General features: G+C 34.9%; 1 protein-coding gene and 1 pseudogene across 3 annotated transcripts; both read right to left on the bottom strand.

The window, feature by feature from the left end:
• Positions 1–13,493: 13,493 nt before the first annotated feature.
• On the bottom strand, positions 13,494–17,488 carry LOC107872540. Of its 3 annotated transcripts, XR_007056051.1 has the most exons (5): positions 17,254–17,488; positions 16,501–17,108; positions 15,766–16,416; positions 14,684–15,608; positions 13,494–14,594 (listed from the first exon to the last, which is right to left on the bottom strand). XR_007056051.1 is itself a non-coding variant. In XM_047413268.1 (2 exons), the coding sequence occupies exons 1-2, from the start codon at positions 17,270–17,272 to the stop codon at positions 16,807–16,809; spliced, it is 324 nt and encodes a 107-aa protein (XP_047269224.1). In that variant the 5' UTR covers positions 17,273–17,488; the 3' UTR covers positions 16,428–16,806. The 3 variants fall into 3 exon arrangements, 1 of the variants encoding a protein (XP_047269224.1); XR_007056052.1 differs by having other exon boundaries at positions 13,494–14,425; positions 16,501–17,488; XM_047413268.1 differs by lacking the exons at positions 13,494–14,594; positions 14,684–15,608; positions 15,766–16,416 and having other exon boundaries at positions 16,428–17,111.
• Positions 17,489–56,582: 39,094 nt separating this feature from the next.
• Positions 56,583–57,267, bottom strand: LOC107871943 (annotated as a pseudogene).
• Positions 57,268–72,089: the final 14,822 nt, after the last annotated feature.

The following is a 72,089-nucleotide window of genomic DNA, read 5'->3' as shown; positions in this document are numbered from 1 at the left end:
GGTTTCTATTCAAAAAGAAGTTGATAATAGTGCGTAACCATATAATTTCAGGGCAGAGCTTGCTTGATATCTTCTATCAAGCCCATAACACCAGTCTAAGAGCTATCACAGACACTATTACTGGTGGTGCATTTATACGTCTACATTAGGAGGTAACATCAGATATATTAGATCAGATCTCTCTCACTAATCGAGGGAGGCTTACTTGAGAGGTAGATATAGACACTGAAACATATGGTTTTGGTGCTTCTAGCAAGCACAGAGTTGTTGATGACACAGTGGCACAAGAAGTTTCTCAGCTAAGGATAGAGGTTGGGCTATTAACAAAGCAGTTCACAATGATGAATTTTGAGAAGGTGAATGCAATAGGTTCATAAGGTAAGGCTTCTAGATTATATTATTCTAATTTAGAGGAAGAGTTAAATATCTAGATAGAGATTTGGCAGATTTTTGAGCCAAGGGGAAAAGAAATCAAGGTCGGAACTATTATGGGGATAGGGGCAAAGATAAGAGCAGAGATCGGGATAATGACTAGAGATGCCAGGATGATTACAAGGAGAAGGGTGGTATGTATATTCCACTAGGTATCCATGACACAAAGTTGAGGATGGAGTCTATGTTATCCAAGCTAGTTAAGGGTTAGGAAAATTAGGAAATTTGCCTTATGGAGATTAAGGCAAACATCTCAGGATTGACCTAGAAGGTAGAGTCACATGATACTATAGTGGTATCACCAATTAGGGGTCATTATAGTGGTACCCATAGAGCCTATAAAATTCTGCAGTGCGGGTATCACTGGCCTACTATATATAAAGATGCACATGATTTTTCTTAAGCCTGTGACCAATTTCAATATCAAGGTAATATTTCACGGAGACATGAACTCTCCATGACACCTATCTTAGATCTGGAGTTGTTTGATATATGAAGGATTAATTTTATGAGTTTATTCGTAAGCTACTATGGAATGAAGTATATCCTAGTGCCAGTTGACTATATTTCCAAGTGGGTGGAGACAGTTGCGCTTCCAAATAATGAAGGTAGAAGTGTCAATGCATTTTTACAGAAAAACATCTTTTCTTGGTTTGGAACTCCACGTGTAATTATTAGTGATGATGGGTCTAACTTTTGAAACCATCCATTTAATTTCCTACTTGATAAATACGGTGTAAAGCATAAGGTGGAAACACCTTATCATCCTCAGACAAGCGGCCAGGTTGAGGTTTCCAATAGCGAGATCAAGTCCATATTGGAAAAGACTATGAATGCCAATAGGACTTACTAGTCAAGAAAGTTAGATGATGCTTTGTGGGCCTACTGGATAGATTTTAAGACCCCCATATATGCCTCCTCATATTAGATTGTGTACGGAAAGGTATGCCACTTGTCGATTAAACTTGAGCATAAGGCACTATGGGCATTGAAAAAGCTGAATTTTGAGTGGCATGATGCAATGAAGATAAGATTGAGCAAGGTGAATAAGTTGGATGGATTTTAGCTCTATTCTTATGAGAGTTCTGCTATATACAAAGAAAGAATGAAGTTGTATCATGACAAGAAAATTGAGAAAAAAATATTTAAATCCGGTGATTTGGTCTTGTTGTATAATTCAAGACTTTGCTTTTTCCCTACAAAGATGAAGTCTAGGTGGTATGGACCATTCACTGTGATTTGGGTACTCTTACATGGTGCTATAGATCAAAAGTGTGATGGTGAATCCCTATTAAAGATGAATGGGCAGTGGGTGAAGCACTATATGGGAAATCTAGATAAGGTGAAAGTATGTGTTTACATGGACCTTGGCGAAGTCTGAGTAGCCAAGGAAACTAAGTCATGCTACGATTGTAAATCAGGCGTTGCTTGGGAGAAAACCCAAGGTATTTTGTGATTTCTTCACCAATGTTAGACAAGGGCTCTTAGTGCATCACAAACATGTCCTTATTCCCTTGATTTATATTATTTCACGCACTAGGGACAATATATAGTTTTTTAGTTGGAGGTAGGGTATACCATAGCTATCATGGGTTTTGTTGCCATGCTTCTTTTCTTGTCGGTCGTGGTATGATTGTAGAACCAGTATGGCTAGGGTAATATTGTGTCGTATTGTTTTTTGTTTTGTATTGTGTTTTTGTATAATTAGGAGATTTTTGAGTATTTAGGGTAGTTGATGTACTTTGTTTTTTATTTTAGAGAAAAATGATACCCCTCCCAAAATTCATTTTTGAACTGTGTGATGTGTATATAGGTGTGACCATTGTGAATCTCTTATGGCATTAGAATTAGGGACATAATAATCATAACTAACAATTTCATGAATTAAATAGGTAGTAGCTTGTGATGAAATCCTATGCTATATGCGTGTGAGATACTACTTAATTCCCTTTGTGTATTGAATCCTAAGCTTGCCTGGTTAGTCTGATAGTTGGTTAGAAAAGGATCATAGGTCGTTCTTGAAATAAGTCCACTTTTATCCTAAACGACCTTCCAAATGTGAATAGTATCCCTTCATCCCTATTTTAAGCCCGTATAGACTATTTTTCTTGTTTTTCCTTTCACCTTCCCATTTTTGTTACAATAAACTTATTTTGGCCTCGATCCTCCTTCGATATTGTGCACCTCAACTCAGAAAAATCACCTAAGTTGAGGGTGACTATCATAGGGGTGCGTAATGTGAAGTGGGTATAAAGAAGGGTAAATTAGAGAAAAAGAAAGTAGGGCTGGGTATAGTAGAAAAGTCATAAAAAGAAAAAAAAAGCAAAAATAAAAGAAAAACGAAAAAAAAGAATATTAGAAACCACACCGAGCATGAATGTGCATTAAAAAAAAATAAAATGGGAGAAATAAGAGCAGAATAAAAGAAAATTGATTGATAAGTGGACCCCCCCCCCCCAAAGTAAGTGTAGTGCCATGGAGGCTTATTACTAAAAATGTCCATATGTACCATACCAACCCCCAATCCTACACTACAAACCGAGTAAAGTGCTATAGTGATCCTAACCCGACTGTCTGAAAACTAAGGTAAAGAAAATAAAGGAAAGCATATGGTATTTGATGCACATTGTTGGAACTTCTCTTGTGAGTTTGAGTGTGAATGTGAGTATCTCTTGATACATCCCTGTATTGACATGTGTTATTCTATTGAGCGATTGGGACATCTTTGATGTGAAGGCGCATGGGTTTTGTTGCTTGTTGCTTACTTATTTGGGTAGTGTAACTTGTACATATGCATCATTGTTTTTTTACTAATGTAATGCCATATCTTGATTCCCTTGTATCACATTGTTATGCCTCATTTATTCACACAGTTGGCTTTAAATGTTAAAATTAGAGGGGGGGTGGGGGTTAATGTTTTGAGCTTAAAATTTATGATTGGCTGCCGTAGATAGCTTAAGTTTCTCCTAGTTAAGCATCGATTTGTTGTTTAGTTGAGGCCTATTACCTGAGGACATGCAAATGTTCTAAGTTGGGAGTATTGATGTGCTATGGTTTCATAGAACTTTCGACGCTTGAAACAATGAAAATATGCACGTTACTTAGGTCTTTTTGTTATAGTTAATGTGTTTTGTGTTTTGTTTTGCAAGAAACTGGGTTTTGGAGCTGAACAGAAGAAAAGATGTGAAAATTGAAGTGTTTGAGCTACCTACGATGGTACCTACTCCCCGTAGGTACTATATAGATTAAAGAAGATATTGCCAAAATACATACATATATATATATACACACACACAATGTAACCTCTTCAAATGGATGATGATTCCATTAAACTTTGATTGAATCAGTACTCTTATGCCTTAGCTTCCTAATATGCCCACCAAATGACTATGGGCGCCTATTTAAAAGTTAGATTCTGATGCAAATCCATCAAGTCCCATAAAATCATATGAGAACCATCAAAATGATACTTCTTCAACATTGAAACATGAAAAATAGAATACACAACTAAAAGACTCAAAGGTAAGGCCAACTCATAGGCCACCTCTCCAACCCTCTAAGGAATATCAAAAGGGTATATAAACCTCGAACTAAGCTTGTTCCTCTTCCTAAACAAAATCTACCCTTCATGGATGACACCTTCAACAAGACATACTCACCCTCCATAAATTCAAGTAGAAACACTTTTTATCTACTGCAGTCCATCAAGAGTTGATCCTGAATTAATCTCACCATTTTCATAGAGTTCATCAACAAGTCCATACCTCTGGCCTAACTCAAAGGAATAAAACCAACTAACTCTATCTTTATACTTTTGTAATACCCACTACAACAAAATTGATATATAGCTACAAAATTATTAGCTATGGGATAGAATTCGTCACTAATTTTTCACTTTTAATGATGAAAATTGCATTTCGTATGTAAATACATGATGCACATACTTTTAGTGACGAAAAATAAAATTTCGTAGCAATATTTTATCTTCTAAAACTTCCCACCAAAAATTATATTGGTGGAATTTATAAGTACCATTAGTGACGAATTTTAAGTTTTCAGTGACACTCTTTGTTATTGCTAATAATGTATCCAATTCGTGATAAATTATTATTTGTCTTAAATTAGTTATAATTTTAGACACGAAAAAATTTTGTCATAAAAAGTATGTTGTCGCAATAGCAACAAATTAGAGTATGTAGTTAAATATTGTAAGTTTTTAGCTACAAAATGTGATATTTACTTGTGACTTCAATATTTGTCACTAATACTAGAAAAAATTAGTGACCATCATTTTATTGTCTCTAATCGACTTCTGATTCAGTGATAACATAATTTGTCACAAAATAGGTCATCGTTAAATAGTGACGATTTAAAATTTGTAACTGAATAATTTAACTATTTGCTACAAAGAAAAAATCGTTGCTAAATATAAATTAATCTTTGGCTATTCTTAAACTACATGCTAAATCAAGATAAGCTATACCAAAATTATAGGGGGTGCGGATAACTTGTGTGGTAAAATAGATCTATTATAAGTAGAATGGATCTATTTTTATTTGTGCGTGGATATTTCTTAACTCCTCTAAATATTTTTATTTTTAGTTTATTTATGTTAGTTTTATCGATATTCATATCTTGGGGGGTGATTATAGTCTACCATTTTATCCTGTAGTAATTGCAGATTTACAAATTTCTGTATAATAATTTATCCTAATTGTACTGTAATGTATATCTAATTCTAGATTTTCAATGTTATTTATTATCTTGTGTTGTTCTTCTCATAGCGAGTTTTTTAAATTATATAAACTATCACATGTACTTTTTCCTAATTTTTCTAGGGTTTCTTCTATCCATATTAATTTTTCTTTTAGATTTTCCATTATTTTTCTTATTCGGTTTCTATAATTAATTTCTTCATTTAGATTATCTTGATTTTCTCTAGTTTTTCTAATATATTCTAACATTCCTTAATCTGAATAATATTCATCTGGATAATTATCCAGGTATAACTGTTCTATCCAATTTATAGTTTCAATTTCATAGTCTAATACTTTTTTTAATATTATTCTCTTAATATCTATAATTTCTATATCTCTAAGTATATATAAGATTAAGATTTTAAGATTATCTATCATTTAAAATTGGTTAAATACTTTATTATAATATTTTTTAGTTGTTTGTTTTAATCTCATTAATTCTTCTATATTTTTACTAAGAAATTGCATATGTTTTATATCTATTTTCCAAAATTCTAAATATACATAATTTATCATAGTTAGTGTGTGGGTTTGGCATGTAAGTATTTATAAGAGTAGTTCGGTAGATGTGGTATATAATTAATTCTAGTCATAAAATATCTTTTTTCCAATATGATTTTTCTTATATCCACTATTTCTATATCCTTAAGTACATATAAAATGAGTATTTGAAATTTATCTACCATTTTGTCAAATAAATAATTATCCATTTTTCATAAAATTGCTATTTTCAAAATATTCCCTTCAATCATGCACATAACAAAATATGATCACTTTAGATTGTTATATTCTAGATTATTCTTAAATAACATATTCTTCGGTCACTATTAGCATAGTAATCTGGATACTTTTCCCTTAAACAACATCTCTACTTTGGTTACTCCCCTATCACGGCTTTTTTGCCTCACTGGTTTCACCTTTAGGATGGCATAGTTCTTAGAGATTTTTCTCCTTTTCCACTTTGCTAATAAACTTTTTAACATGCTATTTTTTGAATAATTCTACTATAAAGCAACTAATATGAACTTATTTTATCATATCATGATTGTTAGGAATTTATGAATTTAGCTATTCATAATAGTAAATGAATATACCTGTTCTGGTAGTTTTGATAATTCTAGGCTTTGTTCCTCCATAGATTTTTTCCATTAAAATATACCTGTTTTTTAATAAATAAGCAAAACTTTTGTCGTGGATAAGAGATTTTTGTGCTTCAATGTCTGAAGGTTTGCCTTCATCTAAGCAAGTGCTCGTTTATTTATATTCTTAGAAATGAAAATCCGTACACTATTTTTCTTTACATCTGTCAGCTACTTTACAAAAGTAGAAAAAAAATGTTTCTGCAAAGTCCTAAAGCTAATGTCTAATCTAATAATGGCACTACTTGCCAAAAAAAGACTAAGAAAAGTCAAAAAGCCTAAGGTTAGTTACATGATAATTACGTAAAGCTATCTAGCTATTTTAAATCTTCCATATTTCTTTTTTTGTCTTCTTTCTTTATCCGTAGTTATCTTTTTTTTTTATTGCTATGTATCTCCATTATTGCTTCATATCTTGCATCTTCCAGTTGTTGCTTTTATCTTCTTCTATTCCAGTTGAACTTCTGGGACAATATTATCTTAATCATTGATGGTCTGGATATTTATGTCCAATTAACTTGCAATATCTGGTTAATAATTCTTCCAAAATAAATTTTTCTTTAATGGCTCTGGCGATAGTTTTTTTCTCTGGATTGAGTAAAGTTAAGATCCATTGCCTAACGTCTTCCATATCTGCTTCTCGTAGTTCCTTTGAATTTGATTATGCTATTACATTACCTCTTGAATAATAACTCCATATGGGATTTCTGTTGCGATAAGTGTTTGCTAACTCTTGAAGAATTGTAGATAGTCTGATAATTCTCTTATTTGCATAAAAATTTGGTATCTCAATTCCAGGTATTTCTGGTTGTGGATTAATATCTTCTGGTATAATCATATCTCGGGTCATTCCTATTTTTACAACTTGTATAGGTGATTTAACTTCATCATACAATATCTCTGCTGGTGTCGTGTAAAATTTTATAAAAAATAGGTTACCTTTGGTTATTCTTTTAAAAATATTAAATGAATCATATATTTCTGGTATATTGGATATTTCATTTCTGTCTTGGGTATATATGGTACTAAGTAGTCCATATTCGTAACAGATTTTAACTAGACTTGGTTTGATTTTAGGTAAAGCAATTAGCTTATTGTATTCGGTTAGCTTCTGGGTATATAATTCGTATATGGTTCTTGGATTTTTATAGCTCTGGGGTTGGTATTTAATAAGGTTTGTATTTTGTAAATATTTTATATGTATGTTCGGGCTGTATAGTTGTAGGTCTTTTTGTCTTGGTTTAAACTATCTCGATATGTGGTAATTTGTGGGGGTATGAACATAGGATCTTTTCGTGTATTTGGAATAAATGGTTTATCAAATAGCCTGCTTAGGTTCATATTTATGTTTTTCCTAACTCCTTTGCTTGTACCTGTAGAATTAGATTGATAAACGTTATGGGTTTTATGGAGTGTCCCAACGTCTCCTTCTAGCTCTAGAATTTTAATGTCTTCCGATCGACATAGCTCTGCACACTGCTGAGTTAGCTGATTTGTAGCTATAGACTTCAGTTTAACTTCATTAGTCTTTAGCTTTTCTATTTCATTACCCATACTGTCCACTTTCATTGAAAGCGTAGTTAGGGTGTTGAATATCTTTTCTAGAGTATCCTCTTCTATTATATCAGTCTGTGTAGCTTTGTCTTGATATGTAATCTGCAATAACATTTTTGTTAGTACTAATTACTTCAATTATAAATGTGAAATTTAATATATTCAAGACTAGTCTTCGAATCTCTTTTGTTGTAATTGAATTTTATATTTTCTTTGTTAGCCACCAACGTACCTGTGTATTATCTGTTCGTACAATAAACTTGTTATATACAATATATGGCTCAAATGCTAATAAACATTTATATAATGAGCATAATTCTTTTCTATTTATTTTCCATTTTATTTCTATTTCATTAAACGTACCTGAGTAGTATCTACAATGGTGTTCTAATTTTTCTTCTTCATATCTATATTTAAGTACTCCTCCATGACTACATTCACTAGCATCTGCTTCTACAATATATATAAATTATATATTTTCATCTGGAAATTGTAATTTTGGTAATTCTTTACAAAGTATTTTTATTTTCTGAACTTGTTTTTTATCTTCTTCGTTATAATTATATTCTACATCCTTTTTTAATTTTTTCTGTAAGGGCTTTAGATTTTTTGCTAATTTTGGTATATATTCTCTTACTTGGTTTACTAATCCTAAGAATGATTGTAATTTCTTTTTTGTATTTAATTCTTCTTTTGAATTTATTATTTTTTGTACTATATGTTGTTGCATTTTTACTCCACTTTTATCTATTTGTATTCCTAAAAATTCTATCTGATTTTTCATAATTTCAGCTTTCTTTTCACTTAAACTTATTCCCGATTTTTCTATTATATCCATAAATTATTCTAATAATTTTAAATGTTCTTCTTTGGTCTTTGTATATAATAGTATAGCATCTATATATACTATACAATTAGGCAATTGTTTAAAACAATTATCCATAAAATGTTGATATCTACCTGGTGCATTTTTTTATCCAAATGGTAATACATTCCATTCATAAAATCCTTGTGGTACCGTAAATGCGGTTAATTCCTTAGATTCTTCTTCTAACTTTAAATGGTAAAATGCTGATTTACAATCAAATTTACTAAAGTAATTATATCCTTGTATTTGTCTTATTTTTAATATCTTATTTGGTATTGGGTAATTATATGTCGTAGTTTTTGCATTTAAATTTCTATAATCAATAACCATTCTATTTTTAACTCTTTTTTGTTTACTATGTTTATTTACTATAAATGTTGGGCTATTATGTTTACTATTACTTTTTTGTATGTACTATTTTTCTAATAATTGTTCTATGTGCATTTTAAATTCTTTTAAATCGTCAAAATTATATGTTAATGGTTTTTGAGTTATTATGCTATTTTTATCTATTAATTCAATTTTTATAGTGGTTTTATGCTTTTTCCATCCTTTTAATGGATCTTCACTATATAATTGTTCTAATTTTTTCTTAATTATTTCTCTCTTACTTATTGAAAATATAGTTATTTCCTTTTTATTTATTGAAAATACGACCAATTCTATTGTATCTTCAGCATTTTTTATATTTTCTAATTTTTGTGTAATTTTTTCATTTCCTTCTATCCAATCAGTTTTCTTTCTTATTTTATTAGTAACTCTTTTTGCTCTTACTTTCTGTTTACATGGTGTAGTAAACCACCAATCCGTTCTAATTATTATATGTGGGTATAATTTATCTAAAAACGGCATTCCTAAAAGTATATCTTTTGATGTTAGCTCATAATTATAGATTTCTTCTATTATTAATATTTTATCCCATACTTGTGTTTTCACATTCTTAGCTTTATAAGTAATTAAGCTTCATTCGTTATTAAATCCTTTAACTATTATTGATGTCTTTAATTTATCCCATTTACTTTTTAGTAAACAATTATATCTACATAAATTAGGTTCTGCTTCTGTATCTATCATAGGCGTATAATAACTACTGTAATACCCTTCTACTACTATCTTCATTAATACATATATTTTCATATCACGTTAAAGCTCTTCTTAAGAATAATTTCTCTCTATTATATGTTATATATAATTGTCTATGCTCTATATTATATGGTTTTACTTGTTCTAGCCATTTTATTCCTAATATTATGTCTGCTCTTTGCATTTCTTCCTTTATTTCAAATTCTATTTTTATTTTTCTAACTCCTATTGTTATTTCTTTTTCTGCTATATTTTTAGTGTTTATTAAGCTTCTTGGTAGATTTGGGCATATATTATTGTCAGATTTTATTTCCTCATTTTTTATTAGATATCTTGCTATATAATTTTCTTCTTGTCATGTATTTAAGAGTATTAAATATTCTTTTTCATTTATTGTTCCTGTTATGTAATATTGGTTTAAATTAGTTGTTGAACTTGTTTAATAACTTGTTCTTTTTTATGAACTTGATAATTCTGGTTTTTCATAAGCTAATCATTTTGTTGTACTTATTCTATCATTTATTATTTCTAAATTTTATTCTATATCTATGTCTCTATAACTATAATCATTATTATCAATTGTTTTTACAAATTGTTCGAAAGGACTTTCTATTTGTATTTTGTTAATTTTATTTTTTTCCCATTATTTTATGTTTTGTTGTTAATACATTTAGATTTTTACATCTTGTTGTAAATATTTTACTTCCTGGGGTTAGTTCTATTCCTGATATTTTTCAATATAATACTAATGATTTGTTTATATTTTTATCTGTTATTGCTACTGAATAATTTGCACTTATTATAAATTTAAATTTTTGGTATATTAAATTTTCTTTTATGGCAGTTATTATACTTTTTTCTATAGGTTTTATAATTTTATCATCTACTAGGTATAATTCTATTGGTGTATCTATTCCTTCTCTGAAACATGCTTTTTTTAATATCTCTGTACCTCCTAGGTGTACATATTTTATTGGGTCTCTAATTTTTATATCGTTTATTTCTTTATTAATGATCTTGTTTGTTACTAGTGGTATACTAGTTTTACCTTTTACATATCTACAGCCTATTACATGTTCTTTTTGGCTTACTACGTAGTATTCTTCTTTTGTTTTACTAAATATGTTTTTTATTGTTGGTATTTTAAATATTTTTTTTACACTTAAATCTAATTCTTTTCCTTTTATTTCATCAAATATGTGACTATCAAATATTATTTTTTGATCTGTTCCTTCTTCACTTAAATATTCTTCCTTTGTTATTATTTTTATATCTTCTTCAGTCATTTGATTCGTCTAATTCACTATCTATTTCATTATCTGTTTCATTCTCTGAAATTTCATATATACTGTCTTCACTTTCTAATTCATAATCTATATAATCTATCTGCATATATTCTGTATTTTCTATTTTTATTTCTGATATTTATTTATTTTTTGGATTTTTAGGTAATTTACAATCTCTAGCTAAATGTCCTAATTTTCCGCAATTATAACAAGTACATTCTTTTATAGATTTCTTTTTCCTATATGGTCTTTTATGTTTATAATTTTATACATAATATCTTTTTCTTGGTTTCTTAAATTTATATTTTGATTTTTTGTATTTCTTATATTTCTTATGTCTTTTTCTTTTCTTATAATATCTTTCTTGCTCCTAAAGTATATACTATTTTTGTTTCATCCCAACTTTTTATTATTTTTGAACTAAATGGTTCAGCTAATTTATTAAAATATAATTTTCTTATTTCTTTTCTTTCTTCTGTATTATATGTTTCTTTATAATAATATTCTTTAAATGCGCAAGTATACTCATCTATGTAACACATATTACATATTGCTAATTTTAACATTAAATTCCTATTTGTATCTTTCTCTTCATTTTGTTCTTCTTCTGTTGTTGTCATACTACTAAATTCGTCTTTTATAGTTATTTCATATTTTTTTAATAATTCTATAGGTGTTAATTTAGTTGTAGTTGTTGATGATGTTCCTTCTATAGGTTTATCAGTTCTTAATACCTTCTTGCTATTTTCAGTTAAATTTGAAAACCATAATTTCACTATTCCTATTAGTGTTCCTTCTATATATTCTGATGCATCTGTTACGTTTATATTATTATCTAATAATTATTTTGTCATATATCCTATCCATAATTGTATTATTTTTTCTGTATCTATTACACAATCTAAGTCTAAAAAGTTATAATTTTTATTAACTATTTGTTTTGGTGTCCATTTGTCATATTCATCTTTTAGATTATACCTTTTAAATTTATTCTTATAATATGTAGGATTTCTTATTTCTGATGTTCTAGGTATTATATTTTGATCTTCTTTTTTATCAAGAGTATTTATTTCTGTTTTTCTATTTTCTAAGTTTTCTTCATTAATTACTTCTTGTTTTTCATTGATTTCTAAATTTTTTGTATTTGTTAAAATTTCTGTATATGTTTCACTATCTCTCGAATCATAATTATCTGTTTCTTCAACATCTATTGTATTTATTTCTAATGTTTCTTTAAATTGATTTATCTCGTTTAATAATTTTTGTTCTATATCTTTTTCTTCTTTTTCTTTCTGTCTTTTTTCATACAACTCTTTTAGCATTTGTAGTTCTTTTTCTAATTCAGCAATCCTACTATTTTTAGTTTCTATTTTTCTTATTTCTTCTGTAGTTTGTTGTTTTATTTTTTCTATTTTCTTTCTTCTTTCTATTTCTTCATTTTCTTTTTCTATTATTTTTTCTATTTCCTTTTTTCTTTCTATTTCTTCATTTTCTTTTTCTATTCTTACCATAGCTGTCAATTTATCTTCTAATTTTAATTTTTTCTTTTTCTAACATTAAATATAAATGTTCACCTATTTTCTTATACCTTCTTCCTAGATTAGAAACTACTATTTTTATTTTTAATCCTTCATGATTTTCATATATTTTTTCATCTATTATAAATTCTTCTTTGTTCATTTTTTATTTAATTGTTAATAGATCATGTTGGTATGCATATTCTAGACTATCTATTGTCGATTCTAAATTTGATATTTTTTCTTTTTGTGCATTTATTGAGTTTTTACTAACTTTGTCAATTATGTTATATTGTAGTCTTTCTATCCTTATTTTTTATTCTTTACGTTTATTAGATATTATTTACTTTAATTCTTTATATTTTGGTAATTTTTGTACTTTATTCATCTAAATAATATTTTGGAGAACATCTAAATTTAGTTTTATCAAATAAGTAAGTCATAATTAATAAATTAATCAAATAAATCCAAATATATAATCAAATAAGTCATTCATAATTAATAAATTAATCAAATAAGTCCAAATATATACTACTTGAGGGAGTATATGAGTTAATTTTAAAACTCATTATCTCAGCTTTCATATTTGATTTTGATATTTTGTACTTAGATCTTCATTGAAAAAAGTCTTTCCACCCCTGTAAGGTAAGATAATAATGTACATACCTACATGCCATCCTCATATATGTTATTGTTGCCATTGTTGCCGCTCATGAGTTAATTCACTTGCTATGACAATTTTTCCATTTAAAAATGACAAGAAAGAGTCACAAAAGATGTAATAATTCAATTTATTTTAATCTCAAGAAGCAAAATTTGGATTTATTATATTAGAACATTTTTTGAGAGGTGGGGGTTGTTGTCTAGAAGGTTTATTACTTTTATGCTAGCCATCATTAAGAAGTGGGTATAACATTGATTTGATAACGATGTGCTAGAAGGAGATGGCACACCTTGGACACATAAATTTTAAATGAAATTTATTGAAAACTTAAAAGAGAATTTTGAAATATGCTGCCTTTTTCTTTTGCCTTGTTAATCCGTTGTTTCCACAATACTTGCATGAGCATACTTGTTCAATAGACCAAAAAATTTAAAACAAACTTGAAAGGACTAGCTTGAAAAAAAAAGAACACAGCCTGATGCACAATGCATTCCGTATTCATGCAAAGTTTCATAAAAAGATCACAGTCCAAGGGACGTCATGTAGGCAATCTACCCAAATGCAAGTATTAGTTGCTGCTTTCACGGCTCGAACCTATGACCTACATGACCAGCTTGAAAGATGTCTACAAAGCAAATTTTGGTAGGAAAAGGAAGGAGAAGAAGAAAAGAACAAAACACAGAAATTAGAAACCAATGGATTCTCATTATTTCCTGTAAATATGACCATTTAAGTGCACAAAACAGAAAAAAATTAGAAATACCTTTGGCAGTTGCCAGTGCTAAAATTTAACTGATGTGAAAGTGAATTCTCTTGTTGAACTCTAAAGAGAGGAAAATAATATCATCAATCTCTTCTTCCACTCTCAGCTCTTGATACTCATCGTTAACACATTCGTAACCAAGAATCACAAACATTCTTAATCTGATCATACAAACTCCCTCATACGGCTACACCAGCATCATTGCTATATAGAAGAACATCGAGAACTCGCTATCTCCAGCGTCTTCTCAAAAATTGTTCCTGCTGCTGAACTGAAGGTTGAACAATATGTTTTATCAATTCAAGTCACAATGAGAAGTGTCCTCTCTACACTTGTGTTACGTGCTTCCTTGAACGACATTGCTATAGAAGTGAAGAGGAAAAAGGCATGGTCAGTCTATTTGATGTTTTGTATGGGAACGCTCAAATGAAATTTGGTGTTTTTGAAGTCATCCAGGCGAGGATTATATCCATCTTCAGTTCTCGTCTTTGTTGAGAAACTAAATTCTTCCATAAATGCTGTTGTGTCATGCTATAACAAATATTAACATGAATGAATATATACTGACGAATAAAGGAAAAGGAAAACATGGTTTCTCGCAGATGAAGAGTAGGAATTACCAAAAGAGTATGTCTTTTCTTTCCTCTCTTTAATCGCTCGCCATCTTTTTTCTCATTCATCCATCTGGAGCAGTAATGATCCATCCGTTTCAAGAGCAAAAACACTGTTCGAAAGAATATGTCGGCATCCCCTGCAAAATATAAAATATTGTGCTCAAAAACATGTTACTACACTAGAGATGCTCAAAGTTTCACAGTGGCATGATGTATTTGGCTCAACCGAACAACTCTATCATACTTCCATAGGCCAGAAAGATTAAGCCAATCAAAATCACTTTTGCGAGCAAAAGAGTTTCTAACATGTTTTCCCATCGGTCAGTGAAATAACCATAGCAGAGAAGGGTGAAGCAAAAAACGAAGTATTTTCTCTCTGCTGGGAGTGGAAGTCCATCTGACAAATACCTCTTATAAACATGTCATGATAAAATCCAGCAAGAAATATAAAAGATAGGATCAAAACACCTTAGCATCCAAATAACTGTTGTAATCAGAGCTACAGCCATCTTTCTGCATTTAATAATATGAAAAGGTTAAATGATAACCCAACAAGGTTGTTGATTCACATCCCCTGCTTCATCGAGGAAACTTCTTTTAGTGTGCACAATAGGTCAACCTTTAGAAACCAAAATAAAGAATGAATTTGGAGGAGAAGAAGTTTACTGAAAGAGGGCTTCCTGGAACTACCTTATGATATGAACTGAGGAGAGAACTTCTCTCACCATCAGATGAAGCAGCTTTTTTTATAAAGCTTAAAGCCCGAAGAAAACCTCCTGTTGGACCTGGTGAATGAAGTGAATACTTTCTGCTACTTCCAAAACCTGCATGTCTTGGACGTATTTGGAGGGAAAGATCTGCTCGTTTCATGCTTGGGCCCAAGCCGAAAACCATATTCGAGGAATGAGGATTCCCTTCTCTATAAATCAGCCTGCATGTACCCAAACAAATAAAAATTTCTTGTTACATTTGGTAATATTATGCCAGATCGTCTAACTTAATGTAATTGCAGACTTGTTAATTTTTCTACCTTTTGATTAAAATTGCGTATGATAACTTTCTGAAAGACAGGTGGAAACAAAAAATACCTAATGTCATTATCTACATTATAAGAGGCTTCACTTGGCCAAATGTACAGCATTTTCATTTTCCTGCAAAATCTTTTTTAAAATCATCAGATCAATAAGATGGAGCTAGGATATCCTAGCCTGGGAGTACGCTCCACTTGTGCTCTCTTCATCCAGCTGACTAACATACATGGGAAATATTTCTTTTTGCCAAGTATGTCCAGAGAGAAGTGACCATAGCTGCGATCCATTCTTCTCTGCAACTATAACCTGATAGCATTGCCTCATCCACTAGTGGCTGCAGTAACTCGTCCATTGAATCAACATAATCCCGGATCACCTTGTATACAAGGGAAAATATATCAACCCACTTGGAGAAGTGAAGCTGAGATGGAATTGATATAGTATTGACAAGCTCTTCAATGTCCCAAAGTGGCTAGTGCAACACAATTTCTCTATTCTGTCCCACAAGTTGACGGGATTTTCTTTGGTGCTGCAGTTCCTGCAGACTGCACAATGCTAGAAAATTTCCCTTTGTACAATATAAGTTTATCACACTTCCAACACATGAATATCCCTTGCTCCGAGTAAATCAAGATATTGGAACTTTTCATCCTTCTTACTGATAACAGCTAAACACCAATGTACTTGTTTGTGGATAGGGACAAAAATCTATGCAAATTAGGAGGGTCAAATTAGTACAAAGCAGATAGCAAAAGAAAGTACGAACAGGGAAACAAATTATAGAGCTTTTACTTTATCGCATTCAAGGAGGCAGTAACCCAGCTTTCTTTTGGATGTCCATCTTCTCACAGATTGATAGTTATAGCCTCCCCTGCCACATATCAACTGCAAATGCAGTAATATTTCCACAAAAATTAGCAGTTTTATTCATTTAAATTATCAGCACATAGTTTCAATAAGATAATAATCAGTAACTGAGATAGCAATCTTATAATGTGAACAAAAGCATATACTTTTGTTAAACCAAATAACATGTTGACCACTTAAGAGAAACTAAATGATGTCAATAACTATAGTTCATTCATTGTAGAGCATGGACTAAGAAGCACAATCAGTATAGGAACAAAATATTTCATGTTTGATTGTCTTTCGTTGGGTAGTCCGGTGACTAGTCCGAGGTACTCTTGATATTGCTTCTGACTTTCCAGGAGACTCCATAGATGAGTTTGCAACATCAGATTCACATGTTTTCAAGACCTCTTCAATACCATCAACAAACTGACGAGATTGAAGAGCATCGGCCATGGCAACATTAGTCATATTAGCAGGGATTTTGTTCTTCTTGCAAACAGCTTGCAATTCTCTCCTTGTAACTTGTAAGGCTGTGGAAATCCATCTTGCTGCTGAAATAAAACAGGAAACTAATACGCGATTGTTCGGGGACAGGGGGTGGGGGAAGAGGGATTTATGAGCTGCACTTGGCTTCAATATCCTATATAGCTAAGATCAACAACAACTTCACATGTATAATCAATAACAACATACCCAGTGAGTTCTGATACATGGGGACTGGATGGATACAGACAGTGTACGCATACCTTGCCACTACCTCATGAAGGTGGAGAGGTTGTTTACACGAGACTTACACTAAATAAGTAATTTAAACATGTTAATGCAGGTGATATCAGCTATCTTAAAGCTATAGCACGGGACTGGATATATGTCCGGTGGATTCACCGTTCGTTGTTGCCGGCTGGAGAGTAAGTGCGAAGTGGAAAGATAGGTTAGGACTTCAACCTTTTAGTCATTAGTAATAGTCTAATTATTTAATTATTATAATATAACAACAACAAACCCAGCATAGTAGAAAGGAGGATAAAGTGCAGTCCATATCACTTTAAAAAAGTAGAAAATATTTAATTATTATAATATGTATCATAATTTGAAAAAGTTACAAGTATATAAGTATATTATAAATTTTGGTTTAAATGAAGCACCAAATTAAGTAAATTTAATTATTGAAAATCAAACCGAAATATCGAATTTATTAAAAAATATATATTGAAATTGAATCGAAAAATCAAAAAATCAAAATCGAAATTCTAAATTCTAAATTAATTCGATTCTTTTTGGTATTTCGATTTTTTAGTATTTATGTCCACCCTTAGGAGGGGAAAATGGGTAATTAAGATTGACTGGGTCGGGTCATGGTTGGATTGGGTCGGATATTAAAAAAAACTAAAAATTGTATAATATTTATAGTAACATTCAAATAATTTAATGCAATGTATATATAAATCGGATAATTAGTTATTTTATCATTACATTAACACAAGTAGTATATTTCCTAAAACGTTTAATCATATTACTGCATTTCATTAATTAGGATGACTTTTTTGTCAATTAGATTTTAAATACGATATTATATACCACGTAATAGAGTGTATTAATCTTATGAATTATTGATTAATTAGCTTACTTTATTATTAATTCAACAGTATATATCCTTGGTATATATTAATACGAGTAGTATTTCCTCAATGGTATGAATCAGTGGTATGGACTGTGTACATCTTACCCTCCCAGACCTCACTATGTGGGAATACACTGGGTTTTTTTATTGTTGGTGTTGTATGAATCAACGTATTAGTCAAAATAGTTGGATATATAGATAAGTTAGTTAGCTTTTGATTAGTATGTACATCACTACACAATACATATATTCGATTGACTATCTTCTTCGAAATACGTATTATATACATCACATACACTAGTATATTACCCCATATATAGTACAATGTATTTCAATATACTCAGATGAATTATCGATTAGTTTATTTTAAGTTATTATATATATCTTCAACAGTATATTATTACCTCGATTGATCGATCATATGATATCAACGTATTCAATATATAACTAGATACATTTAGTTAGCTTTTGGCTATGTACTATGTACATCACCATATGAGAAATACATACATATATAAAAATGTAAGCTTTGAACTATGTACATCACTACATAATATATACATATATACATACACACACATATATATACACACACACATATACTATCAACTATCATATTCTACTACATACTAGATAGATCAAATATAAAGAATATATTACTACATAATGCTATTTATTTCATATATACTCAGATGATTTATCGGTTAATTAATTTATCATACGTTATTGTAACTTCAATAGAATATTCTTACCTCGAGTGATCAATTGTATGATATCAACCTATTTAATATATAATTGGATACATTATTTAGCTTTTAACTACGTATTTTGTACATCACTACATGATACACACACACATTTTACATTATTATACTTCAATAGTGTATTATTACCTCGACCGTATGATATCAACATATTCAATATATACAAAGATAATGTTTAACGTAATTTAACGTATGTATATATATACATACATATATATATATATATATATATATATACATACATACTCGACATAAAATATATTTATTTTATATATTAAAACATAAGTAAAAATTAAAGATTATGTTTAACGTAATTTACTTATTTTATTTAATATATTTCTTAGTTTATTTTTAATTTTGTGTCTTACATATTTTAGGTTTAATTGATTTTTATTTTATTATACAAATTACCGACTACATGTGATCAGTGTAATTAATTTTATTTTTTTATAATAGCGACCACAAGTGGTTGTGTTATCAACAATGTCTATATATTTTTTAATCTAAAAGAGATCACAAGTGGTCGATTTTTGTAAATATTTTTTTTTTTTATATTTTTTAATCAGAAAACGATCACTTTTATAAAAATATTTTAAATTTGATTTTTAAAGAAAAGCGACCACAAAACATTTTTTTTCTTTTTTTTTTAATCAAATAGCGTCCACTAGTGGTTGCTATAATAAAAAAATTAATTTATTTTTATAAAGAGTGGTCGCTTTTCCAATCGTATATGCTTTATTTTATCTGAAATGCCCCACATATTAAAGATAGTAGAAAGAATATATATCGAATATGTGTTCATTTCTTTTTATATTTGTAGGACTAGATACCGAAGCGCCCGTGCTAGCATGGGCTCAGTAATGTTACTCCCTCGGTCCATCAATTGTTATTTACTATTAACTTGACACACAGTTTTAAAAATAGTAAATGATAGGGATAATGTTACTATATTATCTTTTGAATATAATAAATTTAATGCATTGAAAAATTTATTGGATAATGAATCGTATTTAATATCAACGGTAAAATAGGCAGATATGAAAAATTATCCATTGATTTTTCAAATTAAACCAATATTGCTGCACATCTATTTTTAATATAATGGACAAACAAATATGAATGGAGGGAGTAATGTCTTAGTCCAACTTATGTGACACAAACGTAATTTGGCGTTAACTCAATTTTTCTATATGTTTTTTTTTTTAAATTTAATTATTAATTCTTCTAATTTATAATGGTAATAGCCCATAAGATTCTAAGCTCAGTTCAGTTGTACTTGCATGCTTAAAGGGGTCCAAGGCATGAAAATTTCACTAAGTATTGAGGACTTAGTTATTTTCAAGACCCCAAAACTTTTTGAATTTTTATTTTGACCTTCCTAAGACCGGGACATTGTTTTTTTAGTTGAAACATGTTTAGGAGGCTAAAAATATGTCTTGGGAGAATTTTGGGATTTTTGGATGGGGTTTGGGACGCATTTGGATAGCGGAGACAGAGAGCCTCTGCGATAAGCTTGCGGCGTTTTGGTCTCTCCCCCGGTGATGGGTCTACAGTGTGTTGGTCTCTCTCCAGGAGAAAGGGGAACGACGCGTTGGTTACTCTCCTAGAGTAAGGGACGCGACGCGTTGGTGCCATATATCCAGCTTCTTAATTAAAGAGCTCAAGGGGTAATTGAGTCTTTTTTCCTCAACCCAAGTCGTCCATAACACGACTGGGGGCATTATTTTCCCATTTCTCTCAAAATTACTCATTAGAAACCCCTCTTCATTGTAATGCCCTGAGTTTTTATGTCCTAAACCTCTTATCTTTTCTTCATGAAATCAAATCTAGCCTAAAGTAATGGTTACTCATAAGTTGACTCTCTTGTTTCTATCTCCGCCTTATAACCATTCTCATGTCATTGCATGTATTCAAGGAATCAGTTTAGTTCATGATATTCAATTTATGTATCATGTTTCAGACTCAGTTATGCAATCATGGTCCAAGTCATGCATGTTTAGTATATGATCTCAGTTACCTTAGTACAATACTCTCAGTCTAACTAGTCTCATTCGAGGATGAATGTTCCCAAGGAGAAGATATTGGTAATACCCCATACTTATTCTAGCTCGATTCAAATCTTAGTTGCATGCTTAAGGGGCTTAAGGCTTGGAGTTTTTACTAAGTGTTGGAGGCTTAGTCATTTTCAAGACCCCTAAACTTTGAGGATTTTCATTTTTGTCTTTTCGACCTTGAGACATTAGTTTTTGAGTTAATTTATGTTTAGGGATGTAAGAAATATGTCTTGGGGGAGTTTCAGATTTTTCGAACATGGTTTGGGATGTGTTTGGATCACGAATCCAGCAAGTCACTGTGATAGGGTTGCGTCGCGATGACATTTCCTTTGGCACATGCATCGCATTGCAGTGAAGTTATTTTCGTCCAGTTCTTGATTTATAATTGAATGTATGTGTCATGATTTTTATCCTAGTGTGTGAAGTGCTTATGAGCTGAATAATGTTCATTGAAATCACTTAGAACAAAGTTGAACTAAGAGCCTTTAATTCGTCTAAAGTTTGGTATTCGATTCTATAAGGGTCAATTTAAGATTAAATTCTTAGAATTTCTTAATAATATTTCATGATCAATAATCTTCTTGAAATACTTCAATAATTTCAGTTAATGAAATCAAAATCACAATATGAATCTTATAAATCAAAACACGAGCATATGTAACCTTGATGCACTTAAAGCCTTTGAATCTCATGCTTTCTTTCATATAACTAGTAACATAATATCATGCTTAAAACTCGATTGAAAATCTTTAATCAATATTAAAATTAAACTTATGAGATACAAATCATAATAGAGAATCTTTAAGTCAAAACATATATAGATGAGAATAAGCATGCACTTTAATACTTAAATCACTTTATAAACCCATAAACTCAAAACAAAGATAGATTGGGTATGAACCCTTATTGCAAATCACATAATCTCAACTTTATAACAAGTTTTGGGCAGAAGAATGAAACAGTATCCTTGTTCATAAACCTCAGATACCTTAAGCTTTTAACTTGAAAGATAAACACCAATCTTGATGCTTTCTTGAAGGTTCTTGAACTTGGAGAACTTGAATTCTTAGTTTTCTTGGAGAGAAAGTAATGAAATTGATGTTCTTGGTAGATGATTAGGGTTTCTTTGAGAGGAGAATTGGAGAAGAAGACCAATTATGACAAAAAATATACCCCAAATCGTGTTGTGGACGATGGGGTTGAGGGGAAAAGGCATAATTGCCCCTTAGGCAATTAAATCTGCAATTGGAATATGGTTTACAAGGTCACCGTGATGCGGTCTTATTGCGATGGCTTACCGATTCTGATGAAAGTGATCATAATTTTTCATTCGGGAATCAGATTAAGGCGACATTGGTATAGTTGGAAAGCTAATTCAATTATCTACAACTTGATGGATCTTGAGCGGAAAAATTCTATGTATATTAAAAGATATACACGTTCAAAATTGACCCTTATAGAATCGAATACCAAACTTTGGATGAATCAAATGCTCTTAGCTCAACTTTGTTCTAAGTGATTCCTATGAACATTCTTCACCTCATAAGAACTTCATACACTAGGATAAAGAGCATGACACATGTATTCAATTATAAATCAAGAATTGGACGAAAACACCTTCACCGCGATGTGATGTATGTGCCAAAGGGAATGTCACCTATGTAACACCCCAACTTGGGATAAGAATTCCCACATCGGCAAAACACAGAATGGATGCAGGGTATACAAGTAAGCAAGCCTTACTCCCTAGTGACGTGTTTTAAAGCCGTGTAGGCCTGGGCCCAGAGCGGACAATATTGCTAGTGGGTGGGCTAAGGGGTTTCTCGGGCCTTGGTGGTTTGGGATGCCCGTTTCGGTCAGGGCCTCGAATTGGGTCGTGACAAGAATGATATCAGAGCCACTCCTGTGTCCAGCCCTGTCGATGTGAGCCAAAGTTCAAACTGAGTTTAGGAAAATCCCAGTAAAACGGGGGAAACTTCAGTACCGAGTCTAGGAAAATCCCATTCTGTAGGAAAAACCTCAGTGAGGACGCTGAGTCCATAAAGGGGGGGTACATGTAACACCCCAACTTGGGATAAGGATTCCAATATCAGCAAAACATAGGAGGGATACTGGTGTATAAGTAAGCAAGCCTTACTCTCTAGTGATGTATTTTAAAGCCGTGTAGGTGTGGGCCCATAGGAAAAAATATTACTAGTGGGTGGGGTAAGGGGTTTCCAGGCCTTGCTGGTTTGGGATGCCCGTTGCGGCCAGGGTCCTGGCTCAGGTTGTGACATCCATCCCAAGAACAAAATCCAAGATCCTTTACCCAAGAATCCAATAGTTCAGGTTTCCAAGTTCAAGCAATCTTCAAGAATCTTGTTATTGAGGCATGTGGGGTATTCATCAATGGGTCTCTTTCACCCATTGAGCCCCAAAAACTCTATTTAAAAATTTTAAAGTATAAAATCTTATCCTACTTTATGAAATCATTCATGAATCTCATGAAATTAATCCATGAATTTCTTACTAAATTACTTACAAGCCATGTCTACAACTGTTTCCAAGTGAATTAAGTTATTTCATGTTTTGGGTTGCAAATATCCATGTCATATTCCATTGATTTTATGTTAAATTCCCAAATTATGAATTTAGCCATGTAATCATGTTGTTTTATAATTTTTATCATATTTATATGTTTAAGTTCATGCTTCTCACTTATTTGGTGAAATATTTATGTTTTGGATCTTTGAACCAAGATTCTATATTACAGTTCTAAGCTTTGGTATCGTATTTTTATGATCATTGAGTGTTGGCGGATTATGAACATCCGATACTTGTATGTTTTACATGATTTTAAACTTTCAAGTAATAAGTTAGTTAAGCCATGAATCTTCTTAATATACTCAGTTATTTATGATCACGATGAGTACCATGAGAAATAATGTTCAGTTGAATTTAGTTCAGTTTAGTACCAGTATCAGTTTAGTTGTGAGTAGGATTAGAACCGAGCGAACCTAGGGACGGGGGATCACCTGCCAGTAGAGGGTGTGACCTTTAGTAGCAGTACCTGAGTCCCAGAACTATGAATCCAACATTGGTTCAAGATGTCTTCCTGCTAGTTGAGGGTTGATACATATCTCATGAGAGCACCTGTCAGTAGAGGCTCTATTCCTTTGGGACACCAGTTTAGTGGATCCACATAGGCAATGTTAGTACCCGTGGCATGGTACTGACACCCTTCTAAATGGGGTTACAGGTTGGACCCCGATTAGATCAGATTGGGGCATGTCGGTTACATAATGCCTCCCATAATTTCAGTAAGTATTTAGCGTAGCTCAGTTCAGGTTTGCTTAACTAACTGAATAGATTTCAGTTACTCAATTATACAAAATTCAGTCTTTCAAAATACAGATTATCTTAAAAACATATTTATGCTTGGTCTTTCATTCTCAGATATTACATGTTCATGTATTCATGCTTAGTTATCTCATACATTTCAGTCAGTCTTTATGTCACATACCAGTACATTCAAAGTACTGATTGCATACTTTTCCTTTGTGCTATGTTGTATTATAACATAGGTTCGGACGCTCAGTTTCCCAATCGGTCTTATCTCAGTGTTACCCAATAGCAGTAGTGGTAAGTCTTCTTTATGTCTTCATCGAGGACATGATGTGCTTTTACAGTTATTTTAGTATTCCTTTATGTTTGATGTGTGATCCTACGCTAACACATTTGAGGCTTTTAACTCTAAATAATTTTAAGGTCTTGAGCAACTTTAGTTGTTTTTGATTAGTTTACTTTGATTTTTGCAGTAAATGTTTAAATGTAGGAAAACTAAAAATAATGAAAGCAAAAAGGCTGAAAAGTGAAGCAAAATAAACGACAAGTGTGGCTGACGGCGTTCATGATAAATCCTCAGCCTAGTGATAAGCTGTCTAGGATACTGTCAGCCTTAAACAGAGAATAGGAGTTAAAGACATTTTTGTGATGACGTTCGTGGTAAGCCATCAGGTTGGTGATAAGGCATCAACGTCGTCGTTAGCCTTAGGCAGCAAGAGAAAAAATTGCAAAGGGGCTGACGATATCAGTGATAAGCCGTCAGGTAGGTGATAAGGCGTCAACGTCGTCGTCAACCTTAGACAGCAGAAGACAAAAGTGCAGAGGAGCTGACGACATTCGTGATAAGCCGTCAGACTCTTGATAAGCTGTCACGGATGCCGTCGTCTATTCCGAGAAAAAGCTGTAACTTTAATTTTATTTCCTTATTTAGGTTGAACTATTTAAAGCTTTGTTTTAGGGTTTTCTAGAGGAATTATTCATTCATCATCATCATTATTCTAAACAGAGTTCGATACTTTGAGTCTTGGAGAATATTTTCCGATATTTCTCTCTCTATCTTTTTCGATTCGAATAATACATCTATTTTAGGGATTTTTCTTTGTGATCTAATCTACGATTCACTAATTATTATTCATCTCTGTAAGTTAATCTTCTCAATTATCTGTTTCGTTCTTTGCATCATGAGTGGCTAAACTCCATTAACCTGAATTATGGGATCTAGGGTTAGGTCATGATGATATGCTAAACACTCAAGATTTAATAGGTGTTAGGATTTCTTGATAATTTTTAGATTTTAATTAACGTCTGTTGGTTGCAAATAGTAGACACATCTACTTTGATTTTCTTGAGAAAGAAATCATATACAGTAGGAAGTGAATTATCAACAGGGACTCGAAAATACTTCGTTTAATAATCAGTGCTGTAACAAGGTTGATTAACCTGAGGTAAAATCTGGACAGTGAACAAAAATTCCCTAAGTCTGAGAGGATTAGAAAATTAGATGCTTAAATAGATCGAGAGACATTTGAGCATATCATTAATAAAGATAGCTTGTTATCCTAACCACTATGAGAATCTTGAATCACCTTTAGCATCTGTCATGTATCGTAAGCGCTAGTGAACATAATTCTAGTTATTTTATAAAATCTTGGTTACAAACATCGAAATTAAAGTGACAAACTATCATTTGTGAAACTTAAACCCCCATTTCAGGAAACGTTAAACTATGAGTGAATTAAATCACAAACGACTTAAGTTCACACCATATTCCCTGTGGATTCGACCCCAACCTAGGTAGGTTTTATATTGACAACAATCACTTACACCCATTCAAGAGTGTAGTTTGAGCATTATAAAAAATGGTGCCATTGCTGGGGAATACGGTTGTAAACTGAAAGTTGTGTGCACTAATTGACTGTTAGTTAGGTTTCCTAGATTTATGTTTATTTGTTGTTTATGCCAAAAACAAGAAGTTTTGGAGAACCGCTATTGCCAATTGATACGGAACCTCAACTGATTAGGAGAATGACAGAACAGCAAGAGGCTGACAGACTGGCAGCCTTGGCCAGGGATCAAGTAAACATATAGAACTAGGGTCAACAAGTACGTCACACGAACTATAATGATGAAGACTTGGGTGATGAGGAATTACTGAATCCTCAAAACCTAAGGTGAGCTGAGCAAATTACTGCACCAGTGCAGCAAAATTTCAACAGAAATCATCCAGTCAGAGGAAGGTATGGTCAACAGCCTATCCATTATGAGGTTGATGATGATGAAAAAGGAATGGACAGAGCAGGTACAACGGGTGCTATCTTTGCTCCACCGTTGGCACCTGGTGCAAAATTCAGCATGACAAGTACTATGATTCAACTCCTAAATCTGAAGAGGTTGTTTGGAGGCTTGTCTGGTGATGATCCGAACATGCACTTGGTGAACTTTATCACCATTTGCAAATTTTTTATAATCCAGGAGTGAGTCAGAATGTGATCCGGTTAAGATTATTTCCATTGTCTTTGTCTGGGGAGGCAACAATATGGTTAAATGAGCTGGAGCCTAATTCTATAACCAACTGGATACAGTTGAAAGAGGCGTTCCTAGAACGGTTCTTTCCACCCCCAGAAGGGTACAATTGAGGGACAAAATCAGTAACTTCAGGCAGCTCCTGACTGAAGCATTGCATGAATCATGGGAGAGATTTAAGAAGAAGATGGCACAATGTTCAAACAACAACATGACAGAATTGCACTTGATGGAGTCTTTGTACAGAGCTTTTAACTCTGTGACAAAGACAATTGTAGATAATGCTGCAGGTGGTTCGTTTATTGACCTTTTGTTTCAAGATGCTTCAGACATGCTGAATAGAATGACCAAATAGAGTCAGGCTTGGCATACCATGGATTCTGTAGTAGCTAGCCCGACTGTTTTTGGTGGTATGACTATGGAGTAACACAGAAGAGATGAGGAGTGAGACCAAGACATAACCCACTTACAAACTCAGATGGATTTACTGACCAAGCACTTGCTGTCAGACTAGAATGAAAGGTTAAGGCTGTAGAATCTCAGTGCACTATTGCTATTGATACATATGAGGAGGCAAATTATGTTAATAATCAGGGGGGTTTCTGAGGCAATAGCCAAGGGAATCAAGGTCGAAATTTTATGACAAGCCTGATTATAAAGATAGGGATCAAGGAAACTAGAGAAGCAATAATGATCGGAGTGGTTTGTATGTTCCTCCTGAAAGTCGGGATGTTGCACCAACTAGATCTGGCAAGATGTCCATAGAGGACATGATGGAAAAATTATTGAAGGGAGTTGAGGCTACAAACTCGAGAGTAACCACTATGGAGAGTGAATTCTCTACCCTGAGTCAGTTGGTTGGTTCACACTCCACTTCTATCAAGCAGTTGGAGCAGCAGATGAGCCAACTTTCCATAACACTAAACCAAAGAAGAAATGGTAATTTACCTAATGATATGGTTCAAAATCTACAGAATGATGGCTTATGTATGGCGATTACCACTAGGAGTGGTAAGATCTTACCTGGCCCTTCTGTGGGAAAATCTGTAGATAGTGAGGTGGTTGTTGATAAATCCAAAGAAAGCAAACTAGTGGAGTCTAAGAAGATGGATAGTTCTGTTGATACTTCAGAGAAAGAAAAAAAGAAGAAAGAGGAAGTGGTGTTGAAATCTATCCCAAGAACACCATCTCTCTTTCCTAAATGATTGAAGAAAAAGGCTGATGATGCAAAATTCAACAAATTCATGGCCATGCTCAAGCAATTAAAAATTATTGTGCCTTTGGTTGAGGCACTTGAGCAAATGCCAGGATATGTGAAGTTCATGAAAGACCTTGTAACTAAGAAATAAAAGGTTAGCCATGAGCCGGACGATAATCTTCTCCATTGTGGTGCTATCTCTACAAGGTCTTTAGTGTAGAAAAAGGCCGATCTGGGAGCGTTTCCCATCCCGTGTACTATTGGCTCCCTGAAGTTCACAAAAGCACTATGCGATCTGGGAGCCAGTATAAATTTAATGCCACTAGCTGTGTACAAGAAATTGGGTTTGGGGATCCTACCCCAACAAATATGTGGTTGGTAATGATAGATAGATCTATGAAGCGGCCTATGGGCATACTGCATGATGTTTTGGTAAAGGTAGCCGATTTTGTTCTACCTGCTGATTTTGTTGTCCTAGATTGCGAAGTGGATTTTGATTGGGTAATCCATTACTTGTAACTGGGAGAGTGCTAGTAGACATGGAGTTAAACGAGCTAAAGTTTAGGTTCAATAACAAAGAAGCACGCTTTAAAATACACTCATCCATGACTCAGGAACATGAGATGAGTGTTTTATCAATCGTTGACTTCTTCTATGATGATGGTAAAGGGGTATCAACAGGTTGTCTTGGCGAAGTCTGAGTAGTCAAGACAACCAAGTCGTGCTGCGACAGTAAATCAGGCGCTATTGGGAGGCAACCCAAAGTTTTTATGTTTAATAAAGTGTTTTTACTTTTATAATTAGGATTTAGTACAGAGAAGATCAAAAATGAGGAGGTCAGCTGAAAGGCCATGACGATATCTCTGATAAGCTATCACAACTGTGATAAGCTATCAAAAATGTCGTCAGATAAGCTAAACTTGAGGCAACATCTGCTTAGGGGTGACGACATTTGTGATAGGTTGTCACACTTGTGATAAGCCATCACAAGTCATAGTCATCCCAAAGCCTTAAAAGCTAAATTCTGGGCCCAGTTTAAATCAAATTTGACCCTGCCCAGCACAGGAACCTTTTTAAATTTCTGCAAGTTTTAATTTTTTTCCTTTAGTTTATTTATTTACTTAGTTTATTTCCTACTTTTTGCAAAACACTTCAAGAAAACAAGTTCCCTTGTGCGTGGGTTTGCAATTCCCAATCAATAGATTCTTCGTACTTTCTACTTCCTCTGGTGTGTGTAATCAGATTAAGGGCCCCCATCAGGTACACTTTAACTTTAACTCTTCTTTTCTTATGGTAAGTGACTGGTAGATGACAACCCAAGTCCCCAAGATTCTTGAACCAAGTTCAACTTGGAAAGAAGCTAAAATAACACCTAGGGTCTGCTGTGCAGGCCCAGCGTTTAAAAAGACAGCTCACACTAAGAATTCAAGTGGATTTTAAGAAATAATGGGGACCAAAATTTAAGTTAAAATCAAAAGTGGGTTATGATAAGAGCTGACGACATTCGTGATAGGATATCACAATTGTGACGGCTTATCAGGAATGTCGTCAAAGGCTGACAAGAATAAAGTAGTTTCTGTTTAGAGTTGACGATATTCGTGATAGGCTATCACAATTGTGACAGCTTATCAGGAATGTCATCAAAAGTTGTTAAAATTTTGAAGGTACTTTCTAAGGTTGACGACTATTGTGATAAGATATCACAGTCGTGATGGCTTATCAAGAGTTGTCGTCACACCTGGAACGTGAAGCATTAATAAGCTAGAATGATTAATGTGTTTGTGTTTGTTCTCTTGTGGACTAACCAATGGTTTTTCTACTGCTACAGGAACCTTAAAATGGCACCAAAAAGAAAGATCCCTAAAGCACCAAACAAAGCGACCAAAGAGAGTGTACGTCATAAGCTTATCGATGAGGAATTTGATTACGAGGAGGAGGAACCCCTATTCAGGAAGCAAAAGGACAAGCAAAGTTCGAAGAAACCTTTGCCACCTCCACCTATTGAAGTGGAGGATAGTGATGATACTGAGACTACAACACCACCAGAAAGTACAGCTTCTAAACATACTGCCTCTGAGAAAGAGGGTTCTAAACAGCATGAGTCTGACCATGCTGAATTTGAAGAAGAGGAACAGGAAGGGTCTGAGAAGTCTGAGTCTGAGGAAACATCATCTGAATCCGCGTCCTCTGAACAACAAGATGATGAAGAGTCTCCATCTCAGGGAACATTTATCAAATGTAAGAAACCCAAAGTTCGAGATAATTCTTGGTGGCAAATTCCAGGGCAAAGAGCATCTTCACTGCTGGGCTCTGCAGAACTGATAGAAGGAGTGCTAAGAGGCCAATTCAGGAAGAAAAGATGATTATCACCAGAGGGTTGAGCAGGTACCCTGAAGTAGAACAGAAGTTCCAAGAGTATGGCTTGGGATGGACCACAAAAGGGGAGTTTCAGTTTGCCCTGCACAGGTTCGGGAGTTCTACACGAACTACCAGGCTCAGTTGGAAAACATATGTTGGATAGGTAAAAGAGTAGCAGACCGGCCCCTGTTGGATAGAGTCAGGTAAGGGGCGTAAGGGTTGATGTCTCAATTAGAACCATCAAATGGTTCTTGTATGGTCCCAACTTCACCCCTTAGGCCACCGCACCATCAGTATATGCTTGGATTAGGAATCGGGAGAAATAACATCCGTGGTTGGCCAACATCATAGCTGAAGGAGAACCAGCATGGGTAACAAATCCAAATAAAAGTATGATGTTGGGCGTATTTATATGTCTAAGCACCATAACTTACCCATGTTTCAGCTAAGATTTGAGAATAAAATACATAAGTCTTGCACTTTTAGTTAAGTGAGCTGATCTATGTGGTTAGCATGCTTTTTAGGTACTAATTCGAAAGATTTCAGCACTTTGGGGACCTGTGGACAGCAAAGGAAAACTTCACATAAAAAGGAAAGCAGCTTTTGGACTGAATGTGTTGTATGGGAACTTTTTCCCAGGCAAACTGAATATTTTTAAATAGTTAAGGATGCAGTAGCAATTTATTAGAGAAGGATGTTATTAAAAGCCTTATGGCTGAATTTTTTAAAAAAATTCAATTATTCAGGTTTTGAAAACAAGAACGGACGGCTTAGCTTGGACACGAAGAGGGAGAAACGTGTTTCTCTCTTAATTTCGCTAGTCATCTTCGTCACCAAGATCATTCTAAGTTTTGGTATGATGAATATTTCTATGTTGATTTATGTTTTATTCATGAGTAGCTAAGCTTGCTTGTTAGGGTTATGGAAACCTTGTAATATACTCTCTATTGCTATGGGTTTTGAGATTTTATGATGTGTCACGCCACTTATATCATTACTCTCTTCATTTTGATTGAATTCTCGTGGTTGCAAACATAGGGAATACACCATTATAGCAATAACTTGTTCGATAGAAAAGTTACTGTTTGGAAAAGAGAGTGTGACGAGAAATTAGGGTCTCCAACCTCTAATTTACACGTTAATGCCCTTGCAGGATTAACTTCTTGGAGAGTTCGTACAATTTGTTGTACACTTTAGATTCAAAAGAATTAAGGTGAATAAATCCTTGATGGTTGAAAGACATTTGGATTTAGAATTAGAATACGTCTCTCTATAAGTGCATGCATGCATAAAATCTGTATTACTCATAGTTAATAGAGAAGTAAAAGCTACAAGGTGGACATAACCCTAACTTTTCATTCTTTGTGATCAAAATATCATTACACATATCATCTCATTGTTACACTGATAATATTATTGTGCACTTAAACCAAAACCCCCCTTATCTTGGAACCTTCGATCAACAGTCTAATAATAATCGCAATACTTAGTGACCATAGTATTCCCTGTGGGATTCGACACCCAACCTAGTTGGGTTCTATATTTGACAGTGACCGCTTACACTTTCTAACGAGAGTTGTAATTTGGGCGTGTCAAATTTTGGCGCCGTTGCCGGGGAATACGGTTGTCAACTAAGTTTGTGGTAGTTATAGACCCTTTGGTCAAAGATTCTCAAATTTTACTTTTTGTTTGTTGTTTTTGTTTTGTTCAGGTTTGGTGTAGTGCATGCCAAAAACACGAAGATATGGTTAGCCATTATTACCTATAAATCCTGAACCACAGCTCATTGGCAGAATGGATGCACAACGAGACATTGAAAGGATGGCCACTCAATAGGAGCAGGCTAGATTAGCTGCATTGGCAGCTGCGCAAGTAAATCAACAAAAATGCTGATAACCCAGGTCGGGTACCAAATCTTGATGATGAGGACCTGGGTGATGATGAGTTATTAAATCTAAGGCGTGCAGATGATGTGGTTGCACCAGTGAACAGGAATGTCAACAGAAATCGTCAAGCTAGAATGAGACCTGAATGCTGAGCTGTGCAGGTTGTGTTTGATGATGATGATGATGACTTGGATGGAGCTGGTGCCACAGGGGCTATTATTCCTCCGCCCTTAGCACCCGGAGCCAAGTTCCATATCACTAGCACTATGATCCAGCTATTGCAACTCAAAGGGTTATTTGGTGGACTTGTAGGCGACGACCCGAATATGCATCGAATTAATTTTATCTCAACATGCAAATCGTTTAACAATCTAGGGGTTGGACAAAATGCGATCCGGCTACGCTTATTTCCATTGTCTCTATCTGGAGAGGCAACTCTATGGTTAAACGGGCTAACTCCTGATTCTATTACTAATTGGAGGCAACTAAAGGAAGCTTTCCTAGAAAGATTCTTTCCGCCATCCAAGAGAGCATAATTAAGAGATGAGATAAGCAATTTCAGACAGCTTCCAACTGAACCTCTCCACGAGACATGGGAGAGGTTCAAGAAGAAGCTTATGCGATGCCTAAATCATCAGATGACCAATGTCTACTTGATGGAAATATTCTATAGGGCTTTGAACTCAGTGACCAAGCTAGTGGTAGATAATGCTACGGGTGGGTCATTCATAGACCTTACTTTTATTGAGGCATGTGATATGCTTGATCATATGACAAAGCAGAGTAGAGCTTGGCATACTAGGGATTCTGAGGTAGCAAGCTCTACTGTATCCATTGGCATGACGATAGAACAAAGATAAAGAGAAGAGGAACGTGACCAGGATATGGCTCACATGAAAATGTAGATGGACTTTCTTACCAAGCATTTATTATCAGGGAAAACAGAAAAGGTCAAGGCGGTTGTATCACAGGGAAGAGATGACTCCGATTCTGAGGAGGAAGCAAATTACTTGAATAATCAGGGGGGTTTTCGAGGTAATGCCCAAGGAAACCAAGGTCGGAACTATTATGAAAAATTTGGATACAAGGACCGAGACTAAGGGAATTGGAAGAATAAGAATGACAGGAGCGGTTTGTACGTCCCTCCTAGAAATCGTGAAGCTGCTGCACCTAGCTTTGGGAAAATGTCCATGGAGGACATGATGGCTAAGCTGTTGAAAGGAGTGGAGGCAACCAACACGGGAGTAACTGAGGTAAAAAATGATTTGTCCTCAATAAATCAATTGGTTGACTCGCATTCCACTTCAATAAAACAGCTGGAACAATAAATTAGTCAACTATCAGTGGCATTTAATCAAAGAAAAGCTGGCACTTTACTGAGTAACGCTGTCCAAAATCCAAGAAATGATGGATCATGTTTGGCTATTACAACCAGGAGTGGTAAAGTGTTGGAAAATCCATCCAAGGACAAGCCTGTGGTTGATAATATAGAAGAGAATGTTATTGAAGCAAATTGTGATAATTCTATAGAAGTTGAAAATTAGGATGAGATCGTTCACGATACTACACCTAGATGTCAGCAGTCTAAAAAGCTTGATAATGAGAAGCACAATAAAATGAAGTGGTGGAGAAAACTCTTCCAAATCCACCACCACTTTTTCCTCAGAGACTGAAAAAAAAGGCTGATAACACCAAGTTCAGTAAATTCATGACCATGCTAAAGCAGCTGACTATAAATGTGCCTTTGGTGGAGGCACTGGAGAAAATGCCAGGGTACGCCAAATTCATGAAGGACCTTTTGACAAAGAAAAGGGCAGCGAGCTATGAACTGGCGGATAGTTTTCATCATTGCAGTGCCATTGCCATGAGGTCTTTGGTACAGAAGAAGGCAGATCCGGGTGCTTTCACTATTCCTTGCACGGTTGGATCTTTAGACTTTGCTAAGGCTTTATGTGATATAGGGGCTAGCATTAATTTGATGCCACTAGCCATCTATAGACAGTTGGGGTTGGGCGATCCTACACCAACCAACATGCAGCTTGTAATGGTAGATAGGTCGGTAAAACGACCTGTTGGTATCTTGTATGATGTATTAGTGAAGGCTTCTTCCTTTATTTTTCCTGCAGACTTTGTTATTTTGGATTGCGAGGTTGATTTTGAGGTGCCCATAATCTTGGGTCGACCTTTCCTCACAACAGGAAGTGTGCTTATTGATTTACGAGTAAATGAGCTTCTATTTTGAATGAATGATGAAGTGGTGCATTTTGATGTATGCAAATCAATGAAGCAGCCCAAAGATATGAATGTGTTCTCTATAGTTGATGTTTATTATGAGGATGAGAAGGAATTATCTTTAGAGAAGCAGCTTACTATTGAGCCATTGGCTATTGTACTTTTGAACTTTGAGCGTGAGGATGTTGAAGAGCACGAAAAAGCTATCTGTACTTTGACAGGAATGGGGTCATATTCATATGCCCTCAAGAAGCTGGACCTTGACTTTAAGAATCGACCTTCACCACCGACGAAGCCATCCATTGAAGAGCCACCTGTGCTAGAATTGAAAGAGCTACCCAGTTATCTAAGGTATGCATTCTTGGGTAGTGGAAATACACTGCCGATTATTGTTGCTGCTGATTTAAGTGAACAACAAGTAGAGGCTCTCATCTCTGTTCTGAAGAGGTACAAGAGAGCTATTGGTTGGACTATTGCTGATATAATTGGTATCCCTTCTGGCATATGTATGCACAAGATTCAGCTAGAAGAAGATTGCGTACCCACTATTGAGCATCAGCGTCGTCTAAATCCACCTATGCAAGAGGTGGTAAAGAAAGAAATCATAAAGTGGTTAGATGCAGGGGTGGTGTATCCAATCTCAGATAGTAAATGGGTGAGTCCTGTACAATGTGTGCCCAAGAAAGGGGGCATAACAGTAGTAGCAAACGAGAAAAATGAGCTAATTCCACTCAGGCCTGTCACAGGGTGGAGGGTGTGCATGGATTACCGGAAGCTAAATTCGTGGACGTTAAAGGACCACTTCCCAATGCCATTCATGGATCAAATGTTTGATCGATTGTCAGTAAAGGGATGGTTCTATTTCTTGGATGGTTATTCTGGATATAATCAGATTTGCATTAGTCCTGAAGATCAGGAGAAGACCACTTTTACATGCCCATATGGTACTTTTGCATTCAAACGAATGCCATTTGGGTTATGTAATGCACCTGCCACTTTTCAGTGGTGTATGATGTCTATTTTCTTTGATATGGTTGAAGAAACCTTGGAGGTATTTATGGATGACTTTTTGGTTGTAGGTAAGTCATTTGAATCATGCTTGGCAAATCTGAGTATGACTTTGCAGAGATGTGTTGAATTTAATCTGGTCCTAAATTCGGAGAAGTGCCATTTTATGGTTAAGGAAGGTATTATTCTCGAGCATAAAGTCTCTAAAAAGGGAATTGAAGTTGATCGAGCCAAGATTGAAGTTATCGAGAGACTACCACCTCTAATTTCTGTGAAGGGGGTTCATAGTTTTCTCGGTCATGCTGGTTTTTATCGGAGGTTTATTAAAGACTTCTCCAAAATTGCAAACCCATTATGCAAACTTTTGGAGAAGGAAGCAAAGTTTCACTTTGGTGCAGATTACTTGAAGGCATTTGAATGCCTCAAGGGGAAGCTAGTTGAAGCCCCTATTATTGTAGCACCTGATTGGTCTCTACCTTTTGAAGTTATGTGCGATGTAAGTGGTGTAGCCTTGGGTGCTGTACTTGGTCAGAAAAGAGAAAAACTATTTCATCCAATCTACTACGTGAGCAAGGCCTTAAATGGAGAACAGAAGAACTATACCATCACTGAGCAAGAGCTTTTAGCAGTTGTTTATGCTTTCGAAAAGTTCCGTTCTTACTTGTTGGGAACCAAGGTAGTGGTTTATACAGATCATGCGGCTCTAAGATATCTAATGGCAAAGAAGGATGCTAAGCCAAGGCTAATTAGGTGGGTGTTACTGCTTCAAAAATTTGATTTCGAGGTAAAGGATAGAAAAGGTTGTGAAAACCAAGTAGCTGATCATCTATCTAGACTTGAGAGTGAGCACACAGTGCAGAACGACCTTGATATTGATCATGCATTCCCCGACGAAGAGATTCTAGCAACTATGGTGGAAAACTTACCGTGGTATGTAGATTATGCCAACTACGTGGTGAGCGAAGTGATTCCTGAGCATCTCTCCTTTCATCAAAAGAAAAAGTTCATGCATGATGTGAAACATTACTTCTGGGATGAGCCTTATCTTTTTCGATGATGTGCTGATGGTATTATTAGGCGGTGCATCCCAGATGTAGAGGTGCCTAGCATACTGGAATCAAGCCATGCTTCCCAAGTTGGAGGTCACCATGCAGTTGATCGGACGGCCAAGAAAGTACGGCAAAGTGGCTACTATTGGCCTTTATTATTCAAGGATGCCTACAATTTTGTAAAAAGATGTGATCAGTGTCAGCGGAAAGGTTCTATTTCAAAGCACCATGAGATGCCTATGTCCAAAATACTTGAAGTAGAGTTATTCAATGTCTGGGGTATTGATTTCATAGGCCCATTTGTGAGCTCATTTGGGATGAAATATATCTTAGTTGCTGTGGATTATGTATCCAAATGGGTCGAAGCAGTCGTGCTAGCTGATAATGAAGGTAAGAGTGTTGTGGCATTATTAAAGAGAAATATCTTCTCTCGTTTTGGGATACCTCGTACCATTATAAGCGATGGAGGATCACATTTCTGCAACAAGCTATTCAGAGCCGTATTGGCAAAGTATGGGGTTAAGCAACATAAGGTAGCTACACCGTACCACCCACAAACTAGTGGGTAGGTGGAGGTTTCAAATCAAGAAATCAAGCTGATCCTTGCTAAGATTGTGAATGCCAGCAGGAAAGATTAGTCCAGAAAACTGGACGATGCCTTATGGGCATATAGGACCGTGTTTAAGACACCAATTGGCATGTCACTATACCAACTAGTTTATGGGAAGGCTTGTCACTTGCCAATTGAGCTAGAACATAAAGCAATGTGGGCACTGAAGCAGCTTAACCTGAACTGGGATGATGCTATAGATATGAGATTGGGACAGCTGAAAGAGATGGATGAATTCCGTCTAAATGCATATGAAAGAGCAGATCTTTACGAGGAAAGGATGAAAAAGTACCATGATCGGAGAATTATCTAACAAAACTTTCAGAAAGGTGATTTGGTACTTTTTTTCAACTCCAGACTGAAGCTGTTTCCAGGTAAGTTGAAGTCTAAATGGTCTGGTCCATTCAAAATCAGCCAAGTTTACTCATCTGGAGTAGTGGAGTTAGAAAACAATGATGGTGGTGTCTTTAAGGTGAATAGCCAAAGAGTGAAGCTATATATCGGTCCAACCGACTCGACAAAATATATAGCCACCATATATCTCAATGAAGTCTGAGTAATCGAGATAACTATGCCATGCCGCGACAATAAATCAAGCGCTACATGGGAGGCAACCCATCATTTTACTAGGATTTTGTTTTTGATAAATAAAAATTCAAAAAGAAGAGTCGAGCCACCACCAAAACTAAGGCGCTTGGTGGGAGGCAACCCATCCTTCTAATTATTTTTGTTATTTTTGATTAAGTGTAGGTGCATGAAGTACAAAGGAGGAGATTAGACCCAATTTTGATTTGGAAGTGAGTCATGTCAATGGTGGTAAGTCTAGGAATGATGGAACAATACAGGTAAGTGGAAGTGGTCAAATGTGTAAGGTTCAAGTATGATTTGCATTAGCGTCGCGCCTCGAGTTATATAGGTTCGACCCAAAGAAAAAGTTTCGCGGTGTGACTTTATTTGTTACCCCGAGGTATGGACCTTTTTCGACCAAGAGTGCGCCGTTTTTCCAATTGCCTACGCCAACATAGGCAATGGGCTAGGCGCCGCCTATGCCAACATAGGCAATAGGTTAGGCGCCGCCTATGCCAACATAGGCAATAGATTAGGCGCCGCCTATGCCATTGCCTATGCTCACTGTCTCATATAGGCAATAGGCTAGGCGCCGCCTATGCCAACATAGGCAATAGGTTAGGTGCCGCCTATGCCAACATAGGCAATAGGTTAGGCGCCGCCTATGCCATTGCCTATGCTCACTGCCTCACATAGGCGATAGGCTAGGCGCTGCCTATGCCAACATAGGCAATAGGTTAGGCGCCGCCGACTTATGCCTAGGCGAAGCTATAGGCACCGCCTATCACCGTAAATGTTGCCTTCTAACCCATTTGTGAATGGAACAAACCCGACCCATGGCTCATCCTTTAAATATATCCTCTACACTTGAACACCACTCAATTTTTCTTAAACCTAAGCGCCGCCCAAGCACCCTTGCCCTCTCCAAGCTTTTCTCTTTTCTCATCTAATCCTGCAGGCTCACCTTCCCGATCCATCACGAGTTTATCACCAAGTAAGTTGTTCTTTCATGTTCCGTAATTGTTTCAGTGCTACGCTTATAATGGTTAACTTGATTTTGTAGTAGTGCTTGGTGATAAGAGAATGGTTAGTTTATTATGATTTTTGAAAAATACATCTCATTGAGTGAAAGGATTCTCGTAGGTAATCTTGATTTTACTCCGGCATGTATTGATTGGTATTCACTGTCATAATTTGTTATTATTATGGAGTTAAAATATTGAAGCTTAATGCATAATTTTGGGAGTTGTAAGCTTTACTATGTGAATGACTCGTTCATCGATGTAATGATCTTGGTTAACCACAAGCATAAGATTGTGTGATTGTTTCTAGGCCATAGCATGATAAGATTTCTATGTGGTAGTCTTGTTCAAAGATTGCATTGCCCCAATAAAATAAAGTCGGAAATGATAGTCAAGGTTACAAGACCATTGTGTGCTGCTTCTCTATAACAAACTGAGAAATTGTTATGTAAAGTGAAGGGTTGAAAGTGTGACTTCACTGATAATGTTGTTGGCACATACCATCTACATGTATGTCGATGAAGTCTGAGTAATCGAACATACTTACTCAATTAGTTTGTGTAAACAAATTAAGTGTGGGGTGGTGCCATCACTATTTTCTTTTTCGGTTATAGTGAATTCTACGACATGAGACTAACATGACCCTATTATGATCTCAGGTAACATGGCTCCGAAAGGACGACAGGGAAAGGAGAAAGCATCCACCTCACAAAAAGGTCAAAAATGGTCAAGAAAGGACCAGGCTGATTCCTCCTCTCATCAAGTGCCTCGACGCACTTTTAGGATCAAATGGGTTCTGGAGAAGGAAGGGAAGGAATGGTATAGAAACAATAAGGTGAAGAAATATGTACATGTGGATTTGATGCAGAAGGAAAGTTTAGCAAAGAACTGCCCTCGCATTTTGGCAAAGATTATGGCATTAAATCTTGAATTTATCTTCCGAGACATGGGCGAATGTAATCTTGATTTGACTCGAGAGTTTTATGCCAACTGGTCCCCAAGGACTATGGGAAATGAAGTAAAGATTTGGGGGCAAGTCTTGCAATTGAACGCTGATTTCTTCAACTCTTTCCTGGGAACTCCAAGTGTGGATCCATCACCACTCAAGGAGCTCTACAACAGACCTCCCTACAGAGCCATCAGAAATACGTTGTGTGGATTAAGGTCCATGACCCGGTGGACTCGTCACAAAGATAATGGTCGTCATAATACTTACCCATATGCTTGTTTGAACAGATAAGCTCGCATATGGCTAAGAATAGTCAACTCCTTCTTGATTCCTGGGACACAACACTAAGGTCACGCGTGATCGAGTCTGCTTAGTGTATGCTCTAATGACAAATATTCCCATCAACATTGGTGCAGTTATACGAATGTCGATGCAAAAAGCAAGGGTGCACAAAAGGTCCCATTTTAGTTTCAGCAATTTGTTGACTGCAATCTTAAGGAAAGAGCACATTGAGGAGGAGCCATTAGACCATAAGTTTCCACATAACCCGAAGAAGGTAGATCTCACAAAAATCAAAGATCCAAAAACTGGTCAAGGCATCAACCTTACCACTGCTGAGAGACATGCTCGAGATGAGAGTTTTTTTTGCCATCTGTATAGCATGACTCAGTTTACTATGATGAATGGGGGTTATGTGCCGACTGATGCAGAGCTTCGGCAGTTGGACTTTGACTACCCACTTAATGAGCATGCTTGGGCGATGTGTGGAGTGGGGGTAAATTTTGAGGAACCTCTAGATGATGATGTGCCGACAGACGATGATCACCGACTGCTAGACTCTGATATAAAGGACAACTCTGATGATGATTCTGACGCAAGGGGTATGACCCCGGATATAGATGAGGAGTCTGCTAACCAGGTTTTTGCTTATTTATTTACACTGAGGGTAGTGTGTTCCGTATAAGTGTGGGGTGCAGGTATATGCTTGCGGATTACCTTGTCTGCTGTATTGCGTACTACCTGCCTGCATTTATTCTATAGTTGTTTTGATTTAGTCGTAGTTAGTTAGTTGTAATTAGTCAAATTTTGCATGAAATTATTCTTATAGACGGCATGGCATTATAATAGGAGTTTGTGCTGAATCACTACTATTGAAACATTTAGGCTCTGAGTGTGACTCATTCTGTGATAATTGCTTGTGGTTTAATTCATTCATCTGTTGGGTCAAGAATTTATAATGCTCCTAATTAAGTTGATCATGCGCCATGTGTGTGTAAGGTTATTGTATATTCTTTGTTGTGACTGATGCTAGAACTTGCATGGTGTGTGTGTGAAGCGAAATAAAGATTGTGAGTTTAGGAGATGATTTAGACATTTCTTTGGCAGCCCTGATTTTGTTTATCTTCTTTTTACCTACCTTTGTACATTTTCCTAGTGAACACCCTTTGAGCCTTTAGCTATTTTCTTTGGCAACCTCATATGTAGCCTAATCCATTTTTTTGAAAAGACTATAATTTGATCCAAAAGCTCCTAAGCGCTTTAAATTGTAGAATCAAGTTGAGTAAAGAGTGTGGCAAAATAAGAGGAAAATGGTAAAAGTGATGCCCCAAAGTTTAGTTATTGGTATATGAAAATATTGTGATCGAGGTTGGCTATCATAGGGATGCTTAGTAAAAAAATAATAAATAAAAAAAAAGAAAGAAGAGAAAAATAAAAGAAAAGAGAGTTGTATATTCCCATCATTATGTTTCTGATTGAGTAACAAAATGGGTGAAAGGGGGTTGGTAGATGAAAGGAAGGTAGAGTGGTTGTTAAAAGTTAGTGTAAATGGCATAATGTAGTGTATTAAAGTTCTTAGAGAACATAGTCACCATTTCTGGCCAAAATAGTCCTACCTGTCCCTTTAGCCTACATTACAACCCGTAAAGACTTATTTGATCCTAACCTTAGCATTCTGATATTAGTGGAGCATTACACTAAGGGAAAGCATATGGTCATCAGTTGTAATCTAAGAATTCTTTGTGAGAGTGAGAGCAAGAAAGTTCTTATACCCATATTTCTGAAAAATGCAAAACTATGAGTGATTATGGGTAACATTTTGTGTGAGCGCACATGGTTGATGATTGTTGGGTAGTTTTATATGATTTTCTTTGGCTTAACTTGTGTATACGAATTAACCAACTTAATGAGTCTATGTTGGAGGGTGAGTTGTTTCTAGTAATGATCAAGAAATCTACTCTTTGTTAATAATTGCCGTGTATGTCTTGTTGAAAATTTTGTGTTGCTCTTGTGACGTTTAGTTAGGTATTCGCATGAATGTACTATTTTGTTCGAGGACAAACAAAGCTTTAAGTGTGGGGTGGTGATGTTGGGCATATTTATACGTCTAAGCACCATAACTTACCTATGTTTCAGCTAAGTTTTGAGAATAAAATACATAAGTCTTGCACTTTTAGTGTATTTTTAGTTAAGTGAGCTGACCTATGTGATTAGCATGCTTTTTAGGTACTAATGCGGAAGATTTCAGCACTTTGGGGACCTGTGGACAGCAAAGGAAAACTTCACATAAAAAGGAAAGCAACTTTTGGACTGAATGTGCTGTATGGGAACTTTTTCCCGGGTAAACTGAATATTTTTAAATAGTGAAGGATGCAGTAGCAATTTATTAGAGAAGGATGTTATTAAAAGCCTTATGGCTGAATTTTTAAAAAAAATTCAATTATTCAGGTTTTGAAAACAAGAATGGACGGCTTAGCTTGGATACGAAGAGGGAGAAACGTGTTTCTCTCTTAATTTCGCTAGTCATCTTCATCACCAAGATCATTCTAAGTTTTGGTATGATGAATATTTCTATGTTGATTTCTGTTTTATTCATGAGTAGCTAAGCTTGTTTGTTAGGGTTATGGAAACCTTGTAATATACTCTCTATTGCTATGGGTTTTGAGATTTTATGATGTGTCACGCCACTTATATCATTACTCTCTTCATTTTGATTGAATTCTCGTGGTTGCAAACATAGGGAATACGCCATTATAGAAATAACTTGTTCGATAGAAAAGTTACTGTTTGGAAAAGAGAGTGTGAGAGAAATTAGGGTTTCCAACCTCTAATTTACACGTTAATGCCCTAGCAGGATTAACTTCTTGGAGAGTTTGTACAATTTGTTGTACACTTTAGATTCGAAAGAACAAAGGTGAATAAATCCTTGATGGTTGAAAGACATTTGTATTTAGAATTAGAATACGTCTCTCTATAAGTGCATGCATGCATAAAATCTGTATTACTCATAGTTAATAGAGAAGTAAAAGCTACAAGGTGGACATAACCCTAACTTGTCATTCTTTGTGATCAAAATATCATTACACATATCATCTCATTGTTACACTGATAATATTATTGTGCACTTAAACCAAAACCCCCCTTATCTTGGAACCTTCGATCAACAGTCTAATAATAATCGCAATACTTAGTGACCATAGTATTCCCTGTGGGATTCGACACCCAACCCAGTTGGGTTCTATATTTGAAAACGACCGCTTACACTTTCTAACGAGAGTTGTAATTTGGGCGTATCAAAGTATCTATAAGTCCTCTTTGACTCAAGAGGCAAAGTTTTGGTGAGGTATAGTGCATATCTGGCTGATGCCCACTGATGGAGACAACATTCCAGGTGAAGACCGAGCTATTCTAGTGGCGAGCATAGTACAGAACCTTCTCCTAAATTTTAGGGAAATCATTGCTAATAAGATAAAGATTAGAATATCGAGAACCAACACTGCCTACTATTTTCCTTATCTTATCACAGAGTTATGCCAAGCTACTAATATTCTAAAGATTACAGGGGTTATTGATGACATTCCTGCCTGAAAGACTCACAACCCCATATGGTATGATGAAAATCATCTAGGATTGAGACTTGATAGAGGTGCAGAGGTAGCAGCAGACCCTCCAGTTATAGATGTTGGTACAACTCCTCATGTAGAAGTGCAAGATTATGAGGCTGTGCAGCCAACTTCTTCAGTACAGGCAGGATCAGTGTCTGAGATTGAAGCCAGCCCTTTAGTTCCTACAACAGAAGCAGGTTTTGCATTTTATCTGGTCGATATCCGAAAAGTGTCTAAATAAGCCAAGTGGTGTGAGGTACAGCTACATGCTTTTGCCAAACAATTTGCTGCTGCAGTGGAAAAGAGAATCACGGTTGCTCTTGAGCCTTTTGTGACTTTGCCTGAGCGATTTTCACATTTGGAGAACTGATTTGATGTGCGGGCAAACAAAATATCAGGAGATGATCTTGCTAGATTCAGAGCGGCATTATACAAAGTAAAGGCAGATGTTGGGGTGTTGCAGCAACACCAATTTATGATGCCAATAGGTTAGACCATGCATAAATTTGAGGAAAAAATTCCAATGCTTGACCTCACTAAAGACTCACCAAAGAAAAAGAAGAAGAAAGGTAAGGGAAATAGAGAGAAGCCCGACATTGATGAAGTGCGAGAAGCAGAAACGAGGGCAAGAAAGAAAAAGGAGAAGGAGGAGCTGAAAAGGGTAGAAATTGAGTCCTTAGTTGATAACGACAAATGGGAGGCAACCATCCAAGCTAGGACTGCAGGTGCCTTATCTAGCATGGCTCCAACTATCGTAAAGCTAGATTCTCTCGATGGGGAGAAGACAGCACATGATACAGTAGTAGGGTCGGAGACCTAGGATCTATGTGCTTAATTTCCTTCAGGTATACCCTAACACTTAGAGCAGTTTATTTTTGATTTTAAGTTGAGGGTGTCGGGTAGGTTATTGTTATAGTATATTTTGTAGATAATTAGGATTAATACAAGTACTTGAGGCAGTTATATTATTTTGTGTTTTTTGAGTACCTCTCCATTGGTCTAATATATTGTCTACTGTGTGAATTGCATCTATTTGTGACCACTGTGCATTTTTTAGTGGCATTAGTCTGGCAACTGAATAACCTTTGTTAAACAAGTACATAAATCGGATAAGTAGTGATATACAAGATACTTGTGTGCCATATATGTGTAAGGTCTTACTCAGTTCCCATTTTGTATTGAATCTAGAACTTACCCAATTAGTCTTGTCATGCTAATAGGATAGGAGTTAGGAAAGGATCATAGGCCATTTTTGATAATTAGTCCACTTTTACCCTAAATGACCTTCCTAATATGAGTAATATCCCTTGATCCCTGTTAGAGCCTAATTAGCCTATTTCTTTCTATGACACCTCTCACCTTATCATTTACATCACAATGAACCTATTTTGGCCTTGGTCCTCCTTGGACATTGTGCACCTTGAGTTAGGGAAATAACCTAAGTTGAGGGTGGCTATCATAGGGATGCGTAATACAAAATGAGTATGAAAAGAGTAAGAACAAAAGAAAAAAATAAAAAGTTAGGTGTGGTGAAAAAAGAATAAGAAATGAGAAAGCTGTGTAAAAGATGATAAAAATATAATGTGATAATTGAAAAGACCGCATCCATCTTAAGCATGTGTGATCAATAAAAGAGAGGAAGAAAAGAAGGTTGAGAGTTGAAACACCGAGAGTTTAGTGTAGTGTCAAGGAGGCATAGTCACTCTAAAATATCCACGAATATCATACCATCCCCTAGCCTACGTTACAAGTTTAAGAAAATCCCTATAGTGATCCTAACTGGCTTGTCTGAAAACTTGGGTACTGTCTATAATGGCAAGCCTATGGAATTTGACATACAGTGTTTGGAACTTCATTCTGAGAGTGAGTCTTGTTTTATCCCTCTGTTTATGTATTTGAATTCTGATATGAGTGAAAAAAGGGACTTTTTTGTTATGAGGGTACACTGTGTATGTTGCTAGTCACTGACTTGTTAGAATAAGTGTGATCTTGGTATGGCATGGTTGTTATCGCTGAATTTTTTCTGTATCTTGATTCTTGTGAGTTGCATGGTTGTTTTTCAAAACATCAACAGTGAGTTTTAAAATTGACTGACCTTGGAGATGGCGAATGTATTCTGAACTAGTATGAGTAGTTAGCTGCCAAATTGTACTTTGTATTCTCTTAGTTATGTTATGGTAGCTTGAGGACAAACAATTGTTTAAGTTGAGGGTGTTGATGTGTAAGCCTACGCTAACACATTTAAGGCTTTTAACTTTAAATAATTGTAAGGTCTTCAGAAACTTTAGTTGTTTTTGATTAGTTTACTTTGATTTTTGTAGTAAATGTTGAGATGTAGGAGAACCAAAAATAATGGAAGCAAAAAGGCTGAAAAGTGAAGCAAAATAAAGGACAAGTGTGGCTGATGACATTTATGATAAGTCATCAGCCTGGTGATAAGTTGTCAAGGATGTCATCAACCTTAAGCAGAGAATGGGAGTTGAAGACATTTTTGTGTTGACGTTCGTGATAAGCCATCAGGTTAGTGATAAGGCTTCAACGTCATTGTCAACCTTAGGAAGCAAGAGCCAAAATTGCAGAGAAACTGACGATATCAGTGATAAGCTGTCAGGTTGGTGAATAGGCATCAACATCGTTGTCAGCCTTAGAAAGTAGAAGCCAAAAGTGCAGAGGAGCTGACGACATCCGTGATAAGCCGTCAGACTCCTGATAAGCTATCACGAATGCCATCGTCTATTTCGAGAAAAAGCTGTAACTTTAATTTTATTTTCTTATTTAGGTTAAACTATTTAATGCTTTGTTTTTGGGTTTTCTGGAGGCATTATTCATTCATCATCATCATCATCATTATTCTAAAGAGAGTTCGATACTTTGAGTCTTGGAGAATATTTTTTGATATTTCTCTCCCTATCTTTTTGGATTCGAACAATACAACTATTTTGGGGATTTTCCTTTGTGATCTAATCTACGATTCACTAATTATTATTTATCTCTGTATGTTAATCTTCTCAATTATGAATTCAATTATGTGTTTCGTTTTTTGCATCATGAGTGGCTAAACTCTGTTAAACTGAATTATGGGATCTAGGGTTAGGTCATGATGATATGCTAAACACTCAAGATTTAATAGGTGTTAGGATTTTTGATAATTCTGAGATTTTAATTAACGTCTGTTGGTTGCAAACAGTAGATACACCTACTTTGATTTTCTTGAGAAAGAAATCATATACAGTAGGAAGTGAATTATCAATAGGGACTCAAAAATACTTCGTTTAATAATCATCTCTGTAACGAGGTTGATTAACCTGAGGTAAAATCTGGACAGTGAACAAAAATTTCCTAAATGCGAGAGGATTAGGAAATTATACGCTTAAATAGGTCGAGAGACATTTGAGTATATCATCAATAAAGGTAACTTGCTATCCTAACCACCGTGAGAATTTTGAGTCACCTTTCGCATCTGTTATGTACCGTAAGCCCTAGTGAACATAATTTTGGTTATTTCATAAAATCTTGGTTACTAGCATCAAAATTAAAGTGACAAACAATCATTTGTGAATCTTAAACCCCCATTTCAGGAAACGTTAAACTATCAGTGAATTAAATCGTAAACGACTTGAGTTCACACCATATTCCCTGTGGGATTCGACCCCAACCTAGTTGGATTTTATATTGACAATGATCGCTTACACCCATTAAAGAGTGTAGTTTAAGCGTTATCAATGTTTAGTCAGTCGGCATTAGTTGGGGATTTGTTCCATTAACTCCTTATGAAGTTTAAAGGCTTTCTAACAAAAAGTTAGACAGTCATTCAGTTTTTTAGTATTATCAGTTATTTTAGACTGACAGTTTAGTTTCCAGTACTTATCGGATATTTCAGACAGGTCATTTACATATGCATTTCAGTATTTTAGTTAACAATATCTTATCAAATTATCTTTCACACATGTTGTGTTATTATTAGTTTAATCAGTGCTAACAGTAGGTACCATCTCATAGGTTAGCTTGTGGTCACTCGTGGTCGTAAGATTTCACTCGGATGAATCCCCTTTTATTTTCTAGGTCCAAATATGAGCAGGATCCACAAGAGTTTTTGGACATGGTGTAGAAAGTGACTGATATAATGGGAGTCAATTTGAGTAAGAGTACATACTTAGTTGTGTATCAATTACAGGGTATAGCTCACACTTGGTTCAAGTAGTGGAAGGAGGACCGAGGTGTTAAGGCAGGGCTTGTAGAGTGGAAGAAGTTTGTCACAACTTTCTTAGACTGGTTCTTTCCCCTAGAGTTGTGGGAAGATAAGGTTCAGGATTTAGTCAACTTAAAGTAGGGTAGTATGAGCGTGAAGGAGTACTCGCTCAAGTTTTCTCAGTTGGTAAGGTATGCTCTGATTATGGTGCTGATTCTAGGTCCAAGATGAGTAAGTTTGTGTTTGGTATATCTGATAGTATGGTTAAGAAGTGTCGAAAAACCATGTTGGTTAAAGAGATGGACCTATCTAGACTCATGGTTCATGCTCAGCAGATTGAGAAGGAAAAATGTAAGAAGAAGAAGAGAGAGAATAGTAGGGCCAGAATAGGTAGTTTTAACTCTTCTCAACTGAGGTTAGAAGATGATAACCGTTCTCAGTATGTCAAAATTTTTTAGCCCCAGCTCTATCTTCAGTTAGTGCACAAATGCCTAAGTTTAGGCAAGACAGTTAGGATAAAGGTCCAGGCTCTAAGTCCTAGGGTAGTATGAATAGTGGTCGTACAAATCCGCTCTGTAGGAAATATGGTAGGAATCACTAGCGTGAATATAGATTTGGTAGTGATATGTCTTTTGGATATGGCAAGCCAGGCCACATGGTTAGTCCAATCGTTCTTTAGCTCCATCCGGTTACCCAACTCAGTAGGGTAACACTTCCAGTGCCACCAACGAATAGCTCCAGAATAGATTATCTGCTCTCCAAACTTGGCATGATTAGGAAAGTTCTTCTAATATGGTTATGGGTACATTTCAGGTCTTTTATCTTCATGTTTATGTTTTATTAGACCCCGAAACTTCACTTTCTTTTGGTACTCCTTATATAGCCATCAACTTTGGTGCTAGTCTCAAAATGTTAGCAGAGCCTTTCTCAGTGTCTACCTAAGTGGGTAAATCTATTATAGCTAGATGAGTATACAGAAATTGCTCGGTCATAGTACCTCAAAAAATCACTTCAGTTGATCTTGTAGAGTTAGAGATGACTAATATTGATGCCATTCTCAGCATAGATTGAATCCACTCATGCTATGCCTCAGTTGAATGTAGAAATAGAGTCGTTCAGTTCTAGTTTCCTAATAAACTAGTTATTGAATATAGAGGTAGTACTTCAGTGCCTAAAGGTTAGTTTGTTTCCTATCTTAGAGAAAGAAAAATAATAACCAAGAGGTGTATTTACCGTCTCATCCAAGTTAAGGAATCCAATTCCAAAACTTCAAGTCTTGAGTCAGTTCCAGTAGTAAATTAATTTCCAGATATGTTCCCTGAAGATCTTTCCAGAGTTTCTCCCGAGAGGGAAATCGGTGTCAGAATAAATCTCCTTCCAGACACCCAGCCTATCTCTATTCCACCCTACAAAATAGCTTTAGTTGAGCTTAAGAAATTGAGGGAATAGTTAAAACATCTCTTAGATAAGGGTTTCATCAGGCCTAGTGTTTCTCTATGGGGCACTCCAGTCCTTTTCGTGCATAAGAAAGACGGTTCTCTCAGAATGTGCATCAACTACCATCAGTTAAATAAAGTCACAATCAAGAATAAGTATCCACTCCTAAGAATTAATAACTTTTTTGACCAACTTTTGGGTACCAGTTATTTCTCTAAGATAGACCTAAGATCCGGCTACTATCAACTTAAGTTAGAGAATGTGACATTCTAAAGACAACACTCAAAACTCGGCATGGTCACTTTGAATTTCTGGTTATGTCCTCTGGACTAGCAAATGCCCCTGCATCTTTCATGGACTTGATTAATAGGGTGTTCAAGCAGTACTTGGACATGTTCGTCATAGTCTTTATTAATGATATCCTTGTTTATTCCCATAATGAGAATGATCATGCAAATAATCTGAGGGTTATGTTGTTGACCCTTAGATATCATCAGTTACTAAGTTCAGTAAGTATAAACTTTGGCTAAGATAAGTATGTTTCCTTAGCTATATAGTTTTCGGTGATGACATTCGAGTTGACCTCAAAAGACCAAAGAAGTGAGAAATTGGCCTAGGCCCATCTCTCTATCAGATATTTGGAGTTTCTTGGGTTTGATTAGCTATTACAGATAGTTCATTGAAGGGTTTTATTTTATTTTCCCCCGTATGTCTCGATTAACACAGAAGAAGGACAAATTTCAGTGGTCAAATTCATGCTAGAAGAGTTTTTAGGAGTTGAAGACTTAACTCACTTTTGCCTTAGTCTTGACTTTGCTAGATAGTTCATATGGACTCTTAGTTTACTGTGATGATTCCAGAGTTGGTTTTGGTTATGCATTAATGCTGAGAGGTAAAGTCATATCCTATGCCTCTAGGCAGCTTAAACCCCCTGAGAAAAATTATCCAATGCATAATTTTAAGTTGGAAGCTGTTGTCTTTGCCTTAAAGATTTGGAGGAACTATATTTATGGGGTTCATGTTGATGTGTTCACGGACCATAAGAGCATTAGTATGTATTCACACAGAAAGATCTAAATCTTCATTAGAGAAGGTAACTTGAGTTGTTAAAAGATTATGATATGAATGTGTTGTATCATCCAGGCAAGGCTAATGTAGTGGAGGATGCCCTTAGTAGAATGTATATGGGTAGTGTTTCCCATGTTGAGGATGATAAGGAGTTAGTCCATAAGGTTTATCAGCTTACTAGGTTAGGAGTTCGGTTGGTAGATTCAGCTGAAGGTAGTATATAGGTTCAGGATAGTTCAGAATCTTCATTGGTTACCGAAGTAAAAGCAAAGCAAGATAGGGATCCCAATTTAGTTAAGTTGAAGGAGACAGTTAGAGATCAGAAGGTAGAGGTTTTCTTCTAAGAGGGAGATGGTGTGCTTCGTTGTCAGGGTAGGTTGTGTTCTGTGTGTTGATGGTTTGAGATAATGAATTTTAGCAGAAACGCATGGTTCGGGGTACTCTATTTATCTAGGAACCACTAAGATGTGCCGTGATTTATGGGAAATTAATTGGTGGAATAGTATGAAGAAGGACATTGCAAAGTTTGTGGCTAAGTGTTCGAACTGTCTGCAGGTTAAAGTTGAGCACTAAAGGCCTATTAATACAGTGTAGGAGTTTAGCATCCTTACTTGGAAGTGGGAAGTGGTGAACATGGATTTTGTGATAGGGTTGCCTCACACACATTGTTAGCACGATTTGATATGGGTCATTGTGGATAGAATGACTAAATCAGCTCATTTCTTTCCAATTCATACTTTGTATTCACCTGAGGATTATGCTAAAGTCTATCTTAGAGAGTTGGTTAAGTTGTACAAGATTTCATCTTCTATCATTTTAGATAGAGGTACTTAGTTTACCTCTTACTTTTGAAGGTATTTCAGAAGGATCTTAGAGCCCAAGTTTATCTCAGTACAACTTTTCATCCTCAAATAAATGGTCAAGTAGAATGGACCATTCAGACTTTAGTGGATATGTTGAGGGCCTGTGTTATTGACTTTAATGGTAGTTGGGATGACCACTTACCTTTTATTGAGTTTACTTACAACAATAATTATCACTCCAGTATTCAGATGGCTTCGTTTGAGGATCTCTATGGAAGAAGATGTAGATCTCCTATTGGTTGGTTTGAAGTAGGTGAGGCTGCTTTGAAAGGGTCAGATTCAGTATTTGAGGTGATAGAGAAAGTTTAATTAATTTGAGAGAGGTTTAAGACAGCCCAAAGCTGTTAGAAATCTTATGCAGACGTGAGGAGAAGGGATCTTAAGTTTGAGGTTGCTGACTTAGGCTACTCAAAAATTTTTCCTATGAAAGGAGTGAAGAGATTTGGCAAGAAGGGAAAACTCAGTCCCCTCTATGTTGGCCCATATAGAATCTTGAATAATTTTAGGAAGGTAGCTTATGAGCTTGATTTGCCTGTAGATTTGGGATCGATATGTCTAGTATTCTAGGTTTCCTTGTTAAAGAAATGCATTGGTGATTCAATTTATATTGTTCCTTTAGAAAGTGTGGAAGTTAAGGATAGCCTCTCCTATGAAGAATTCCCAGTTGAGTTCCTTGATTGTCAAATTCATAGGCTAAGGAATAAAAAATTTTCCTTGGTTAAAGTTCTATGGTGGAATCAGTCTATTGAGCGAGCTACTTGGGAAACAGAAGCAAATATGCGAGTCAAGTACCCTCATCTTTTCTCCGCAAACTCAGATTCAAGTTGTGGTAAAGATTTTCCTTAGATTGACTCTTTTCTGTCCTATTTTAGCTATGTAACCATTCTCATGTTATTGTATACATTCATGAAATCCATTTAGTTCATGTATCATGCTTCAGACTAAATTATGTAATCATGTTCCAAGTCATGCATGTTTAGTATATGATCTCACTTGCCTTATTATTCTCAATTTACCCAATTTTATTTGAGGACAAATATTCCCAAGGGGGAGATATTATAATACCCCGTTAGATTCTAAGCTCGATTTAGTTATAGTTGTATGCTTAAAGGGGTCCAAGGCTTGAAACTTTCACCAAGTAATGAGGACTTAGTCATTTTCAAGATCCCAAAACTTTACAAATTTTTATTTTGGCCTTCCCGACCCCGGGACGTTGGTTTTTGAGTTGGAACATGTTTAGGGAGGTTAATAGTATGTCTCAAGAGAGTTTTGGGATTTTCGGATGGGGTTTGGGAAGTGTTTAGATAGCAGAGATAGAGAGCCTCCGTAATAAGCCCACTATCCGTTGGTCTCTCCCATGGTGATGGGGTCCGCGATGCGTTGGTCTCTCCCCGGGAAAAAGGGACGCAGCACATTGGTTACTCCCCCGGAGTAAAGGATGCAGCGCATTGGTGCCATACATTTAGCTTCTTGAATAATAAGCTCAAGGGGCAATTGAGTCTTTTTCCCTCAACCCAAGTTGTCCATAACACGATTGGGGGCATCCATAGGGGCATTATTTTCCCCTTTATCTCAAAATTACTCATTAAAAACCCTCGTCCTTCCCAAGAAAAAAATACTAGATCCTTTCCCCAAGAATCCAATAGTTCAGGCTTCCAAGTTCAAGCAATCTTCAAGAATCTAGCTATTGAGGTATGTGGGGTATTCATCACTGGGTCCCTTTCACTAACTGAGACCCATAAACTCTATTTTAAATTTTAAAAGTATAAATCTTATCCTACTTTATGAAATCATTCATGAATCTCGTGAAATTAATCCATGAATTTCTTACTAAATTACTTACAAGCCATGTCTACAAGTGTTTTAAGATATTTCATGTTTTGGGTTGCAAATTTCTATGTCATATTCCATTGATTCTACGTTAAATCCCCAAATTATGAATTTAACCATGTAATAGTGTTGTTTTCTCATGTTTATCATATTCCCACGTTCAAGTTCATGATGCTCACTTATTTGGTGAATTTTTTATGTTTTGGGTCTTTGAACCATGATTCCATATTACAGCTTTAAGCTTTGATATCATATTTTATGATCATTTAGTGCTGGTGGGTTATGAACACCCGATACCTATGTGTTTTACATAATTTCAGAATTTCAAGTAATAAGTCAGTTAAGCCATGAATTTTCTTAATATTCTCAGTTATTTATGATCATGATGAGCACCATAAGAAATAATGTTCAGTTTAAGTTAGTTCAGTTTAGTTGAGAGTAGGATTTAGCACCGAGTGAACCCAGGGATGGGGGCTCACCTGCTAGTAAAGGGTATGACCTTTAGTTGCAGTCCCTAAGTCCTAGAACTACATAACTAGCATAGGTTTGGTATGTCTTCTTGCTAGTTGAGGGTTGACACATATCTCATGAGAGAACCTGCTAGTAGAAGGTGACTCCCTAGTCCTTTGGGACACCATTTTAGTGGATCCACATAGCTAGTGTTAGTACCTGTGGCACGGTACTGACACCCTTCCAACTGGGGTTATAGGTTAGACCCTGATTAGATTAGATTGGGATATGTCAGTTACACGATACCTCCCACAGTTTCAGTCAGTATTCAGTGTAGCTAAGTTCAGGCTTGCTTAACAAAGTGTACAGATTTTCAGTTACTCAGTTATATAGAATTCAATCTTTCATATTACAGATTATCTCAAAAACATGTTTATGTTTGGTCTTGCATTCTCAGATATTACATGTTCATGCATTCATGCTCAATTATCTCAAGCATTTTTGTCAGTCCTTATCTCATATATCAATACATTTAAAGTACTGATCACATACTTTTGCTTTGCACTATATTGTCTTATAACATAGGTTCGGACTCTCAGTTTCCCAATCGATCTTAGACAACTCAGTATTGCCCAACAACAGTTGTGGTGAGTCCTCTTTCATCGAGGGCATGATGTGCTTTTGCAGTTATTTCAGTATTTCTTTATGTTCAATCATTCAGAGTTAGTTGAGGTTTTGTCCCATCAACTCCTCATGAAGTTTAGAGGCTTTCAGATAGTCAGTCAGTCAGACAGTTAATAGTCATTCAGCTTTTCAGTATTATTAGTTGTTTCAGACATACAGTCTAGTTTCCAATACTTATCGAATATTTCAGACAAGTCATTTATATATGCATTTCAGTATTTCAGTTGACAGTATCTTATCAGTTTAACTTCCGCACATGTTGTGTTACTATCATTTTACTCAAGGCTCACAACAGGTACTAGCTCATGGGTTAACTTGTGGTCACTTGTGTCCGTAAGCACCTTTGTCGCGACTATGGGGTAGCCTCGGGTCGTGACAATAGTACTTTTAACATAACTTTTATATTATATATGTTTCTTTCTGTATCCCCATTTTTATGATGCATATAAATACTTATCATATTTAATGTCGAGAATATCCAACATTAAAAAATCCCCCAAATAATATTTTCAAATTAAGTGTTTTTCAAATAAAGATTATGAGTGACAATGTCAAAATAGTAAAAATATTCTTCTAGAAATTGTGCAACAAATGTTATTTTTTATACCAAACAAAACACTGCTTAATAATATGCAAACATAACTATTCAAGTATTATTAATACACCATATTTTGTATTATTCTTATACACCCTACCAAAGGACCCCTTAGTTTATCCATAGTTTCTCTTTAAAAATATTTATTTATAGCTAATCATATTTAATTATAATTAAATAAAAATTTATGTATCTTAATTAATCATAATTTTGTGATAATTTATTAGTAAACACACTGTAATATGTTTATTAAGTTTCTCTAACCATTCGGTGAAAGAATATATATATATATATATATGTGTGTGTGAACTACAAAATACATACAAAAAAAGTAAATACTTATTTAATCCAAAGTACATACTAGCAGATAAGATAAAATTTACTTAAATATAAAATTAGTTTGCTGGATAATTCTAAACATTTCCAAATATTTAACCCCCCAAAAAATTTCCCAACATTTCTAAACCTTTCTAACAGATGTTGCAACTACTACTCAGATTCCTAAGTTTTTTGGGTTGACCTGAGGCACTACGACACTACTTCCTTCACTAGCGCACCAAAGAGAAATATATAAAGAGGGAAAATGGGGAAAGAAAACGTTTTTTGGTGCTTACTATTTTTTAGGTTTTTGGCTCCAAAAGAATTTAAGGAAAACCACCATATATATGAGAAAAGAAACGAAGGAGTTTCATTACAAAGTGAAGCAAAATTTTCGAACCTGAACATGAAAATCAGGTATGTATTAGTTCTCATACTTTATCTTTGAACAAAATTAAATAGATAATTGCATGCAACAATTGTATATCGAATGATTTTCTTAATTGGTGTCTAGCACATACTAGTGAATCCTATTTAGCAACGGATTATCAGAAAATCCTATTAGTTAAAAGTTTAAGTTACTTAGCAATGGATTAGCAAAAGATGTGTAGCTACTTTCTATTTTTGTTGTAAGGAAAGAAGAACTATATGGATCGGTTATGCTTTTGTTGGAGTTGATCACAAAGTCTTTAGGATTAGGACGAGTGAAGTTTCAATGCTTCATGACAAAAAAAGTTCACAAGCTTTTGGCTGTCGTTTTTACTAACCTTCTTATAGGTTATTCTATTCCAATGGTACTATTGGTGGACAAATCGTCTCCAATAATCCACTAAACATATGTTCTGCACAAAGAGAATAAGTGATAATTGAGAATTCAATTACCGTAAACATAACTGATGTATATATCAATCGTTAAAAGGGAACATTCTCAACATAAATGTATTTTCACTTCTTAGAATATGTTACTAAGAACTTAAGTGAAATGAAGTACAAATAATTTGTAACTTATTATGATCGAGTACCTGAAAATATCATTCGCAATTTAATCTTGGGAAACTTCTTCGTGTCAAAAAATTTCCTGAACTGAACTTTGAAGTCTTTGCCCTGAACCTTTTGAAGACTATTTTGGAAGTTGTCCAGCATGTCTATAATTGTTATCTCCTATATTTTAGTTAGGTATCTCACTTCATCAAGAAGTTGTCCGGCATGCCTATAATTGTTATCTCCTATATGGAAGTGAGAGAACGGCTCTTAGTTTCTGTAATTTTGCTAACTTGAAGAGATCCCTAAAAGAAGAAACTTGCGTATCAAAGTTCTTCATCATTTTCAATTTGCAAAACCCTCAACATTGTGAAATTATTCCACGGACATTGGAATATAGGTGTTTTTCACAGTTAAATGCCCATTTTTCATGACTAAACATACTTGAACAGAAGATGGAAAGACATAACAGTAGTAATAAAGTATCACAAGTAGAAAACTAGCAACATTATAACCTTACAAGGCCCAAGACATAGAAAATTCCCTGGTATGTTGACCTTAAATATTGTTGAAGGCAACAATATCACAACTTTGCGCGTATTTGTTGATAGGCTCTACTATTAGACATTCCTTAATTATAGTATCCACTGAGACAATTTCATCAATGATGGTAAGCATGATCTACAGTTTCTTAATCCCGTAGCCAACTAGAACCAATTTAGATTCTTCCTAGAGAAGTCCTTCAATCTTAACACTGCGAACAGCCCCCTCAAGTTTCTTCATGTCAGTTTTGTCACCCTAAGGTTTAACATCCAAAAGAACAAATGACTTTCCACTCTCGTTCTTCTTGGTAGATGCCTTAGTAGCCTCCCTTACTTTTGCTGTCTTTTTTTTCTCCTCTGTATCTTCTCCAAAGAAATCGATGTCATCATCGTCGTCATCATCATTGACAGGCTTAGCAGTTTCCTTAGCTGGAGCAGCTACAATAAAAGCAGCTTGGCTTCCAAATCTTACACCGACAACTTTCTTGAGTAAACTTGATGCAAGTTTAGCATAAAACAACTTGGTACCATTTACTAGGATTGGGATAAAGATCTGAACTAGGTTGCTCCAAGATTTACCCATACACTTTAATATCATCCTTTGTCAATTAATCTACAGAGATATAAGTGTTTCCAGAAAAATGGTTATTAACAGACTTGAGACCAGATTCAATGTGGAAATTTAAGAAAGTTACAACCATTGTTAGGAATTTGAGCAGTGTGAGAGAGGTTGTAAGCTTTATTAGGTTAGCGAAAGAGCATTAGAATATAGGTAGGGGATTACAATGCTCTAGTTTATGTGTCACAGACCATATAAAGCAATAAGAGAAGAAACCTGAATCATCCTCAATTACCCTAGCTTGTAAGTCATATAGTTGTATAGGAGGATTATCTTGTCATAGTATTACTACGGTACTTTTTGTCCTTTGTGTTTGATTACTATCTGTTATTTTTGTACTTTATTCATCAAATTATCTTGTTGTGATTACTTTTCATGATAATTTGTTAGTTTTTTTTTACTTTATAGTACTTTTCCATCACTCATTTTTTTTCGTTATTTTTTTCTGTATTTCTTTGAATGATTTTTTTTTCTTGAACTAAGGTCTATCAAGAACAACCCCTCTACCTCCATGAACATTGAATACGTCACAAGGAAAATGTGGTTAGCTCATCATACAATCTATTAGTTGCTAAGTTTAGTTTTAAGTGACATTGTTGTGCAGAAGGGGTACCGTCTCTCCTGTCCTTTATAGTTGGTGATATATATAATTTAATGACCAAGCTATTGGCTTTAGGCACTGCATCAGATAGCCCTATCAAATATGAAATAGAATAGCCCTATCAAATATGAAATCCATAGAAAGGTAACCATAATTTCATAAGGTTGCTTTTTTATTTTTATTCTTTTTTAATCATTAGTATCATTGTTGTTGCACCAATTTTATATTTTAATGAACAATCTGAACTGTTTACTCTATTTACTAGTTGTGATATTTTGTTTCACCACTTAGGCATGTTTACTCTATTTACTACCTGTGATATTCTGTTTCACCACATAGGCATCTTATTTTTCTTTTACAAAAAGGAGATTGCAAATTTTGTTGTGAACAAGCATAAAGTATGAACTTCGATGTACTTATCTAAATCATTATAATTTAAAAGGTCAAAATTTTCTTTCCGATTTTGTAAAGCTTGCATTGTTACTATTTAGGTTAGTTCACATCTATGTAGTATGCATATAACTATTTACAGGTAATCTATTATTGGGTTATGCTTTTTATTCACATATCTATTCAAATTTTTGTGCTGTAAGAAGTGAAAGCTACAAAAGAGGAAGAGTTAAAAAGGTGACACCCATGTGCTGGAGTGAACTGAAACAATGTATGCAATTATATTGGTATATATGTTCACATGTAAGTTCACACATTTATGACAAGGGATACTTTAGATGTTACTACAACAATAATTATTTTTGTATGCAGCAATTACTAATTTTTTTCTTCCAAAATTCTTTTATTTTATTCGTATAGGCTTGGCAACGGGAACACCCCTGGGTCTAGCTCTATCTTCACATACTCAGAGCTAATCCAATGCAAAATTCCAGGTTTGTCAATGTCTAAACCTCTATTAAATGGCTACCCAACTTAAGGAATAAAACTAAGAACATAGAGGAAGAATAACAATAATTAGTAACCAAAAAAATGATTATTCCGGCAGTAACACTAATTTAGACTTGGTCCTAGGATAGTGTTTTCTCTCTCATATGTAAAAATCCTAATGAATACTCCAACCAACCAGAATGTAATAAATAGTGTTAATATTTTTGCTATCTCTAATAAAATTTTTAAAAATAGAAAGTGATTTACAAAATTGGAATATTCCAAAAGAAGTTTTAATAGAGTCCATAAAAATGTTATTAAATTTTGATAATTCATTATTAGTAGTATTACAAAGTAATCTCGTTAATGGCCTGGTATACTTTAATTGTTATTCTGATTTTTCTATAGATATTAATGATCAAAATATTATGGATACATTAACATTAAATGTTAAAACAAAAAGCATTAATAGTAAGATAAATACAAAAGAAATAGCAATAATATATAAAGTATATTACAGATTAATGAAAATAACGTTAGCCCCTAAGGCTAAAATAATTAGTAATAAAGGAGCTACCATGCTTATGGAAGCTAACCTTAATCATAATTATACCTTTGTCCCCAAAATGATAAAATGGGATAACGTATTAATAAAAGATAATTGAAATTTCGACTCCATAACGGAGCCAAAATAGAAGAAGAAAATTCAAATATTGAACAAGTAGTACAATATCCAGATGGATCTATAGATTTAAAGTTTCTAAGATCCCAATCCTTTAATCAATCATCTTCAAGTAAAAGAATTTCCTTTTCTAGACCATCAATCTCCAAATCTGTAGAAGAAGGGGAAGTAACATTAGAAGATATTGAAAGAAAAAAGGAGTTGACTTCTCAAAAATAATTCTAAAAGTAGAATATGAATCTACAAATTTAAAGGCTAAAAAATCATTAAGTCCCACTACTAGTGAAATGCTAAGAGTAAGAAATTCCTTATACATGATTAGGCCAGATGTAATATTTGAACCTAACTTTGAATATTTAGATAAATTATGGAACAGTCCAGGAAATTCTATTAAAAAGGAATGGTATAAACAAAAATATTCATTAAAAGAAAGATATTCTTTGAGAGAAATATGGTGCAATGATATGAAAAGATTAAGATGCAGTATTGAATTTTTTAAATGGTTTGAAATTACAGGAAAATTAGATAATCAAAATGACTCATTTAAACATGATTGCCAATAAATGGTATACTACTAATAATAAAGTAGTAGAATCAACAATTCTTCCGTTAGAAGAAATTAGTCTACCAGTAGAAGATAGAGTTGTTACTGCCTCACCCTTTAAATTAGATATAGTAGATACTAAAGGTGATCCTACAAGTAAGGATATAAATAAAATACTCTAACAAAATAATTATGTAGTATCTAAACAGATTCTCGAAACTGAGAATAAATTAACTTTTAAAGATAAACCCAGTTCTTCTTATCCGGATAAAAGGTTGAAAACTCACCCAACATTTAAATTATCAAAGGATAAAATTCCTATATTTAAATAAGATTTTAATATCACCGACGACGTTACAGAAGAAAGTAATAAAAAATTAGAATCTAAATCTCCTGATAATAATACATGTTGCAACCATGAACAAAATAAGACATGAATTTAAAAATTGCAGAATCATACATAAGAAAGACATGATATTCCTCTTAGAAATAAGAAAAGAGAATGAAATGATTACTCTTCAAAAGGAAATCTTAATAGCATGTGCAGTAATAAATTAGTTAATCATTGCAAATGCACCCGTACACGTTGCACTTGCAATAATCTTTATATAAATGTAATTACTAATAGCAACAAAGAGAAAGACGTCTTATTTGATATAATCAATCATCTAGAAGATCCAACCCTTAGAAAAAAATATTGCTCTTTATCATCAGTCTAATAAAAAATTAATTGAATTCTCTAACATGAAGGAGATGTCAAATGAATTCAAAAAATAAAAATCAGAAACAACTATACAGGACTTTCAAATAGAGTTACAATTTTAAAAAGAGCAGCCAAAAAAATTAAGCTTAGTAATGAATCACTTGCTCACACTAGTAATTTAACTTCTAATAAAAAATTAGAACCATATCAATCAGAGTTTGGAAAGACATCAAAAAAGAGAAAAAATGATAAAGATATTAGGTCTCACAAAAATCAATCAAAAATTGACAAAATTACAAAAGATAAAGTACAAAGTTACCATATACCCATTACATTAGTTATAAATAAAAATTACACAATTCAAAAGGTGGTATTATTAGACATAGGAGCCGATCGAAACTACATCATTTAAGGAATGATCCACACTAAGTACCTTGAAAAAAAGTACTACAAAATTATTCTCTACAACAGGCGAAAGATTAAAACTAAATTATAAACTATACAATGCACACATATGTAATGTTGGAATTTGTTTCTTAAATGACTGTGTAATAACCAGAGATAAAAATAAAGATATAATTTTAGGTATACCTTTTACAAATTAAATAAAACCTTATACTGCCGAATTAGATGACATCCACACCACTATTTTGGAGAAAACTTATTTTCTCTTATCCAAATAGTTTATCAAAAATAAAAACCTTATTAAAAATAAAACAGTCTTTAAAATCAATTTAATTTCACAACAGATAAATTATTTAAAAGACGAAATAAAAATCAAAAGAATTGAATTCTCTTTAAAAACCCTAGAAGTAGAGGCAAAAATTAAAAATCTACAAGAAGTTATAGAGCGAGAGGTTTGCTCAGATTTTCCTAATGCTTTTTGGAAAGAAAAAGGCATATAATTGAATTACCCTATATTGAGGGATTTGACGAAAGGATTATTCCAACAAAAGCAAGACACATTCAAATTAACCATGAATTAATGGAATACTGTAAAAAAGGAAATTAACAATTTATCAGATAAAAAAATTATCCGACCTTCTAAATCACCTTCGAGTTGTTCAGTCTTTTATGTTAATAATAGTACTGAAAAGAAAAGAGGTGCCCCAAGACTAGTTATCAATTTCAAGCCTCTTAATAAAGTATTAAAATGGATTAGGTACCTGATACCTATCAAACGTGATCTTCTTAAAAGAACTTATAAAGCTAATATTTATAGCAAGTATGATATGAAATCAGGATTTTGGCAAATATAAATTGCGAAAAAAGATAAATATAAAACAAACTTCAATGTTCCTTTTGGACAATATGAATGAAATGTAATGCCTTTTGGACTAAAAAATGGTCGATCTAAATTTCAAAATATTATGAACAACATATTTAATCAATATAGTAAAATTTCTATAGTCTATATAGATGATGTTTTAATATTTTCAGAAGATATTGACCAATATTTTAAACACCTCCACACATTTTTAAAAATTTTCAAACAAAATAGAATAGTACTTAGTGCTAAGAAGATTAAATTATTCCAAACCTCTATTAGATTTCTCGGTCACGATTTATATCAAGGAACCTATAAACCCATTTGTAGATCCTTGAGTTCTCCTCTAAATTTCCAAATGAATTAACAGATGAAACTCAGCTCCAAAGATTTTTTTGGGAAGCCTCAACTATGTTGCAGATTTTATTCCTAATATTAGACAGTTTTGTAAGCCTCTTTATCAATGTCTTAAGAAAAATTCAGTGCCTTGGAGTATAGAGCACACTAATACCATTCGAAAAATTAAATCAATAGTTCAAAAACTTCCATGTCTAGGGATACCACACCTAGAGGCTCTCATGATTGTAGAGACTGATGCCTCAGATATAGGATATGGAGGCATCCTTAAACAAAGGATTTCCATAGAATCTACTGAATAATTAATAAAATTTATGTCAGAAATCTGGAATGATACTCAAAAAAATTATAGTACTATTAGAAAAGAAATTTTGGCTATAGTACTATGTATAACTAAATTTCAAGATGATTTAATAAATAAAGAATTTTTACTAAGAGTAGACTGCAAAGCAGCCAAAGATGTTTTACTGAAAGATGTTAAAAATTTAATTTCTAAATAGATATTTGCCAGATGGCAAGCTTTGTTATCAAGTTTTGATTTCCAAATATAATTTCTAACGGGAGAAAACAGTTCTGTCATGACCTGAGTCAGGACCCTAGCCATGATGAGCATCCCGAACCATATATGCTCAGACACACTTTTCTATATGGTACATCATGAACACCATTTATAACAATAAATAATAGATGTCGGACATAAACAAAAAGGAATCATGGTCATATTCTGAGTTAAGTATATCAATACAAAAGAAGATCTATCAACATCTGAACAACATTTATTTTTGTTTGTGAAATCTCTATTATATATGATATTATCAAACTATCTGAAACTGGGACAAGGCCCCCAGTGGACCAAAACAAAGTAAATAGCGAGTATCAGAAAAGAAATAGGCCTCTCGAAATAGAGAAGACTCACCAACTGCACACTTCACTTCTGTCTAAAAACTATATGGCTTAACAAGACCTCTAGACTGAGACTCAAACATTGAAATATAGGGGGTCAATACATTTGTACTGGTACGCAGAACAATTCAAAAAAAAATATGCATTTATATAAAATATAATTGAGAGCATCTTCATAAACCTCTTGTCATTTTAAAACAGTTGGAAACACATAGGTAAATCTGAAACTTTAGAAACACATTCAGCAGTTCATGACCTTACTCTTTATCTTACTTCTGAGTCAGATGGTACACCCTACAATTCTTTTACCCCACAAGCTATATGGGATCCGTTCTTGACTCGAAAACTAAGACCCCAACCTAAGTTTGCCACAAGGGTTGGAGTTTCTGCTTATTCTACTACGCCCCAGGGCCGTCGCCAGCATACAATTTCCCTTTTGGGTATCAGAAACCCATGTCAGCATATCACGGTTTTGGGCATTGAGTTATTTGACTCGTGAATTCTTCGGTTAACCATATAACTCTCTTAAGCCTAATTTTAGATTCTTTAAACCATATCTCCTTAAAACATTCTTTCTTTCTTGAAAATCTTTGGGCATAATAAAAATAGGGTATCATCATACCCAGACTTGCAAGTCATGTCAAAACATCTCTACTGCCCATATCTTACTTCAAAAAATATTTATTGACAACCTAAAATAATTTAATTGTCAAACGAATGTTCACCATTTAAAATATTCATAATCAACAATTTTCCTCTGAAATGTTTTTATCTTCGGTGGTCATCTTTTCAATTACTTTTAAACTAATCTAAATAGGAATCACGATCATCATAAAACAAGTAAATCACTTTCCCATTATCTCATGAAAATAATTCAATGTATATTTAAAAGTCTCAAACATTTAGCAATTTGTGTAACCCAGCCTCAGCATGTGAAATCAATGCAATTTCATAGTAAAAGGGGGAATTATATATCCCATGCTCTCATTTAAGTTCACAATCTAAGAGTTATCATAGTCACATGAAAACAATTCAAATCGAGTACTTCATACCATAATTTTCACAACACTTCATCAAGATGTAATAATTTCAACACAAGTTTATTAATGATCTTGAAATAATTTTGTATATACATATATATATATATATATACTTTAAAAAAAATTTAAAAATCGAAAGTCAATGCCCATGGGTTTTAGGATAGTCCCACATATCTTAGAATACTTGGGAGGGAGAGTGGAACCTAAATCTTGTTTATGTTCTTGAAATCCTTGACTTTAAAGATGAACTCTTGATCTATGGGGGGGGGGGTAGGGTTTTCTTTTGGGATGATAAGAGTAGTTTTTTGATGATATTTTTCCTAAACACTCTTTAATTTTTTGTTATGGTAGAGTTATGACAAGGGAAAAGACTAAATTGCCCTCCCCAAGGCCATTTATTTAAAAGAATTCATGAACTGGGAACCGACGCGTTACCCAACGCAATGCGGTGAGATCGCATTGGTCCACTGTTTCATCGATGCTAGCATCGACACGGTGCATTGACTTCGCATCAGGTCACTATTTCTAACTATCAATAACATCCCAAATGTTGTCCAAAAAATCTAAAACTTTACCGAAACATCCCCTTACTCCCCCGAACATGAATCAACTTAAAAATCCATATCTCAAGGTTGGAAAAATCGATTTATAGGTCACACAAGTTTAGGAGCTTAAAATATGACTAAGTCCTTTGGACCCTTAGGAAACTTTCAAGTGATTAACCCCTTAAGCATGATATGGCGTGAGGTATTAAATCAATAATACCATGTGGTTTTACATTATCCCCCTCTTGGGATCATTCGTCCTCAAATGATGGCTCGGAACACAAACAAACATAATTTCAAGCATACTAGGGAAAAGATAAAGAGAGCAGGTTATAACTCGTACAATTTAGGTCGTCATCAATAGTCTTAAAGAGAGTAGGGTATCAGATCCGCATATCACCTTTTAATTCCCAAGTAGCTTTCTTAACATTTTGATTCCTCCATAGCAACTTAACCAAAGCTATTTCCCTATTCCTTAACTTGCAAACCTGGTAGTCCAAGATAGCACTATATTCTTCTTCATATGATAAAGAGTTTGTCACTTTGATCTCCTCAGCAGGAAGCACTAGGGAATGATCTCCAACACACTTTTTCAACATAGACACATAGAATACTGGGTGAATTGAATCCAGACTTGCTAGTAATTCTAACTTATAAGCAAACCCATTTGTCCTTCTCACAATCTGATATAGTCCTATAAAGTGAGGACTCAACTTTCCTTTCTTCCCAAATCGTATGAATCCCTTTATAGAGGAGACATTTAAAAACACCTAATCTTCAACCTCAAATTCCAGCTTTCTTTTCCTAACATCGGCGTACGATTTTTGGTGACTCTAAGCTGTCTTAAGTCGTTCTCTAATGATTTTCACCTTCTTCATTGCCTGATGAATAAGATCAGGCCCAAACAACCTCATCTCACCTACATCATACCACCCAATCGGTGATCTACATCTCTTCCCATAGAGTGCTTCAAAAGCAGCCATCTTAATACTGGCAATGTAGCTATTATTGTAGGCGAACTCTATCAATGGCAAGTGATCTACCCAACTACCTTTAAATTCAATTACACAAGCCCTCAAGATATCCTCTAGGGTCTGAATAGTGTGTTCCGCTTGTCCATCGGTCTGAGGGTGGAATGCAGTACTCAGATTTACTTGGGTACCTAAAACCCTCTAAAAAAATTGCCAAAATTGCAAAGAGAATTGTGTAACTCAATCGAATATAATGGAAACAGGTGCTCCATGTAAACGAACTATTTCTTTGATATATAGCTTGATGTAATCATCTCCCGAATAGTTAGTCCTCACAGGCAGAAAGTGACCTGACTTGATCAGCCGATCCACAATTACCCAATTGGAATCATATTGGTTTCGGGACCTCGAAAGTCCCATGATGATGAAGTCCATATTGATCATCTCCCATTTCTATATAAGCAAAGCTATCTCTTAGGAAGTACCATCGGGTCTCAAATGTTCCACTTTAACTTGTTGGCAATTCAAACACTTGGAAAAAAAATCAGCAACATCACATTTCATATTGTTCCACCAATATATAGCTTTAAGATCATGGTACATTTTAGTAAATCCTGGGTGAACAACATACCTCAAAGTGTGAGCCTCATCGAGGATCCTCTCTCGCAAACCATCCACATTCAGTACACATAGCCTGCCTTGGTACCTCAAAATACCATCACCGCCAATTTCAAAAGCCATCACCTTTTATTAACCCACATCTTTCTTAATCTGCATAGAGATAGGATCCTCATCCTATTTCTGCTTAACTTTCGGACATAAGGAAGACTTAGCTATTTCACGCACAACTACTCCACCTTCTTCGGAATCCAAAAGTCGTACCCCTAGATTTGCAAGCCAGTGAATATCTTTCACCATCTCCCTCTCTCCTTCCTTAATATGAGAAAGACTGCCCATAGATAAGCTACTGAGGGTGTCGGCCACCACATTCGCCTTACCCGGATAATAGTGCAGGCTCATGTCATAATCCTTCAACAGTTCCAACCACCGCCTTTGTCTAAGATTCAACTCTTTCTGTGAGAAAACATACTGCAAACTTTTGTGGTCAATAAATATATCAACATGTACCCCATAAAGATAACTCCGCCATATTTTAAGTGAAAATACCACAGCCGCTAACTCCAAGTCGCAAGTGGGGTAATTTTTCTCATGCACCTTTAACTGTCTAGATGCATAAGCTACTACCTTTCCATGCTGTATAAGTACACTCCAAGTCCCACTCGGGACACATTATAGTATACAACAAAACCCTCTGTACCCTCCAGAAGAGTCAAAATAGGTGCGATAGTCAACTTGTCTTTCAACTTCTCGAAACTATTTTCTCAAGAGTCAGACCACACAAATTTCACCTTTTTTTGTGTCAACCTGGAAAGTGGAGAAGCTATGGAAGAAAAACTCTCTACAAATCTTTTGTAATACCCTACTAAACCCAAGAAGCTCCAAATATCAGTTAGAGTCGTGGGTCTGGGCTACTTCCTCACTACCTCAATCTTTTACGGATCAACTTTAATTCATTTACTAGACACAATATGCTCCAAGAAAGTAATAACACCAAGCCAGAATTCATACTTGGAAAAATTTGCATACAATCTATGATCTTTGAGGGTCTGAAGAATAATTCAGAGCTGATTGGCATGATCCTCCTCACTTTTAGAATAAATCAAAATGTCGTCAATGAAAACTATGACAAATAGATCTAGAAACTGACCGAACACTCTATTTATTAGATTCATGAAAGCTGCAGGGGTGTTAGTCAATTCAAAGTACATGACTAAGAATTTATAATGGCCACATCGGGTTTGGAAATTTGTTTTAGGGATATCAGCATCCCTAAGCTTCAACTGATGATTCCCTGAATGAATGTCTATCTTTGAAAAACACCTAGCACCTTGAAGTTGGTCAAAGAGATCATCAATTCTAGGAAGAGGGTATTTGTTCTTAACAGTAACCTTGTTCAGCTGACGGTATTCTATACACATGTGGATGGAACCGTCTTTCCTATGCATAAAGAGTATAGGTGCACCCCAGGGAGAAACACTAGGACGGATAAAGCCTTTGTCAAGCAAATCCTTTTAACTGCTGTTTCAACCCTTTTAACTCTGTCGGAGCCATCTTCTATGACGGAATAGAAATAGAATGAGCGTCTGACAACAAGTCAATGCCAAAATCTATCTCCCTATTAGGTGGTATTCCTGGGAGATCATCAGGAAAAACTTTTGGAAATTTATTTACTATAGGGATAGATAGGAAAGGAGGACTCTAAGCATTAGAATCCTTAACCCTAATAAGATGATACAAACAACCCTTAGATATAAGTTTATGGGCTCTAAGATAAGAGATGAATTTCTTCTGGTGCTAATAAATACCCCTCTCATTCTATCACAGGTTCATTTAGAAAAGAGAAAGTAACTCTTGGGGTTTTAGTATAGGAAGACATAGTATGAGTGGAGTCAATCCATTACCAAGATGGCATCAAAATCAATCATGTACAACTCTATAAGATCTATCACAGTATCATGGTCACAAACAATCATTGTATAATTTTTATGCATCCTCCAGCTACCACAGAGTCACCAATAGGAGTTGATACAGAAAAAGGTTCCAAAATAACTTCAGGCTCAAACCCAAAACTAACTGCGATATACGAGGTCACATAAGACAAGGTAGACCCTGGGTCAAGCAACACATACGTATTTTGGAAAAAGATTTGTAATATACTCATGACTACATCTGGGGAAGCCTCTGTATCCTAGCAGTTGGACAGGGCATACAACTGGTTGCGACCACTCCCGGTAACTCAAGTAGTACCCTTAGGAGATGGTGGTGGTACGAAGGAGTTTGCTTGAGACCTGGTGCTTCCAATATTTCCTTTCACCATGGAGCAATCCCTCTTGAAATGGCCTGGCTGGCGGTAGGAATAACAAACAAGATTTCTAAACTGACATGGCCCTAAATGATCTTTTCCACATCTTCCACAACGAGGGTATGATTGAGGAGTATGAGCTACACTCCCTTGAGACTGAGTACCTTGTATTTTTGATCTCTGGCTAGGATGAAAATTCTGGGACCACCAATCAACTAGAGGTTTGGGCACTGGGGCGCTGGGGCACTGGCTGATGACTGGGTATGACTCTAAAACTTTTTCTTCGGCCACTTGTTACCCAATTACCATCTTGGTGCTGAATATAGTTCTTTTCTGCTGGTCTGGCCCTTTTGGCCTGTCTATCTTTCTCTCTTGCTTCAGCAACCCTTTTTTTTGTTTCTCAACCTACTACATATGAGCTGCCAATCTGGAGAAGTCCATAGCTCTGTTTAACATTTCCCCTTTGCACTCCAATAGACCGAATGAAAACTTCCTCATACGGGCCCTCATATTTCTCTCTAATTTTGAAGCATAATGGGATATTTGATTGAATTTTAGGGTGTACTCCTTTACGCTCATTTTCCCAGACTTGGACTTTCTCAACTCCTAGGGAAAGAATCAGTCCAGAAAAGCTTCCATAAATTTACCACATATATAAGGCTCAACATTTTTATCTCTCGAATCTTCCCACTCATTGTACCATTGATTTTCTACCTTCTTAAGTTGATCGTCGCTAGTTCAACCCCTTCCACTTCATCCACACGTATCACTCAAAAATTTTTCTCCATCTTATCTATAAATTCTTGTGGATCATCCTCCACATTTGTACCAGTAAACTTAAGAGGGTTCAACCTTATAAACTAACCCATCCATGTAGTCTCGGATACACCAGACGCAGACCCAATATGCTTCGACCGCCAGGTATGTGAAGCTAGCAACTATCCAATCATATGCATTAACTGTCTGAACTCAAAATTTGATATCTCTCTCTAGGAAGGTTGGGTGTGATTAGTCCCAGATTGGGGAGCCCTAAGTGCCCCAGTCGGACTGGTCTGAATGGGTGGGACTTCCAGAGCAGCAAAAAATTGAGGAGTGTGATCCTTATTATGTGTCCTCATCCCATGGGTAGGACGAACATCTTCAGTTAGGGCATTCTAATCATTGGAGCAATGTGGATACATGATAGCTTTTCTAAAATACAAGAGACCATTGATTAGGGAACATTTCAGACTCTACAGCATGAACTAAATCACAAAGAAGGAAGACATTCCTAAATGCCTAGAAGCCTCCTATTTATAAGTGTGGCACGCTATACACCCATAAATAAGACTCTATTCGATGCGATTTCAAAGAAATCCTGGGACCATGAACTATGCTCTGATACCAAGTTTGTCATGACCCGGGTCGAGACCCTAGCCATGGTGAACATCCTGAACCATATAGGCCTAGACGCTCCTTTCTACCTGGTACATTATGAACACCATTCATAATAATAAAGAAAAGATGCAGCACATAAAGAAAATGGAATCATGGCCATGTTCTGAGTTAAGTATATCAATACAAAAGAAGATCCATTAATATCTGAACAAAATCTATTTTTGACTGCAAAATCTCTATTACATACGATATTATCAAACTATCTGAAACTTGGACAAGACCCCCAGTGGACCAAAACCAAGTAAATAACGAGTACCTGAAAAGAAATAGGCCTCCCAAAATAGAGAAGGCTTACCAACTGCACACTTCACTTCTATCTGAAAACTCTATGGCTTAGCAAGACCTCTAAACTGAGCCTTAGAACCTAAAATATAGGGGGTCAATACAATTGTACTGGTATGCAGAACAATCTAAAACAAAATTTGCATTTATATAAAATATAATTGAGAGCATCTTCATAAAGCTCTTGTCATATTAAAACAGTTGGAAACACATGGGCAAATCTGAAACTTTAGAAACACATTCAGTAGTTTATGACCTTACTCTTTATCTTACTTTTGAGCCAGATGGTACACCCTAAAATTCTGCTACCCTACAGGCTATATGGGAGCCGCCCTTGACTCGGCGTCCAGGCCCTTAACCCAAATTTTCTGTAAGGGTTGGAGTTTCTACTTATTCTACTACGCCCCAGGGCCATTGCCAGCATACAATTTTTCTTTCAGGTATCATAAACCTGTGTCGGCAAATCATGATTTTGGGCAATGAGTCATTTGACTCATTCTTTGTTCGGGTAACCATCTAACTCTCTTAAGCCTAGTTTTAGATTCTTTAACCTAACTTTTTGAAATATTCTTTCTTTCTTAAAAATCTTCGGGCACAGTAAAAATAGGGTATCGTCATACCCAGACTTGCAAGTTAGGTTAAAACATCTCTACTGCCCTTATCTTACTTTAAAAGATATTTATTGACCTCCTAAAGTGATTCAATTATCAAACGAAAGTTCACCATTCAAAATATTCAATAATCAATAATTTATATCTGAAATACTTTTAACTACGGTGGTCATATTTTTCAATCACTTTTAAACCAATCTAAATAGGAATCATGATCATCATAAAACAAGTAAATCACTTTTCCATTATCTCATGAAAATACTTCAATGTATACATAAAAGGCCCAAACATTTAGCAATTTGCGTTACCTAGTCTCAACATGTGAAATCAATTCAATTTCATAGTAAAAAAGGGAATTACATATCCCATTCTCTCATTTAAGTTCACAATCTAAGAATCATCATAGTCACACGAAAACTATTCAAATCGAGGGCTTCATACCATAATTTTCACAACACTTTACCATGATGTAATAATTTCAACACAAGTTCATCAATGATCTTGAAACAATTTCGTATATACATATATATATATCCTTTAAAACAAATTTAAAAACTGAAAGTCAATGCCCATGGGGCTTAGGATAGTCCCACGTACCTTAGATTATTTGGGAGGGAGAGTGGAACTCGAATCTTGTTTACATTATTGAAATTCTTGACTTCAAAAATGAACTCTAGATCTATGGGGGAAGGACTAGGGTTTTCTTTTGGGATCCTAACAGTAGTTTTTTGATGATATTTGCCCTAAATACTCTTTAATTATATGTTATGGCAGAGTTATGACGAGGGAAAAAGACTGAATTGCCTTCTCCAAGGCCAGTTATTTAAAAGAATTCATAAACTGGGCACCAATGCGTTACCCGATGCGATGCATCGAGATCGCGTCGGTCCACTGTTTCATAGACGCTAGTATCGACGTGACGTATCAACATCGTATCGGGCCATTGTTTCCAACATCCAAACACATACCAAACGTTGTTCGAAAATCTAAAACTTTATCGAGATATCCCGCTTACTCCCTCGAACATGAGTCAACTTAAAAATCCATATCTCAAGGTTGGAAAAATTAATTTAGAGGTCACAAGAGTTTAGGAGCTTAAAATATTACTAAGTCCTTTTGACCCTTAGGAAATTTTCAGGTGATTAACCCCTTAAGCATG

Source organism: Capsicum annuum, chromosome 5 (assembly GCF_002878395.1).
Source record: "Capsicum annuum cultivar UCD-10X-F1 chromosome 5, UCD10Xv1.1, whole genome shotgun sequence".
Classification (NCBI taxonomy): domain Eukaryota; kingdom Viridiplantae; phylum Streptophyta; class Magnoliopsida; order Solanales; family Solanaceae; genus Capsicum; species Capsicum annuum.
Note: the sequence above shows the minus strand (reverse complement) of the source record. Positions and strands in the feature narration are given on the sequence as shown.